This window comes from Pectinophora gossypiella, chromosome 4, assembly GCF_024362695.1.
Source record: "Pectinophora gossypiella chromosome 4, ilPecGoss1.1, whole genome shotgun sequence".
In the NCBI taxonomy this organism is placed as follows: Eukaryota; Metazoa; Arthropoda; class Insecta; order Lepidoptera; family Gelechiidae; genus Pectinophora; species Pectinophora gossypiella.
Genome location: NC_065407.1, coordinates 17,248,379 through 17,320,467, shown reverse-complemented (window position 1 = coordinate 17,320,467; position 72,089 = coordinate 17,248,379). Strand labels below are relative to the sequence as shown.

The window sequence follows — 72,089 nt, the reverse complement described above, 5'->3', positions numbered from 1 at the left end:
CATTATCCCGTTTCTCACAGGGCCCGCTTACCTAACCTCAAGATTTGACAGCTCCGGTTTTTTACAGAAGCGACTGCCTGTCTGACCTTGCAACCCGCGAAGGGAACACCAGCCCAATACAGCTTAGGTCACGTACCTCCACAAATGCATTTCTCGGGAATGTGGGTTTCCTCACGATGATAATAATTTATGATCTAAACATGAATTCGAAAACAAATTCGACAATCATTGCTTTAGGCATGTGCTGGATTCGAACTTGCGACCTCAAAGTGAGAGCCAAGCGTTCTACCAACTGGGATACCACGGCTCTTTTCATCTCAAACTATAAAGCCTAAATAAATAATTTAAATGTCATAGTAATAAACTTAGTGATATAACTCCCCACCAATCGTTATCCGTTAAAATGTCCCCAAAATACTAGCGGCTTTACCCTGGTCTAAGACAAGAGAGAGGTGCTAGTACTTAGTGAGTATTTTAAAAGTTTTTTAAAAGAACGTTAAGGGCCCTTTGCCGAGGGTTTCCTTACAGCTTTTTCCCCGGCTATACAGATTGTGAAAAGCTACAGTGGTTTAGGCAGATGAGACTTTCGTTATGTAAAAAATGACGATTCGAAGTGTTACTATGTTGTGTTGACATTTAGGAGTCATCGTCGCCGGACACGGCTTGGATGATATGATGATGTTGTGTATGTAACTATTTTTTAAAGAACGTCTAGGGCCCTGTGCCGAGCTTTTTCTTGCAGCTTCTTTTCCCCGGCTATACAGGTTGTGAGAAGCTGCAGTAGCTAGAGGGCCTGTCCACATCACCACGGCACGACGTCGTCGCCGTGGAACGGTGCGGTGCCGTGGCGCGGCACGTTGCCGTAACGTGGGAATTTACGTTGCCGTACCGTAAAAATGTACCTCACGACACCGCAAAGTTACACACACAACAGAAGCAGAATACGTTTTGTGCGGTCCATATCTACAACGAGACTGTTATTTATTTGGTGAAGAATGTACCGAAAGTTTACAAGCCACGGCAACGTGTAACTTTGCGGTGTCGTGAGGTACATTTTTACGGTACGGCAACGTAAATTCCCACGTTACGGCAACGTGCCGCGCCACGGCACCGCACCGTTCCACGGCGACGACGTCGTGCCGTGGTGATGTGGACAGGCCCTTAGGCGGATGAGACGTTCGTTATGTAAACATTGACGATTCAAAGTGTAACTATATTACCTACTGAATAAAGATATTTTTGAATTTGAATTTGAATGATGTACCTACGGAATAAATATATTTTTGAATAACTGGAGATAATTAGGAAATAGTAACCATGTCGGCGGATAAGAAAATGAAAGGTATAACTTGACATAAAAAAGGAGGTGGTCTGTAGGAATCGGGGCCAATTCTACTATAATTTTGACAACCCTAGAGCCGAGAAGTACAATGTTATGGTCACATCTACAGGATGAGGACGATGATCCTCTTCAGATACTCAATCATTGTGCACATTTCACGCACCACTAGGTTTCAATATTAAAAGAAAAAAAACAAGTCGTAAGCCAAATTATAGTTTTTTATTTCGTTTTTTTTTTCTATTGCAATTCAATTGAGTCAATTGCTCTGGAAATTTTGGCAAAGTATTGTAAACTTTACGGTTTATACTGACTTTGAAGATACATAACATACATACAAATATAGGTACAGCATCTCACGCCTATTTCCCATCGAGATATGTGTTCCGTTTGATTCATTCCAGACACATTATTTTCTCTCTTTTTTCCATTTAGAAACAAAATTAAACATTTTTTGACTTTGAAACAATGTTCCTATGCTGTTCTGGGAGCAAATAAAAAACATAGAACACGTTCAGCTGCTTGTCTTCCCGGGCATGTCGTAAAAACCGACAGAGGGATTGCGTTCTCTAACATGATGGACTAATGTTATGGGCGATAGGCTGATCCCTTATCACCATAAGGTTCATCATATCCATCTTAGGACTTCATATCAACAGTGGCTGCAAGTTGTCTGTGATTACTTGTGGCTCTGCCCACCCCATTTGGGATTACGGGCGTGAGTTTATGTATGTATGTATGTATGAAACAATGTTTGATAATTTATCAAATATAAACCAACTTTTAAAATGTTAATAGAGACAACAGAAATAAATCGTCAAGTCAAACTTTTTCTAAAGAGTTACTAATTTCTTAGGATATGAGGAAAGCAAAAACGGATAAATGGAAGGAACGTTTGAAATCCTGAAAATTGCTAGTCAGTAGTACAGATAGCAAAAGATACAGATTAATTATCTTATTCGCTAGCGTTAACTACTTCTTTTTCGAGAAACTTCTCAACCAGCCCAATGCATAATACCTCCGAAACGCATTTCTCAGGAATGTGGGCACGTGATAGTTGTGACACCTCTCCGCTCCTCAATAACGGCCTCTGTAGTCCAGTGGTTGAGCGTAAGGCTCACGATCCGGAGGCCCCCAGTTCGAATCCCAGCGGGGAAATATCACAAAAATTATGATCCCTAGTTTCGTTAGGACATTACAGGCTGATCACCGGATTGTCCGAAAGTAAGATGATCCGTGCTTCAAAGGTCCCGGTTACTATTTACTGATGTAAGTAAGTAGTCGCTACATGAGCCATGTCAGGGGCCTCGCGTCTAAATAGTAACCCTGACACCAGGGTTGATGAGGTTGGTAATCCACCTCTCAGCCCACACGAGAAAAGAAGTCCAGCGGCTGAGCTAGGTTTACCTCATTTGGTCTTACTTTAGTCTTTAATCGTATGACGCCAGTCGTCATACACACAGATGCAAGTGTACGATAATGTGAATGTGTAGTGTCTGTGTAAAACGAGAAGTTTTGTATCAAGTGGCCGGAGTGTGCCTTAAGGTAACTTTTCTCTACCTTTATTATAGGCCTTTTGATATGTCAGAAAAAAAAAAGAAAGTTAAGCCTAATTCAACCTTTCTATGCTCATCTGGGCCCCCGATACCGACTCCGCCGGCGTGGTCGACGATTTCCCTCATTCATCGCTTATCGCTATCGACCCACTAGGGTCGATTAAATCTTTCAAATATTTTTCCTCTCAGACGACGCCCTGAGCCGAGGTTCGCGCCCAACTGGGCACCCTCAAGCCTGTTGTCTTAAACGTTGTACCGGGTGAGACCCTTCAGCGCTCCCTATTTGTCCGGCCAAGTAGTTAATGCCATCTGCGGCAAATCTACAATAAGTCACGTCAAAAAAAGCTCATCTGGGAGCGAATAAAAAAGGAGAATGTGTTTCGCTGAGTGTCTTACCAGGCATTTCGTATAAACCGACCGACCTTCTAGCAAAACCTTCTCTGCGAACTATACTTTTCCTCGTACGAGCATTTTCGTTTAAAATGTCATTAGCGCGTCAGAGTAATAGGAGGTTAATTGGGCGCGTCACTCACTGCTCACCCCGGCAAAAACGGGCGTGAAGATGTATTGCTTGTCGATATGAAAGACGGAAACGATTAGTGTGGAGATAAAATCGGAGGTATTAGGAAAGCTCTCAAAATCTAAGAAACTCCTTCTTTTATTGATAATAGTAAAATTAAGCATTCGCTTGCCTCTCACTTTATGGTCGCAGGGTCGAATCCAGCACAGGCCTAAACTGATCAAAAATGAAGGATCATAAATGATTATCACGTGCTCAGTAGCGAAGGAAAATATCTGACTTCACCTGGAAAACTTCTGACCTAACCTGTATTGGACTGGTTTTCCCTTCGCGAGTTGGCAGTCACTTCTGTAAGAAACGGGACCTGTCGAATCTTCAGGTTAGGTAAGCGATCCCTGTGAAAAACGGGATAATCCTTGTAAGACACGGTCTTGAAACTACTAGTTTTGATCTCAGGGCCCCGATACTGACCCCGCTAGCGTGGTCAACGATTCCTTTCATTCAGCGCTTGTCGCTATCGACCCACTATAGTCTATTCATTCTGTTAAATATAATACTCTCAGAAGACGCCCTGAGCCAGGGTTCGCTTTTTAATGGGTACCATTGCTCTATTTCCAATTCTTTTTTTTTAAAAAAAACTATAATATTCTTAAAAATATAAAGTTAAGCTGAAAATAAGAAAACAGGCATTGATGGCCAGTTTTATGAGGACGGTATTATAAGATTTATAATAAACTCCGGTGCTAAACCTGTACTCAACAGCCGAATATCACGAGTTGTACTTAATTTTATAGTTGCTTTGCATTACTAATGATTTACTGTTCAGATACTGACTAGTGTTGTTCCTTTGCAGAACTTAATCGAGATATAAAATGTGTTTTATTCGCCCACGATTGGGGCTGCACAGCCATTACGGAAAAGAACATTTCTGAATATAAAAAAAAATATACATGTAGACGAAACTTCTCCCCCTAGTCTGGAAAATTTGTAACAATTTTGTAAGTATAATGTAAGTACCAACTAAGTATGTAAAAAGTACGAAATTATAACACTAATCTAATCTAGCCTACAAAATCCCACTGCTGGGAAAAGGCCTCCCCTTCCTCTTTCCATTTTTAGCGGTCCTGTGCGTATTCCAGCTAGTCCGTCCGCCAAGTCGTCACGCCATCTCTTTCGAGGTCTACCACGACGCCTGTACCCGTCATGAGGCACCCAATAATAATAATAATAAAAGTTTATTTCGGACTTATAAAAAAAACCATCCATATTTGTTAGTAACATTACAATGGTGCGTGCGTGCGTGTGTGCGTGCGTGCGTGCGTGTGTGCGTGTGTGCGTGTGTGCGTGCGTGCGTGTGTGCGTGCGTGCGTGCGTGCGTGCGTGCGTGCATTACATGCGTGACGATCCGTGCCCACCGCTCAGGGTGCATGCGAAATTATATCACATGTTTTCAAAATAGTTGGTAGCAGTTTCAATAATCTTAGTGCCCTAAGTACGTTAGTGTCCTAGTACGGCTTTGAAATAGACTACTCCGGGCGCCATCCCAATCGCGTAAGACAGAGTACTGCGGAAGACAAGAGGGAAACCACTGCCCTATTTTTCCCTAAAAAGTGGCATGGAGGATGCTACACCGACAAGAACCTGGATATTAAAATACTGATGATTAGTGTTGGAAATTGTAAAAAAGGCTTTTTTCTTCACGCTCAAGTTTAGAAGAGTAGTGGAGGTTTTAAAGAACTCAATTCATTTATACTTCCCAACTCTAGCAGTCCTGATATGTACTTTTGTACCTATTAAAAATTAAAAACTATGAGGGTAATAAAATTAAAACCCAACTTCAAAAGCTATAAGGGTGAGATTGATACGGCACGGATTTTATAAATAAAAACAGTGGGTAGATAAGAAAACATTAAAAATTTTATACTGTTTTTGAAAGCTTATCATTTATGGACCAGTCCGGTACTCACTATGATAATCCTCACAAGTAAACATGCGCTTTTTAACTTTATTATAATACAATAAAATAAAAAAGTTCATACCCATTCTTACAATACAACAATACAAAAACTATTGCACTTAAATCATAATAAAAATACTTCAGGTAATATAATTAGATTGGTAGTACAACAGGCGGCCTTATTGCTAAGGTAGCAATCTCTTCCAGACTACCTTTAGGTATAGGAAATGAATTTAATACAAACTAGCGGGATAGACAGTTCAAATTAAAAAATTAAAAGTTGAAAAATATTTTGTGATATGTTCCCACCGGGAATCGAATCCGGGACCTCCGGATCGTGAGCCCAACGCTCAACCACTGGACCACGGAGATCGTCTTTACAATGGACTTAAACATAGCTAGTGAGGAGTACTGCCTACTCCTTTAGGGATAAAGGCGTGATGCTATATTATGTTTTGTAATTAATAAAAAATCTAATTTAATAATTCTGTTACAGGTAAGACCAGCAACGGCAGAATTCTCAAGAAGGTAACAAAACAAAAAAAACGTAACCCACAAAATTACAAAACGAAAATTAGATTGTAAACAGTGGAATCCTCCATCATTTAAAACCCTCAAACAATTTAAACCGAGTAAATATAACGGCAGCCATCTTTCAAATTGTCAACAGCAACCAGTTTCAGCGACGACAAATAACTCGAACACTTAATGCCGTAAAGCTTCAATTCATTTTCGTTAATTGCAACCTCTTATTTTTTGCCTCCCTCGCTGCTGACCGAGAAACGCGGTAAAATGCACACTTTGGTAACGTTTGTAAATGTGATTTTGTAATGTGATCTAATAATTATGATATCATACAATAAAATACCTACCAGATAATATTTTGAATTTGTCAGAAAATCAATTCAAAGCTCATGTGAAACTTACTTTATATAAAAAAGCTTATTATAACATTAATGATTACCTAAATTATAAAAATGTCTGGTATTAAATGTGTTCCTCAAGTTATAATCTATACCTTCATTGATTGAAGAGATGTGTTTCTGTAAAAAACCGGATCTATCAAATCTTCAGGTTAGGTAAGCGGACCCTGTGAAAACGGGATAATACTAGGGAGATGATATATGCCAAATTTTAATATGCCCGAGAGCTGTATTCTAGTATACCCCTTTCCTTTTCTTTCCCTTTCCTTTTCTGCTGTTAAGAAAAGGACAGATATAACTTAAAATAAAAATATACAGGTTGTTAGCGACATCGTAACGAATACTGAGGGGCATGATTCAGACCATGTTTCTGAGTTTTGGAATTTTAGGTCGCAAAGTTCATGACTTTTGGTGTGTTTTATTTAAATTATTTATTTACTATTCGATACTTTTGCGATGGAAAATTCCACTTGATATTAACTCAGAATAATGGGCTGAATCATCCTCCTCAGTATTCGTTACGATATCACTTACACCCTGTACAAGTACGTAAAGGTTCATACAAATACGTATGGGTGTTAGTGACATCATAACAAATTTTTGTTGATATCAAGTGGAAATTCCTGAAGCAAAATTTATGAAAGTTTCGGTGTTTCTTTGTAAACTATTTTGAAAATTGGATCTGATATCAAATCAGAATCATGGTCTATATCATCCTTCAAAGTTTTCGTTACGATGTCACTAACCCCCTGTATGGTGTCTACAGAAATTAGCAACAGTATCATTATAGTAAGTACAGTATAATTATGATGTTATGAAATCGTGACTTAATTGAGTTTTGGGACTACAATTTGCGCAGGCCTAGATACCAAAACTCAAGCTTCATTTCATGGTCCAGGCCCAACTCCGCTTTTTATCGCAAGTAACAATTACTTATGCAGATGACGGCACTTTGCCTTTGCCCCGGTAATGAGGTTATTAGCTTTTGTTTCTGGCCTTTACACTAAAATGGCGGGTCAATATAAATTTGCCATAAGATTTAACTTGCCCGTTACAGAGTGTTGGGCCCTTGTTATGGCAATCTCGTAGGACCCTTTAATTCAGCAGCGTTATAATGAAAGTTCTCGTCTTCTAGCTAATAAAAATAAATGCTAAAAGCGAGCGGGGCTTTACGGCGCTTTGCTAAAACGCTGGAGAAGGTCATACTAATTGGTACAGAAATTTTTGCGTCGAGGATGTAAGAGTGCTGTTTTTTGTGTCAAAAACAATTGAACGCTTTTCCGGGTGTTACGATTTTTTTCTGTGGACGAGTCTTGTTGAAGGTAAGATTGAAATGGCGGCTGCCTTTAATAAACTTAGGCCGCGTTTTTGGGTCAACAATCTATGAACAAGATTTTTTCAAATAACATCAAGTATCAAATATTCCTTACAAATGGTGACGATACTTTTTTCTTCTCTAGCATGTCGTTTCGAAGCAAAGGCTTTCCGTCTCCGCTTCTACAATTCCTAATCTAGGCAAATGTCTTGGCAGTCCCTTTCAAAGACAACCAAATCGTCTTGCTATACATATCTTCTCCGGTTAAATAGAAAAACCTACAATAAGTCAAGAAAATAAAAACCAGTCGTATTGCTAAATCGCTTGGCTAAGGCTCTTGGTTTAGTTGGTTAAGCAACCAACGAGACACCAGATGAGGTAGCGTTTATACAGGGTGTTAGTGACATCGTACCGAATACTGAGGAGGATGATTCAAATGATTCATATATATTGGTTTTTTTGTAAATAGTTGTAAAACTTCTACCACATCGGAAGCTGTATCGCTGATGGAAATACGTGGCCAGAAATCTTCCCAGCACAGGGCCCTACTCCTACTGTTTCATGTTTTCCTTTCTTTTTGAAGTCCAGTTTCTATGTTAATATCAAGTTGAATTTTCCGTCATAGTAAGATAGGGCTCTTTAGTAGGTTTTATTCCTCTTTTACGTTTTCATAGAAGCATGGCTGTATCAGTTTAAAACATAACACGAGCTAACTTATCATAACTCCCAAATCTTCTACATACGTTTGTAAACGATCAATCAATTTATCGTTGGATTTGAGAAGTTCGAAGCTGCATGTGGGATCGAGGTATTGGGTTGTCTATTGAGGTTAGACAACTGTTCGAAGTACGAATATTGGTTTGCGGTTTTCATATGAGTATAGTGATTGATGATTGAACTTGGAATCGATTGAGTACTGGTTCACTTGAAGGTTACGAGTCGGATCGTTAATTGAACGTTATTAAGCCTATTTAGTACGCAATGAGAATAAAATTAAATCCTCTCTTAATTAAGGCTTATGAAGTAATTATTATTAATATACGTAAAATAAACAACAAACAAGTAATACATATAACATAAAATCCCGCTCGTAATTCCTAATGGGGTAGGCAGAGCAGGCTTGTGGGTATCTTAACGAGACAAGTCAATAAGCAGCTGCTTCTGATATTCTTCCCCAAGAAGAACAGGATGACCGCCTGGTGACCGATTATCAGCGTAAAGATTGCCTGGAAGAATTTTGCTATTTAGCAAGGCTGGTTGTACTTCTGCTGTAATTTTGAATTGTCCTTTATGTTGTGTTAATGTGCCATAAAATGTTTTTATTGTACCAGCGTATAAAGATATACAAAACAATCTATATTCTACTCTACCGAAATTTTCTTTTCTTTTTCAAAACAGCCAATTATTTTAATATTTTTATTGAAAAAAATAGGCTTTAGAAATTAGTCATTATAGGCTGATCACCTGATTGTCCGAAAAGTAAGATGATCCGTGCTTCGGAAGACACGTTAAGCCTTTGGTCCCGGTTACTACTTACTGATGTAAGTAAGTAATCGTTACATGAACCATGTCAGGGGCCTTTGGCGGCTCAATAATAACCCTAACACCAGGTTTCATGAGGTTGGTTATTCACCTTACAACCCACTAGATAGAAGATGTGACGTCACGAATTGAGGATCGCCATCTTGGCTGCTTACGCGGCACGACAGCACACCCCGGACACTTCATACGAACAACCTCGTTTTACACAGACACTACACATTTACATTATTAACGCGTACAACTGTGTGAGTGACGTCTGAGGGCTGCCAATTACAATACCTAATTTAACCGTCATTACTTACTTAGGTAGCTCCAAGTACTACTTACGAAAAATGCTTTTATAATAATCAGTTAATATTTATTTATTTACCACACAAATCACAAACAAAATAAATATATATATTTAATATAATAAGTTCGCCTTTTTGGACTTGGCCTTTGATAGACTGGAATGGAAAATCCTACACCGACAAGAGCATGGCTCTTAAATTGTTGATGATGAAGCTCGCGTTTAACCACCTGATGGTAAGTGATGTGGTCTAGGGTGGATCACGCTTACCTAGCAAATTACTATTCACTCTAGCCTTGGAGACTCCCAGATTATAAAGAGTCGGAAAAACAGACGAAGGCATCATTTATTAAAAACGTAGTAATAATCCTTATTCCTTGACGACAGAATCAAATTGATGTTCGATTTGCTCCAATCTGAAAAGGCTTCGTCTTACCCGGTAGGGCCTCTGTTAGCCTGACCTAAATATAAATAGTATAGAAATAGACGATAAAAAGACACATAACAAAGTACGCAACGGGTTATAAGGCAGACTGTTAACCATTCCGTTGCCGTAGAGGCGCTCAGACTTTCGGAACATTTAAAGTGAATCATTTCCAGACGAGTACCGTTTATATAATTTTTATTCCGGGGTCCGAATCACCTGACCTGGGTGGTTAACCAAGTTGCAAATTAATTCAATGGCGAACTCAGATTTGCGCATATAAAAGTGCGCAATGCAAACAAATGTCAAATAGCAATATTGCTTTTTTAGATTAATTGCTTCGATGTGGCCGTTTTAACCCGCCAGCTCGTCCAGCCCATTACCATTTTAACAATACAGGTTTTTTTTTTATTTTTCTTTATTAAGATGGGTTTGCTCTTGACTTCGTTCTTCCACGAGGAGAAGGTCGACGGTGGAACGAGCTTACCCAGAAGATGCCTATTCACCCGTGATTTAAAGGACCCCAGGTTATAAGGTACAGGAAACACCATCGCCGGCAGCCCATTCCATTCCCTTTGATCGGTCTTTTGGAGTAAAAGGAGATTACAGAATCTGTCTATTTATGTAATCTAATCTACGTATCTATGCAACTCCAGCTGCACCAAACACAGGCAAGCGATACGGAAATCAGATATTCCGCGTCCTGGATGCTCTGGCTTACACATTGTTCCACAGACAATGAGTCCACGGTCAGTCTCATCGGGCAGTCAATCAATATGGCGCTGGAAGTGACAAATCATATCAAAATATACATTGCACTATGATACAAAAGAAACTTAATCTACTTACATCTCTTTATGTCACCAGAAAATGTAGGTATGCAGCTACTTCAATTATTGCTTTCTTAAATAAACCACTTCAATGTGGCATTTTACCATAGTTCTATTTTGTTGCCAGAAATTATCAGTCTACTTGTTGGTCAATGTTACATCAGCTAAAGGACATCCTGGTGTCAAATCAGCCAAAACCGTTTCAACAATATCATCATCTTTTGTTTCCAGTATGCTTAACTAATCTAAAGATTTGCCAGATCCGGTTTTGCTAAGCCTTATTCTTTTGTTTGCAATATTAAAGTCATTTCCAGTCTTAAGAGCATCTGCAAAATTCAATTCTGTGCCTTCAATTGTATCTGTAGGCGCCTAAACAGTGGAGTCAGCAAAGGGACGTCAATATCTTCATTTTTCCAATAGATCTGCTTTTCCTTTGTGGGTAAGTTGTGTTTCTGACGACCTCTGACACCAGATTACGGCCACTCTGTGGCTTTGAGTTAAAGTTAATATTGGATAGATACTAGGTTTCATTCCAACAAATGTTGGAATTTTCACACCCGTTATCTCTAATAGGGTGCGCAGAAGCACAAATAGTCAAAGACATCCTGCAGCCACTGCTGATGCTGAGTCCAAAGATGGTTATCATGACTCTTATAGTGCAAAGGGATCGGCCTATTGCCCATAAAAATACAAAATAAAAATATATTCATATATTTATTTGTATTTATTCATTATTTACATTTATACCTTACCCCAGTTCATGTACCTTATACCTATGGCAAATGTTGTAATTGAATTGTCTCTTTTAATTGGTAAATTACGCAGGTACTTTTCCATTAATTGATGCCGCTATAAAAGTACTAAGGGTTCGTCCAAGAAATTAAGGATGTTTACAAGAAAAAAAATATGAAACTTTACAAAGTCCATCTAAAGGCCCTTTTGTCGACAAATTGATTACTTTTTTTAATAGTACACCCTCATTAGACACGGTCGTATCTTTTTATGACAGGTTCATTACATCTACACTTGTTCGCCATTTTTTAAATGAATTTTGTAAGGCGACAAATTATAAAAAGAAAACGTTTTTTTTTAAGATCCCGGGCTTTGAACAAGAGAATTATTATTCTGTATTCCCTTAATTAGTTTAGGCAGGGTCACCTTAGAGGATTAACGTTGTTTATTTGTCAATTTGTAAGCGTCGAGTGCTGGGAGATTTGTTTTTAACCGACTTTAAAAAAGTAGGTTGTCATTAATATACATTTTGTGATAGGTACGTGCAATTTTGTAATAGCTGTGGACTTATGTTGAAAATGGTCTTGTTTGAAGACCCTTTTTATCAAACTTAACTTACATAAACAACCTATATACGTGCCTACTGGGCACGCTGCAAGTAAGATGATCCGTGCTTCAGAAGGCACGTTAAGCCGTTGGTCCCGGCTTAACGTGCCTTCCGAAGCACGGTTTACTTACTGATGTAAGTAAGTAATCGTTACATGAGCCATGTCAGGGGCCTTTGGCGGCTCAATAATAACCCTGACACCAGGGTTGATGAGGTTGGTACTCCACCTCACAACCTACACGATAGAAAAAGACTATGCACGAGCCATCGTCAAACTTACTTTTATAAAAATCAAATTAAATATTTTTTATTGCAGACACGTAAGAAGAAAGATTTTAATTCATACTCAAGAAAGATTACAGAATTATTATTGGCGGCTGTTTACGTGTTTTTGTAGTCGCAAATGGCGTTGTCTACTTGGCCGGACAAATGGAGAGCGCCGAGGGCTCTTACTCGGCACGAAATTTAAGACAACATGCCTGAGGGTGCTCAGTTGGCGACTAAGGTTTATACTGCTTTAGTCAATTTTAATTCTAACTCTCATTGTACCTACCTACTGTTTTTAATATCTAGCTCCAATTTGTCCAATTTGTATAAGGGCGTGAATTGTGTCCGCTTTAGTAATCTTGACATAACATTTGGATGTAGTGTACATATCAAACCACATCCAAACGTGTTTCCTCACAACACAGACATCAAAGCATCGGAGTGACCATAATAAATGCGACACGGCGCTCTGAAGCCTGTAGTACATCAATTAGTTTTATGGACCACAATAAAGACATTTACCTTAATAGGGTAAATGGACGGCATGCGGCCACTCCGAGTTGTAAACTTTGAAATGTACAATCGGCGAGAAAACACACTTTCGAAAAAACAAAATAGTGTTTGAAAAAACAAATATGAACTGCGCCATTTTGAAAATGAAATTGAATTTTGTCGATTTGTAAACTCTGAAATAACTATTGTTACGAGAACATAGGTTACCTATTTGATGTATGATTTTTTGTTAATATTGTTAAACGGTTGAAAATAAAAACTTACCGAGGAGAATATTACGAGGAGGATACATTAGATCCCGCCCTCTTTCTCTTCGGGGTAGGCAGAATCCAATTCCACTTACCTACTACGATCCTGACACACCTCTTTTGCTTCATCGTGTATTTGACATTCTTACTATCTTTGTGTCGACTGTACTTATATGATAAGGCAAAAGTGAGATGGTAATTAAATGCGTTTACATTTTTCACTCGACAGTCCTAACATGTTCAGATTTATCTGTACACAGAAATATTAATCAATTTACGCTTTTTCTTTGAATTAGACTTGTTAGCACGCGTCAAATTACTTTTAGACTTTTATTGTGTGTTATTAATGTCTCTATTCGTGGTTAGCAACCAGTTGTACCGAGATAAGATAAGATTTATTGAGCACAAAGAAAAAAGAAAAAAACATACAAATGTACTAGAGGTAGTTGTACTATGACTGACCCTCAGGCCAGTTGTCTTAAACGTTGTACCGTGAGAGCCTTCAGCGCTCCCCATTTGTCCGGCCAAGTAGCTAATGCCATCTGCGGCAAATCTACAATAAGTCACGACAAAAAAAAAAACTATGACTGAATAGGCATTTGGTAGGTAAGCGTGACCCACCCTAGACCACATCGTCAGTTACGATCCGGTGGGATTGTGGACAAACGCGAGCCTATATTATTAAAAAAAAAACGGCAACTATGAAATTCATAGGGATTTAATTGCTTTTCTTATAGTTACCATTTTTTTTTAATAATTTAGAGGCAGAAACACGCTTCTTCAAGCTGCTATATTGCATAGGATATACATCCTTTTTCATGACTGATTGTAGATTTTCTGCAGATGACATTAACTACTTCGCGGGAGGATTTATAAACACCGAAACCTGAGACATTTAAGAATAGTAACGTTTGTACATTATTTTAGTAATAAACAAAATGAACAATGCAATATATTTATAAACAATTTGCACAATAAATTTACATGATACTGTGCTATTAATTGCACTCGTCAAAAAGTCCGCCCCTGACTAATCTGGGCGCAAAGGTGCCCATTACACTAGCCGCATTTTCTTACAAATTTTCTTCATCTTCTTATAGTGTGGGTTGTGAGGTGAAATACCAGCCCAAAAAAAAACAAACAAAAACAAATTATAAACAAACAAAACAAAAAAAACACAAACACATTTTTTTTTTGTTACAAATTTTAGCCAACCGGGACTCGAACATGTGTCTTCTAGATGCTGATCAAGGTCACCTAAATTAAGTCAAACTAATTAAATACTTTATTGCACCAAAAGTTTATGTTTGTGACTTGTAGCGATCTTTTCTAGGCAACTAATAGGTGGCAACTGAGCAAAATACAGCAACATAGCTGAAACTCAAGAAAACACTCCTTCAAGTCGAAATAATCAGCAACTACACAAGTCCAAAAACCGTAAACCCGGTACTGTAAGGGCCAATCTCCTTTTCATTTGGTAACTTCTCGAAAGTTCTGGAATAATCGAGTAAGTTCGGGACGGAGGTATGGAGGGGGTCACGGGGGGTGTCACGTCCCTCTATTTCCTCTGCCCAAGACTAATGCGGCCATACAACCGTAATGGGCCACCGTTTAGGCTCCGTTTCGGGATCTCTCTTTCATACCATTGCCTTAAATTCGCTAGTTTTTTGGGGTGATTTCATTCATTTTTGCATGGTGAAGAATTGGGGGTCATTTAACGTGACTTAGAAATCGTTTAAAAAGTGGTTTATTAGTTTTTTTTTTCTTTTAAAATATATCGGACGATACCGGAGTATACATTATCATGTACTGTAGAGACTAGTTAGGAGCTTATGGTCTGTAACTATATGTATAGTACTAAACCTGATGGAAGTCCATAATACAAGTGTTAGTGACATCGTATCGAAAACTTTGAGGGATGATTGTGATGATCATGATTCTGAGTTGATATCAAGAGGAATTTTTCGAAGTTTTCGTCCGAAACTGAAAATAATAAAAAAAAAACATGAATGTTCCGACAGGAAATTCCACGTGATATCAACTCAGAATCATCGTCTGAATCATCCCCTTCAGTATTCGTTAAGATGTCACTAACACTCTATATAGAGTTGATGTCTCTCATCGCCTTGCCTGACCTTTCAATGCGTCTCATTTTATTCATTTTTAACTAACATACTTTCGTAAGGCACTGCTTTAAGTGAGATTTGATTATTGTTATGAAGAGCTTTTTAAAAAAAAAACAGTCAATGGTAAGCTAAAAAGTTCGTTAAAGAACTAGGGCGACGTCTGCGAGATCGTGGCCGCGACACCCGCTCCGGATCATACCTAGTTCAGCACATCTCGCAGGCCATCCAACGCGGCAACGCGGCCATCGTGATGGGTACATTTGAGCCGGGTATGCTCCGAGGTGGGCTATTTGACTAACTTTAAGTGTAATTAATATCTGACATGTGTTTTTTGTAACACTTATTTATTTATGACAATAAATGTGATTAATTACCTATTAAGTCAATGGTAATATATCAACTCTGTATTATGGATTTAGTGATTATATTTCAACATAGATATAGGGTTTTACAATAGTTTCAGTGCGCGGTTTGAGTTAAATCTGTCCAAATACAGAAACCAGTGATGTAACGTTCGTTAGCATAGTGATGTATTAATCGATATTGTTCTATCTAACAATAATACAAGCGGATTACCGACCTATAATTTATAATAATAGTGAAGTTATAACGACTAGAATTGCCTTCGCCTGGGTACAATTTTTACGCAAAAGGATTGTCAGATCAGATCTTTAGCGTTGTCCCTTTTTTCACGAGGTCCGCTTTCCTAACATGAAGTTTTGACAGGTCCGGCATTTTATAGAAGCGACTTCCTGTCCGACCCGCGAAGGGAAATCCAGCCCAATACGGGTTAGGTCACATACCTTGGAAACGCATTTCTCGGGAAATATTGGTTTATTCACTTGTCATAGTGATAAAATGTTAGAAGAAAATGTGTAGTAAGTAAGTTACACCCACGTAAGTACACAGTCCAACATTCAAACTTTATTACATTGGAATAACATCTGCAAGCTGAGTAGATAGATAGAATCAAAAACCATAATACGTTATAATTGAGTTATTGAGCACTTACAGTGTTATTAATAAATGAAAAGTGGCCATATTAAACCGACATTCGATTAATATCATCTCGTGAATGAATCACAGGAGCAAATTGTGCGATGAATACATTAAACATTGGGTTTTTGATCCGCTTCGTGTAATTTCGGCGGTGGAGCCCCGCAAAATGCCTGCATCGGTGATAAAAATACATACATTGGAACGAGTGACGAGCGTTTAGCCCTGTAAATATAATTCAGCAAACTAACTGTTTTTTGTGGCACCATTTACGGTCTTCTTATCGTCTTCAGCCTCCGTGGTCTAGTGGTTAGAGCGTTAGGCTCACGATCTGGAGGTCCGGGTCCGATTCCCGATGGGGACATTGTCGAAATCACTTTGTGAGACTGTCCTTTGTTTGGTAAGGACTTTTCAGGCTTGAATCACCTGATAGTCCGAAAAAATAAGATGATTCCGTGCTTCGGAGGGCACGTTAAGCCGTTGGTCCCGGCTATTTGCCGTAAAAACACCTCCACCAACCCGCATTGGAGCAGCGTGGTGGAGTATGCTCCATACCCCCTCCGGTTGATTGAGGGGAGGCCTGTGCCCAGCAGTGGGACGTATATAGGCTGTTTATGTTATGTATGTTATGTTATCGTCTTCTGAACCTGTATATTGACAGATCTGCCTGTTAATCTGATGTTCTTAGCTTAAAGAGTTACTGTTCCAATCTTCTGTCGTGTGAGATCAATCTGAAATCAGAATCATTTATTCAACGTAATTATCATGCATAATCTTGTTGAAGGTCAATGTAACATTTTTGAATCTACGTCATTTCGCAAGGTGTTATGGCTGCGAAGAAGAAATGACTAGAAACTGCAACAGCAACACATTTTTTATATCAATGTAGGTATGGATTACAAGTGTACAATGTTTCGCTTTATAAATTCAAATCGCTTCCGCTTGTAACCTGCGTTGGACGTAATGGGCAACCTATAATAGGCTTTACGGCACACGTGAAGAGCGATCCTCCTGACCACATTGTTTATAAACCCAATGAATATATGCCATTTATTAATGCCCATGTAATTAACTAGCTATTATTTAATTAAACAGAACAATGCACGTTTACTTATTTAAATATCGCTCTTTTGTTTGCCATGAGATATGATGAGATAAAAAAAAAAAAAAAAATTTCTTAAACCTGATGTTACGTAAGTTCGGTGGATTTGTGTTTTACGACGTGTACTGAATTTTATTGAGGAGCTCGGTGGCGCAGCGGTTAACGCGCTCGGTCTGCGATTGTTGAAGTAAAGCAACTTTCGCAAAGGCCGGTCATAGGATGGGTGACCACAAAAAAAAAAGTATTCATCTCGAGCTCCTCCGTGCTTCGGAAGGCACGTTAAGCCGTTGGTCCCGGCTGCATTAGCAGTCGTTAATAACCATCAATCCGCACTGGGCCCGCGTGATGGTTTAAGGCCCGATCTCCCTATCCATCCACAGGGAAGGCCCGTGCCCCAGAAGTGGGGACGTTAATGGGCTGATGATGATGATGACTCAATTTTATATTTTTTACAAGGAACGCATTCTTCACAGGTCTGAGAATAAATAAAGAATAACCATTGGCATTGGAGCAGCGTGGTGGAGTATGCTCCATACCCCCTCCGGTTGATTGAGGGGAGGCCTGTGCCCAGCAGTGGGACGTATATAGGCTGTTTATGTGAACCATTGGTTGCCTGAAAGAGATTGCTTCTTAGCAATAAGGCCGTATATTGTACTCATAATTTCTCTTTTGTTTTTGTATCTTGGTTTTCTTGTGTGCGTAATATATTACAATAAAGTATTTGTTTGTTTGTTTGTTTTGTTATGTGCTCAGCGGTGAATAAAAACTTCGTGAGGAAACACACACATTCTCGAGAAATTCATTTTCGGAGGTATGTGACCTAACTATTCTTTGTATTGGGCTGGTGTCCCCTTCGCGGGTTGGAAGGTCAGACAGGCAGTCGCTTCCGTAAAAAACCGGACCTGTCAAATCTTCAGGTTAGGCAAGCGGACCCTGTGAATAACGGGATAATGCTAGGGGGATAATTAAAGTATTTGTTATGTTATGCCTACAGGAACTATTCATATTAAACTATTTTATTAGGTCGATATACGTGATCAAATTTTAGGTAAATAAGGTAAAAACAATAAGATCGGTCATCAACTAAAATAATTTCCAAAACCTGTAAAGTAGCTTCCGAACGGACTCAAATGTCACGAAGTAAAATAATTTAATTAAATTAAAAAAACAAATCATCACGAACATAAAGGTTCACCCACACCCGACGCGGCCGAACACGAAATAAATCAACTTTTTTTTGTTCAGATTCTTTTTGTTATTTAATTATCTGTGACTCCGACGTTCCTTGTGAATAGCTGTGTGGGTTTAATTATAACTTGAGGATTCGTATCCTTTTACCATAATACTCTTTATTACTTAAGAATAAGAGGTTTTTCCGTGGGCTTTTGAATATTTCAACAGCAAACGTGTCGTAGTCCTCAAGTGCGATAAAATCTCTTAAACAATATTTTTTACAGTCATGTAATTGTTGAGTGCGTGTCGTTTTCAACTCGTTTTATTGCGCAACTCTGAGAAATTTAACCAAATTTGACATAACGGCCAATAAAGGTACTTCGTACAATAGCTTTTTAAATACGCGCTATTCGGCTCAATACTAAAAATAGTAAATATAATGCAGTTTTTTTTTTTAAATTTAATGTTACTTGAAATGCAATTATAATCAATTAGGTTTTACTAAAAGCTATATTTTTGCTAAGATTGAAATCTCTTCCAGGTAACCTTAGGAAATGAATTTAATAAAAACGTAATATAACAGGCGTCGTATGGCTGATGATGATAAAGTCTGTATCCCTGTCAGGGTGGGTGGTACCAGAAGTCATCCTGCTATTCTTTTATGAAATAATAACATAACCTACTCAAGCAAGCACATTGCTTTTGCATGAAAACACAATCAGTTATTATTATGTATTATGTTTTAAGATGCAAGCTCATGTAATTATTAAATAAAAATAAATCAATTACTTTGAACAGAATCATTAACCCAAAGACTGGCCAACCGATTCTTGCCCACAGATAGCCGAAAAACCTAAAAAAAACATTAATTATAATCCAATTAACAGAAAGAGGGGAGAGTAGTGTAATAGCAATCTAAGATCTCTGATTTATCAGATATTAAGGACATGTGGGCGCAATTAACGGCGATACTCAGTAAAAAAAAGTTAAAAGGCAGTTAAAGAGCGTTGCGAGTCAACCATACGACTCCCGGCTTTACGGCTCGTGAGCTCGTGTGAAACGACCCTTATGTCAAGAGCTAAAATACTTTTGTAGAAATCGTTTTTTAAAACTTGATAAGAAAGACGAAATATTGAAATCATTTATAGCATAGGTATTTTAAAGGGTAAAGGAAAAGTAGGTAATTTCACTATTTTAATATTCTTCCTAATTTCGCAAGTCTTAAAACTACTAATAACAAGGACCCCCATAACTGTCAACAATATAAAAGAGAAAAATATTTGAAAAGAGAACGCAGGGAATTAAAAAGAAAGCGAAAAATAACTTTTGTACCTTCTTTTCAAATCGGATTTATAGAAAAAAGAGTACTTACTTTTTATTATAAATACACCAACATTAATATTAAGTAAATTCTTAATAAATAAATAACATCAATTTATTTTTAAAATAATGAGTTCGTATGGGAAATAAACTTCACACATTTTATTATTAAACAACGTTTTTAAATAGATAGGGGAAGCCATGTCAGCGTAATTATGATCTTTATCGCAATCGCTTTACGGTCGTAATATGTATTGTTAAGTTAATGGACATGACAAGTGTGTAATAATTTAATTTAGTTTATTTTGTTTTGCGTTTTAAATAACACTTTTATGTCGTTGAAATAGAATCCCGAGTGTTGTCGCGAGCTGATTGGCCGCTTCTATGGTTACAGTAAGTGGGTGAGCCTTAGAGAATCACACTCCAGCTTTTTTTTGACATGACTTATTGTAGATTTGCCGCAGATGGCATTAACTACTTGGCCGGACAAATGGGGAGCGCTGAAAACTCTCACCCAGAACAACGTTTAAGACAACAGGCCTGAGGGTGCCAAGTTGGGCGCGAACCTCGGCTCAGGGCGTCGTCTGAGAGGAAGAATATTGAAGGACCCGCTAGGGTCGATTAAGATAAGCGCTGATTGCAAATCGTCGACCACGCCGGCGGGGTCGGTATCGGGGTCCTGAAGTGTTTGGTGGCTCGAGCTGTTTGGCTGTCTCTGTGGCTAGAGTAATCGGGTCATCGGGATCGTATATTACGTCCTTCGGACGCCGATACTTTTCAGTACCGTCCCTAAGCAGGATCACACTCCAGCGATCGTATACATTAGTGCAGGAAAAACTAATATTATAAATACTTACCTTCATGTAGGTTTGTAGAAGTAAAGCACTATATTTCACACTAAGTTACACCTTAACAAGTAATTTAAAGCCGGACCGCAAACATTTTTGCATACAAACACATAAAGTTCAACTTACAAGCTAGCAACGAACTTAAGTTTTTAAAGTTAACTTGTATAGTGGATATTTATAACGGCGAGTTCAGTAAGTGGTAAAGTTGCAACGGGGTGGAGGTAAACTCGCGCAGGATTACACTTGACGATAGGTTTTGCTTACATTTCATTTGGAAACCTAGTCATGACCTAACTTGGCCTGGAATATCTGACAATTAAGTTACATAACATAAACAGCCTATATACGTCCCACTGCTGGGCACAGGTCTCTCCTCTATCAACCGAAGGGGGTATGTATAGAGCATACGCCACCACGCTGCTCCGCTGCGGGTTGTTGGCGGTGATTTTACGGCTAATAGCCGAGACCAACGGCTTAACGTGCCCTCCGAAGCAAGGAATCATCTTACTTTTTCAGACAATCAGGTGATTCAAGTCTGAAAAGTCAAAAAAAAAGTAAAAAAAGTGAGTTAATTCGCCTAAAACTAGGTAAGTATGCAATACATAGAAGACAATAAATAATACATACATACATAAACTCACGCCTATTTCCCACCGGGGTAAGCAGAGACTATAGAATTCCATTTGCTTCGATCCTGACACACTTCTCTTGCTTCCTCCACATTCATCAATCGCTTCATACACGCACGCCGACAATAAATAATGATTCTAAAAAAATCATCAATTGCAGCATGAACTAAGTACCCACACCTTACTGAGCTTTATGTTAGACAAACGTGATAGGCGGTGAGCCGTATCGCCATCTATAATGGTCGAGCCAACTGTGTTAGTGAAAACTGCACGTAAGATAAATGAATAACTCATTGGTGCAAGTCCGGTCCCTCAACCAACCCGCGTTGGAGCAGCGTGGTGGAGTATGCTCCATACCTCCTCCGGTTGATTGAGGGGAGGCCTGTCCTCAGCAGTGGGACGTATATAGGCTGTCTGTTAGCAGAGGTTGCTACCCACTGTTCTGTGTGGAGCAACCTCTGATCCCAAGACAATGTCGTAGGGCTAGCACACTCAGACTCACGTACATGATCTCTCTCTACTAACAATAACAATTATTTGTTATACCTAAGTAGTGTATTGTTGTTTATTTTATTTATATAACCTCTACTATGAAGGAGCGGAGTTTCCTGGCACAGGCATTACTATGCTTAATAGGAAACTCCAGCTACTAGTTCTAAATGTACACTATTGTTAATGCAAATATATATATTTTTTTTTTATGTTGGTGCAAGTCCGGTGCCAGGGATCGAACTGGCGCTCCCCGTTTGACAAACAAGCCGGTGTACCACAGTGAATCGCCAGCAGTGATGCACAAAACAGTTTAAGACCAAAGGTGGGGGGCGTATGCATTTTTAAAGATAAGCGGTTGCATAGCTCAACTGTAATAAAGTCATTCATTGACCCATTTATCAATCAATGCGCGTGCAATATATTCGCTACCATCAGTACTTTTTATTACAATGCGAGCGGTAGCAAGCAACACCGTTTTAGCGCTTTGCTATACACACACAGTAGGCACATTCTGATTCTACACGGGTGAGAGCCTTCAGCGCTCCCCATTTGTCCGGCCAAGTAGTTAATGCCATCTGCGGCAAATCTAGAATAAGTCACGTCAAAAAAAAAAAAAATCTGATTCTACTCTTTCCCGTCCCTACGAGACATCCCTCAAGCATTTATTATAATTTTATTTCACATTTCCCAAGCAGTGGTCCGCAATGCAGCTAGGGAATACTTCTTGAGCTTGCATCCGAATAATTTGGACAAAGTTGGTGCTGCAACTCCAGCGTATTCGTTACACACCGCTTAGCTTAAGTGCATTTTGGCCCACATTGAGCTTGTTTGATTTCCCTAAAAATTCATGTGTAATTACAATTAATTTGATGTAACGGCCTCCGTGGTCCAGTGGTTGAGCGTTGGGCTCACGATCCGGAGGTCCTGGGTTCGATTCCCGGTGGGGACATATCACAAAAATTACTTTGTGGTCCCTAGTTTGGTTAGGACATTACAGGCTGATCACCTGATTGTCCGAAAGTAAGACGATCCGTGCTTCGGAAGGCACGTTAAGCCGTTGGTCCCGGTTGCTACTTACTGATGTAAGTACGTAGTCGTTATATGAGTCATGACAGGGGCCTTTGGCGGCTCAATAGTAACCCTGACACCAGGGTTGATGAGATTGGTAATTCACCTCACAACCCACACGATAGAAGAAGATTTGATGTTGCTTTTGTGATGGACTGAGAGCGAACAGATAATCTTAAAGGCGTATATCTGCTTACATTTTCTGGCATGTCGTAAGTGTCGTAACAGAGAAAAAGATTGAATCATCTGTCACCATACAGTTCTCTATGGTCCAGTGGTTAAGCTGGTCTTACGATCCGGAGGCCCTGGGTTCGAATCCCAGTGGGGACACATGACAATAATCATTTTATGATCCCTAGTGTGGTGAGGACATTACAGGCTGATCACCTGATTCTCTGACAGCAAGATGATCCGTGCTTCGGAAGGCACATTGAGCTGTTGGTAAGTAGGTATGTAGTCGTTATGTGAGCCATGTCAGGGGCATTTAGCGGCTCAATAATAACCCTGACACCAGGGTTGGTAAGGTTTCCACCTCATACCCCACACGATAAGAAGACCAAATGTATCGTCTATTTATCGTGTTGTACATCATGGGTTGATAGAGTGGAATAAGAATGGCTGTAGATTGAATTTTGCCAAGTATGTCTGCAATCTATGGAAGTATGCCTGTTGACACAGAATTAGACGAACCTTTCTAGTTCAATTCATATTTGAATGTAGAAACTGCGAAACCATCGATCACCCTCCACTATCGAGGGCCAATAAATAAAGGCAACGGCTAACAATCAAACAGCCACACCTTCTAGATACAAAAATATAATAAAATTTTATTCGGCACATAAATCGTAGTTTTACAGTCTCCACGATGGTCGGCCATGTTTTATGGGAATATCGGTCGCTAATTTTGAAATGTAGCGAAATAAGATTCTACCAACCAGGGATGCATTCGCCGAAGGGCGACGACGTTACGGCCTCAGTGGTCCAGTCGTTGAGAGTCGGTCTCATGATCCGGAGGTCCCGGGTTCGAATTCCGGTGGGGAAATATCACAAAAATCACTTTATGATCCCTGGTCTCATTAGGACAATACAAGCTAATCACTGGATTGTCTGACAGGGAGATGATCCGTGCTCCGGAAGGCACGTTACTGACGTAAGTAAGTAGTCGTTACATGAGCTATGTCAGGAGCCTTTGGCTCAATAAGAACCCTAACACCAGGATTGGTAAGGTTGGTAATTCACCTCACAACCCACACGATAGAAGAATTGCTCTGGGAATTTTGGCAAAGTATTGTAAACTTTACGGTTTATACTGACTTTGATCGTACATGGAATCATATATGGAATTCCGTTTGATTCGTTCCAGACACATTCTTTTCTTTTTGATTAATAAGGTTGGTAATCTAGCTCACAATCCACACAGTAGAAGCAGAAGATTGACGATGTTTCCCTCATTCAGCGCTTATGGCTGTTGGCCTAGTAGGGTCGATTATTCCTTTCATATACCTACAACCCCATAAGTCCACGTCCCGCGCTGAGGGGTTTGGGCACAACTGGCTATCCTGAGGCAAAAGCCTTAAATTTTATACCGGATGAGAGCCCTGAGCCCTCTTCATATGTTTATGACGTTCAGCAAGTCTGCTGTACTCTTGATGGTGACCTGTTTTTTGATGTATTATCATTGTTTCACGGAAACTACATAAACAAGTACAAAATTAGTCTTCAAATGCAAAATGATGTATATAATATAAAGTAATTAATATTTTCTACGAATGACTGTAAAAGCCAAAATCAAGACTTTCAATAAAAAGCAGTGAGAGAAATATGAAGTTTCAAACCCTCAAATCCGTTTACGACGCCTTAAAAGTTCAGCCCCATAAACTTTGTGGCCAGTCACTCTGAGTACGTCCCTGGATTCACTGCGAAACCTCCTTGTCGATATTATTTATGGGCCACGGAGCAGGCTTTCGGCTTTTACTAGCTTTTGGAATTGGCATTTTATTGAATTTTCAAGATGCTACGTTTTGAATTATGGTTTAAAATATAAATAACTACGGGATAAGAGCTATCAAGGGTTATTCCAAGACTTTATGCCGTTGTAAAAAGGAGCCAAGTGAATTTTCCTATTGGTTTTAAACTGATTTTTTTAGAACATGTACTGTTGAAGCGAGCATGTAGTGTCGATTCCAAAGGCTAGATTTGTCTGTCAGTTTTTGTATAGTATACACTTCGGTGAGTGTGCGTAGAATCTTCACGAGTTAATTCCACCCACTCTATTTTATCTACGGACAACTAGACGTCGGCAGACGTTCCATCCTCATGTTCTGGATATACCACCAATCCGCACTAAACGTCTTGCGTCTTCCTTTTTGATACGAACAGCAAAGAACTGTTTTTCCACCTCGTTATAATCTGGGAGTCTTCAAGGCTAGAGTGAATAGACCACATTTTTTTGTTAATTGTTTTACTTGGTGAAGCGAGGGTACTTAGTTCATCTTGCTATGTACCTCTGACTAGCCGAATTAGGAATATGATCTCGTTGGTTGCAGTTATGTATTACACATACATAAACTCACGCCTACTTCCCACCGGGGTAAGCAGAGACTATAGAATTCCATTTGCTTCGATCGTGACACACTTCTCTTGCATACATGAAATAAGCTCCAATGTAAGCGTGTTTTGCCTTACCTACATATTTTTATTAAGTATCATATTATTGTTTAACTCTGTTTTCATAAAACCTTTCACGCTGTTCAAGCGTTTATTACTAGTTCTCGAATCGAATTTTATCAAAAGATATCATTTACTGCGTCTGTTGGTAGATATAATTCGCGCCGGTTGCCATGCCCTGCTGATGACAAAATAGGTCGAAAATTTTCACATGGACAGGAGGGAGCTAAGCCACCGGGTGGTGGCTTGATAGGAGCTGTTGGTTTAAGTCCCGCACGAGTCAGCTTTTTCGATTTTCTTTTCTTTTTGTGAGTTTCTCTAATCACGGGTGAGTGCTGTAAAAACCCTTTAATATCCTTTACAAATATTTATCTTCCATAAACAATTCAACCACGAGGACGTAAAGTCAGCGAAGCAAATCGACTGTATGTTTATAGCCGTTGGTTACAATATCTATCACCCCAGAAGAGGTGTACCACCGTCTCGTGTTGACATAGATTTTTGTCCAAAAATAATATTACAATGTAATTGATACGCTAGCATTCGAATCGTCGACGATCAAGTTTCATTGCCGACTGTTATTGCCGCTTTTTAGATAATAGTTTCTTCAGTGCCACATTCTTAAAAAAAGCTGTTTCCCGCGACTATGTCGCATCAAACACAGGGAGTGGAATCCTCTGCCGTCTTCTGTATTTCCGAATGCATATAACCAGGGTGCTTTCAAGGCCAGACTAAACAGGCACCTTCTGGGCGAGCTCGGTCCATCTTAGGCCTCGTCCATGCCTTCGGGCAAGTCTGAGGCCAACAGCAAACCCATCAAAGTTAAACAAAAAAATACCCTATTAATAAAATTGAAGAAGTTTCATACAACGAAAATGCCAAATGCCTCTGATGGCATTCAGAAAGTACCTATTTGGTCGGAACTAGCTAACAAGTTCCTAAATCATTTCCCCAATATGTTAAATCCACGTGAAGCAGTCAATTTGCCTCATTCTTCGACTTCGAGACACACTCGACTTTGAACCGTTTCATCTCGGATTTCAATTTCGCCCGATAGTAATAGACCTGAATTTTCTGTCCCGTTTTTGCTGGTGTCTTTGTCAGATCTTCTGTCTCTTTCCAACTGGGATTTGAAAAGTATCGGTTTCAAGATATGTGACGGACATAGAATTTGTAACGAGTGCAACGCGATAGCTTTAACTTTTTTAGAAAGGCGATATCTTTGGAAAGGGGACCGGTCGAAAATTGGACTGGACACGTAAGTGAGCTTCCTCACGACACGCTGCAAATCGTACGATATCATGACGATTTAAGTACAGGGTAGATGACAACCTAAATTTATATTTTCCGAATTGTCATAAAGTGTCTTTGTTATGGAATAATGAGTTATAACATTCAAACGTTTACTACTGGAATCCTTGCAATATCCGATGCGATGATGCGTCGTGAGGAGAGCAATTTAAAAGTTTGTGTTGTGTTTGTGTAATACAATAAAACAAAGAATTGGCTGTCCTATTTTTTTACTTCCTTGTTCAAAATGGTGTTGTAAGATCAACAACGAATTGTTATTTAAGCTGTTTGTTTGCCGATTTCAAATAATTAAATATATAAATAAAGATATACTTACATATTTTTTTAATAGAGTGCCATATTGTTATGCAGCGTATTGAATCACTAACACATAAAATGACAATTTCTCTTTGTTGTATAAGTATTCAATTACCTCTTTTGAAAAAAAAAATGGTCAAAACAATGACATGTGGTCATTACATTTCGTTGTATCAATAATATAAATGACACTTAGGTAAAATATTATGGCTCAATAATAATAAGTCCGGGACTCCATAGTCCCGAGATATGGAAATGACAAACATAAATAATATCTTTATTTTGTACCATTAAAGCCTTAAATATAATGACAATATTTGTTTACATTTATAAGAATGTAGTTACAGGCAGTGACATAATTATTATGAGTCAGCTGTTATCCCTATAAGTTTTAAAACTGAGCTAAGGATACCAGCTACCATCCAAAAGTTGTATAAATCAATCAGTAATTATATAACGAGTCCAAAACACTGAATAAAAGTATTGGTATAAAAGTACTAATACATATATTATAATATAAAATAGAGCAATAAATATACAGATAACAAACTCGGAAATAAAAAAAGTGGGTGAAATATTTGTGGCCACGCTAGTTTTAAGTGTGGGATCATTAAATCTGAATCTGTTTATCTTCGTATCGATCTGTCGACCTTGAGTATGTGAGTCAGTAGCATAACCGTAAGGCGATAGGCCGAGAGGCGAATGGTGAAATATTCTTTACTTATTAGTCGCTCTCGCATTGGACTTTACAGCCATTTTAAAAGCTGCCACAGAAACGCTGTTTAAATCATCTGATAAAGATGTAAAGGCCTGAGATGAGATGATTATATACAAAACATTCATTCATTTATGACAAACATCATAGAAGGAAAAATTGAGGGGAAGAGAGGAAGATGTAGACCTAGGAGAACATTTATGAAAGAAATAAAAGAGAAGGTGCAGGTCGTGTCGGATTTGGCGGGAAGAAGAGAGGAATGGCGATTACTCCACCGACAAGAGCACAGCTCTAATATAAAGAGAGAGAGATTATACACATACATACATAAGATCACGCCTATTTCCCGTTGGGGTAGGCAGATACCATGGAAATCCTCTTACCACCATTCTGACAGACCATTTTAGCTTCTTCCACTCTCATCAAAGACACACATGTTCGCTGGTTTAGAGTTATTTTATCTTCTTTGAAACATCTTGGATCTATTTGCGGTATTATAATTTTAAAATAAAATGTAAATGAATGCAAGTATGTGTGTGTGTGTCAGTTTTTACTGAAGAAAGTAATTACGTAGAACCAAAATTTTAACCAATTCAAATTCAAAAAAATTCTTTATTCAGTAGGTAACTTTGAATCGTCAATTTTTACATAACGAACGTCTCATCCGCCTAAAACTACTGCAGCTTCTCACAACTTGTATAGCCGGGGAAAAGAAGCTGCAAGAAAAACTTAGGCACAGGGCCCTAGACGTTCTTAAAAAAAAAAACCATAAAATATTGTTATACAACAACAAGTTTTCAGTGATAAGTTTATCGAATTAATAAATAGGCAACTGGACTTTTGTAATGTAATACAAAAGGCTGGCTTTTGATTTTGAAGTACTTCTAGATAATATAATAATTAAATCATTGATAATATTAAAGGTAAAACTGATATGAAGGTATTTCAACCTTTTGTTAACCAATGAAATCTGATCATGCAAAATATTATCACAATGCATGTATAATATATGCTGGCAATTAGGATACAAATAGAAGCATTTACTTACACAATCAAAGGACATTTACTGCGTTATTTTTGAATAATATTACAGGAAATAATGATGCTAATTTTATTTTAAGTTAAACCTGTCATTTTCTTATCCGTAGAAAAAGAAAGGGACGGGTAATCGACAGGCATAAAATTTATGGAATACGCAATTTTAAGCAAAAATCTAAAACAACCGTCCCAATTTTACATCGGCCAATAACCCGACAAAATTAAGTAGACAGCACGTCAAACGGATTGCATACCAGGGAGATGCCCATTTTATTCGCACGAGTTATTCACTGATTTTGTAATTAAGCAGTTGTAAATCATCCGTCCCTTTCCTTTTCTTAACTTAAAATAAAATTAGGAGGTGTCTGCAAGAATCGGGGCCATTATAAATGAATATAATTTCCCTACTCCACCTCCCGAGCTATCTTGTCTCACACGTGGTAACCACACGTCCCGTGTAAACACGCTCCAGTCTACAGTTGGTAGTGGGCTGCGAAAATATTTGTCTTACAGATTACTTCATCTACTGAGGTTGGTCAATGGAATTTCAAGGGAATGTTGCATAATTTGTAGGTGGGATGTTTAAACAAAAGTTAAACTAATTTTCTGTATATTTACGTACTACATAATACGTACGTATACTAGGTTTGACCGACTAGTCGATTAGTCCGCAAGTTTCTTATGCTTTCTTGTGAGTCGGTCTGATTAATGTTAATAATATTAAACGGATCGAAATCAATCGAATTGGAACATAATTCGTTTTAACCTGAAATAAGAATAAAAAAACCACGCGATATCAATTATCTATAATCCTAACTTGAATTCAAAGTCATAAAGTCGATTTCAGTTGTTTACAACTCCAGCCGGGATTTAAGCATTTGGCACTATGATGTATGCAAGTCACCGAACAAGGCTCTTACTGATTTATTCACTTAATTTATGAGCCACGCTCTTGACAGTGTAGCATTCTCCATTCTTGTCTATCAAAGACCAATTCTTTTACCTCCTTATAAAACACGACGTTCGCCTTCTCTTTAATCTGTTCCATGTAAGCTCTTCTTGGTCTTCCCCTTCCTCTCTTTCCTTGTAGCTTCCCTTGATGTTTTCAATAAATACGTCGTGTCTTATTAAGTGTCCAATCTTGTTGCCTCTTCTGTCCTCTTTTTTTCTGATGTTGCTTATTGTACATTTGTCGCAGATGGCGTTAACTACTTGGCCGGACAAATAGGGAGCTCTGAAAGCTCTCACCCGGTACTCTCTCCTCAATAACTTAATAACCTACGCAAAAAGTCTTGAAAGTGTAAAAAAGCCTTAATAAAGCCGCTGGTATCATTGTGCTCATTTAATGTAAAAACCGTACTTAATATTAAGACAAAGACTTATGATTTAAAACAAAAACTTCTCTTTATTTGTCCAATGGAAGATTCGGTCATTGTCTCCAGTCACTTTAATATTTTATTTGTTTAAAACATCTGCTTTCTGTCAAGTGGCTGTAAAAACTTTCTGTGGGGTGGAAGCATAAGCGGTTACCGCTTTGTTATGCGAACCGTCTATAAATAAATTACTTTGTATTATCTTTTCAGAGACGCCTGTTTTTCAATTGTTGACTTTATGACATCTTTGTTTCGTTGAGTCTGGGTAATAAGATTAGCCACTTATAAAATGGACCGACTTGCAAATTATGCTGCTTATAACTAAAGTTATAAGCATGACAAATCATGTTGACCGCATGTTGTAGATACCCACTAAACTAAATCCGTGTCATGACTTAATAGACAATAAATGGTTTACTAAACTGAATATTAAACACAACAAGACTCTTAACTTAGCATCACGCCTTTATCCCCAAGGGGTAGGCAGAGTTGTACAGTAGACACAGGGGCGAGTGTATTACCATTATCAGCGTACAAATCCTGAAAATATTTGACATCAATTTTCTCTATAATTCACAAATTAATTTCAATGTCATAAGTCGAATTCAGTTGTTTAGAACGGCCTCGGTGGTCCAGTGGTTGAACGTTAGGCTCATGATTCGAAGGTCCCGGGTTCGAATCCCGGTAGAGAAATATCACAAAAATTACTTTGTGATCACCTGATTGTCCGAAAGCAAGGTGATTCTTGCTTCGGAAGGCACGTTAAGCCGTTGGTCCCGGTTGCTACTTACTGATGTAAGTAAGTAATCGTTACGTGAGCCATGTCAGGGTCCTTTGGCGGCTCAATAGTAACCCTGACACCAGGGTTGATGAGGTTGGTAATCCATCTCACAACCCACACGAGAGTGGTTTAAAACCCAACTCAAGACGATACGATGAATATTTAAATATCTTAGTATTGCGTTCTGACCTTCAACGTAATTTACTATTTTCTATCGACAAGTGAAACCATAAAAACATACTTAAGAAACCAGATACAAACGCACCGCGACCAGCCCCGCCGTTGTCGCAAACGCCATTCATAACAGCAAGACGTCAACTATCCATAACAGTTTCAATTATAGAAGTTTTATTGAGGTCATAAATCCAGCGTAAACCACGACATGACTCATGCAGCGGTACAAAGGGCTAATTGTAAATATGCGTTGAAGAAATTACGAATAAATAATGCCCCGCCCACTGGGTTCACGTGTGGTCAGACGGGCGCTTAAAGATTGATTCTACACACGGTCTGATTTCGTCAGATCACGGTGAAGTGTACTGTGCATCGTTCTGTTTCTATTTGGTTCCCAGTGCCGCGTTATTGGACAATAACTGTTGGTTCAAAGCGAGAATGGATATTGCATTGGTGCACGTTAAAAGGCGCTCCTAGATGCTGTCGAGGGTATAGGCTTGTAGGGGCTTTGTGACCTTTGTTTCCCTCTGCACTGCTGTTTGGCACTACCGGTCGAGTTATGGGAGATTTTTCTTATCCGTGACAGGTCTCCCGTCCGCGCTGCGCCACTGTGGGCTGGTGGAGGGTTGGCATTGGACGATATTGATGTATAATTATGTTACTACCTATGGAACGGCCTCCGTGGTCCAGTGGTTGAGCGTTGAGCTCACGATCCGGAGGTCCTCGGTGCGATTCCCGGTGGGAACACATCACAAAAATTACTTTGTGTTCCTAGTTTGGTTAGGAAATTACAGGCTGATCACCTGATTGTCCGAAAGTAAGACGATCCGTGCTTCGGAAGGCACGTTAAGCCGTTGGTCCCGGTTACTACTTACTGATATAAGGTACGTAGTCGTGATATGAGTCATGTCAGGGGCCTTTGGCGGCTCAATAGTAACCCTGACACCAGGGTTGATGAGGTTGGTAATTCAGCTCACAACCCACACGATAGAAGATGAAGAAGAACCTATAGATAATTACCTATGAAGCATGCAATATTGACACTACCGCTACCACTACTCTGAAGTGAATCTCCATCATCAAATTAAGGTATAGAATGGAGTACCTACCTGAGTAACTATATCACTATTTCAACTACTTCACATTTGAGTTATATTTCTCAAAACACTTACAAGCCGACGCGGCCTAGTGACAAGTTGTTTATAACTGGAACCTAACTGGAACCCACATTTGTATTAGGATAAGCACCCATTAATTCATTAACTTACTGCACCGTAATTTACTCAGCATTATTTTCTTACGGCCAACTGAATACCGACTGACTTAAATCTACAATAACTCAAGTAAAAACAAACAAAATAATCAACATGAATTTTCCAGCAAACAACAGCGACTTAAAAACTAATAAACTTCACATATTAAATCGCATCGTGTGTATAAAACAGACAACGATTTATTTCGCACGCAAATTACAAGATGGCGGACAAAAATGCTGAGCGCATGCGACAAAAGCTTGTCAGCGGCGCGCGCGCTCCGAGACATGTTTACGATATTCTTCTTTTATTTAATTGGACGCGCGATTGCGGTTAATGGGATCTCATTCTTGTCGACGCTTTTAGCCGTCTTTAGGCGTCTTTAGATGGGAATAACTTGTAGGGGATTGTTTTGTTGATGCTGTTTTTAGTTGAGGAATTTGTAGGTGTTTACTGTATATATTTTCATACGTTAAACATGTTTTTGTATTCAATAAGGGCTCAAAGCATCAAATATAGAATTATGATATTACTACTGACCTCAACCGCAAAAAATAGCGTTTTTTGACGTGACTTATTGTTGATTTGCAGTCGAACTCAGCCACAATTTTTACTTAAGTGTGTAATCGTTCCATGAGCCATGTTAGGGGCTAGGGGATTTTGGCGGCTCAATAATAACCCTGCCACCAGAGTTGTTAGGTCGGACATTGACTTCACAACGCACACGAGAGAAAAAGATTGTAGATTTTCCACATATGGCATTAACTACTTGGCCGGACAAATGGGGAACGCTGACGGCTTTCACCTGATACAAAGTTTAATACAGCAGGCCTGAGCACTCATTTGGAAATAGCCATGACCTTATGAGCCTACCGTATTCTTCAATTTCAATTATCAAAAAACCATAAAACAAAAGCTTTAGGTCGCGATTTATGTGTGACATATTCTTAGAAATGTACCTACATGGTTTGAAATATTACAACAATAAAAAATTTCTGAACAAAGAGTGAAGTTTATTGTAAGATTTTCGAATTAAAATTATTATGCTCCAAAAACTAATGACATATATAATTGTAAGCAATGCCAAAAGACACATCTGGATAGAATCGCATGTTGATGATATATTGTGTTGTTTATTTGCTAAATATTTAATTAAGTAGCATTATATTTATATATCAAAATCAAGAAACTGTAACTGGATGATATTGTACCACTTAGAAGAGGCTTATATTTGCTCCAGTCAGACGGAATAAAACAAAATGGACTTTCTAACAGAGATGTAAAGTTTTCATCAACAGAAGGGACAGCATCTGGTAGTTTATGCCCCTTTAATATTGTGCTGTTGCTGATCTAAAACGGATCCACCTGCGGCTTTCTCTCTGATTTCGGTTCAAATTTTTTTTTCGTAGATTTACAACTTTTCTTTTTCGGTTTCTCTTCGTCAACTGGTTTAGAGGTACATTCTGATTGCTTTTCATCTAGATTCTCAGAATGTTCTTTAGAGCTTTGGGGAAGCCCTCTCTTTTTTCCTTTTTTACTCTTTGCTGATTTAGGCATTTTTGTAGAGGAAGATAAAAGGTTTTTCAGATTGATATTCAGTTAATGAGAAGTTTACGGAAGAGGCCAAGATATACAAATGTTGTTTCGCCGCAAAAAATACGACAAGATATAATTCTTAGTTTTCTTTGAAATTTGTTGTTTAAGAAATACTGCAAATTTCATAGCTTTTCTGTGTTTCACAATCTGCACTGGCCTTCCAGGAACATCACACAGTCGTACGGAAATCGGGATTTCCTAAGGTTTGGAGAGAACATTCTCAAGTTTACTCATAAGATTTTTAATTACAAAAAAATACCGTTGTATTTATCACATTATTTGAACAATGTAGATTTTTTTGTTTTACTTCTTTCGTAATCTTATAATTTGTTTGCCAAAATATTTTTCACACTGACAGAATATTTTTCATTTAAACTGCTTTCTCGTCGTCATTGAAATTAGGTATCTATGGTTTTCACTGTAAAGAGATTCGAGTAGTTTGTCTTATTTGAGTATCTATTTCATCATTATTATAGGTGTTTAAATAATTGAATATTTTTATAGTGTATTTATATTAATTTAAAAAATTTATAGTGCCGAATGCTAGACTGGATTTATATTTATTCCACATATAAACCGAATAATGATAACAACCCATTCAATTCTCCCAGAATACGGTCAAAGCTCGTAAAATTATTTAGTTTCCACAGTAGGTGGTTAGGAGTGGATGCAACCCTGGTACAATCGAGCTCAGAACTGCGATACTAAATAAGAAGACACTCCCCTTGGCCTGGCAAAGAGTAAACTGTGCAGTTGTGACTAAATATCTATTGAATTTTGAGTGGTTTTTACCTCGCTTTTTTGGTGAGATTTACCTAAGATGGCATTAACTTTTTTGCGAAATTTTGTACTTTGTTGTGGAATTAAATGTCTCAATATTTCACATTATGACGATTAGATCTATTACTATTGTATTTTTCGTCTCATCATATCACTAATTCAAGAGCCACGCTCTTGTCGATGTAGCGTGCAGTGGTTTCCCTCTTGCCTTCCGCCCTGCAGTACTCTGTCAGACGCGAGTGTTTGGTGGTTTTGGTATTTGGTGTGTGGGTATTTTACTCGATCATCATCAGCCGTACGACGCCCACTGCTGGGCATAGGCCTCCCCCAAGGATCTCCACGACGATCCGGTATTTTACTTACCAATAGCCAAATCTACTAACATTTGAGTATTTTTTTGTTAAGTACTTTTTTATTTTATTTTCTATAAAAAACGGACCTGTCGAACCTTTAGGTTAGGTAAACAGGATAACGGTATAAACTTGTTGAAGGTCAACTGGACATTTTTGAATCGTTTACAAGTTATTTTAATAATTAGTTGAATACAGTTATTATATCTTTATACAGACGCCCAATATTAAGCATGTCCCCGGTGTATCTGAATAAAGGATAAAGATAAATATAGACAATAGAGCGAAAGAAGGATAATAGGATTACGAAAGCAGTATATAAAGCGAAGGTTGGTGGTAGGGCTGGCAGAGGAAGACCTAGAAGGACGTACATTGACCAAATTGGAGATGTCATTAGAAAAGGTTCAGTTCGATCTATTCGGAACCGGCGTGCGTGTATGAAACGATTGTTGAATATGGAGGAAGCAAGAGAAGTGTGTTAGGATCAAGAGCAAATAGAATTCCATAGAGTCTGCTTACCCCGGTAGGAAATACGCACGAGTTTCTATATGTGTGCATCTGAATAATTTACTATGGAGACAGTTGAGTTCGGTTCCTTCTAAATGCATTCTAAATGCAACAATATCGCCAGCATCTCCTCTGCATTTGCTACTCTACATATTGTCGACACATAAAGCTGTCCCACACTATCTTGGCATATTGCGGCGTGCAGTTGCATATGATAAGTGCATAACGCGAGTACCCTCGGAAAAGCATATTTTGGTTGCATTCTCCTCTTGCTTCGAGATTGTACGTTTAAATAGTTGGAATTACTTTCGTAAATAATGGACTATTATAAATTATAACCAAATATAACATAATCAAATACTTTATTGCACACACAGAAAATACAAAATACAGAAAGAAACGAGAAATAAACTATACAATAGGTGGCCTTATAGCTAAGTAAAAAATCCCTTACAGGCAACCTATAAGTAATTGATATCATGTAGTTTCCGGGATTTATGCTCGGTTAATGGCAATAGGCTTTAGGCCTTACGGTTGTCTGGAAGAAATCGCTTTAAGCTATAAGGCCGCCATTTGCCATGTACCTAGTTAAGTCGCATTTCTAACTATTTTCTTTTATTTTGGTACAATAAAGTATATTTAATGGGACTTAAAAGTAGCTGGCGACGAGAAGGTGTATCCTATGCACCTTATCCTACCCCTACAATATGTAAGTAAACAAAGCATTTAGTTAATGCCAATAGGGTAGTTTCCAACTAGTAAAACCAGTTACTTTTTACTAAACGTCAAAACACGAAAGGAGATCATCGGATTTCGGCCCAGAAGTCAAAGTGCCGGCCAAAAAATAATTTTGCTATATTCCGTTAGATCTTATCCGTCTGAGTATTTATTACTATGGCACCAAAGCTGTAGGGTCAATATCTTCGGTTTTATTCGAATTAAAAGAACTGTATTTTTCATACATTTTTGGTGAAAATGTAAAGTGCCGGCCAATTAACAAAAATGGTATATATCCTTAGAACTTATCCGTCTGAGCATTTATTACTATGGCACTAAAGCTGTAGCGTCAATATTTTCGGTTTAATTCGAATTTAAAAAAAAAAACTTGTATTTTTCATACATTTTGGTGAAAATGTGAAGTGCCGGCCAAGAAACAATATTGGTATATCCCGTTAAAACTTATCCATTTGACCATTTATTATTATGGCACCAAACGTCTATGACCATTATTTTGGCTTTTATTGGACTTTACGTTTTAGTTTCTATGTGAAAAGTGCCGGTCAGCAAAAACACATGTCAAAACTATCGAGAAGATACCTGTAAACATTGTTCACTATGACAATAAACGTGTATGACCATTAGTTTGGCTGTTGTTGGATTTTTAAAACCTCGATTTTTGAATTATTTTGTTATAAAATAAAATATGTCAGGCGCGTTATTTAAAGGATCGTCAGAATGTTTATTACTATGACATTAAACGTCTATGACCACTATTTTGAACTCAATTAGATTTCTCCAAAATCTGGAGTTTTCATAGATACCTACACTTTGGCGAAAAAAGTTTTATCTGGCGATAATGCAGGTAAAGGCGTAATATCGTGGTCGTCATGGTACACTTTTTATAAATCAAAAATAGGTTTTCGTTTGTCCACTATCTCACCTGATGGTGATACACGCTTTAGAAGCTTATTTTTTTTTAAGAAATGTGAGGTACTGTGCTATATCGACCAGGACATTGTGATCGGCATACATGCAAAGTATAACTGCCCGACTCTTGTCTTCCCTAACAGCTTCTTCAGACGTCATGCCAAAATACGAGTTTCGTCACTAGATGGCAAGCTTATCTTTGGAGGGTGGTAACCATCTACGATCAAGATGAATCAATACCATAATTCAACCTAAACTTAGGCCGTAACGTTGAGTTGAATGCAAAAACTACAGCCAACGTCGTATCTAAAATCAGATAGTATTAATATAGAAGTTCACCTAACAACACACAAAACAATAACACAAAGTATTTATCTGACTAATAACTAGTCATTGGGAAAGCTCTGCTTGTTGTCATTGTTAAAATGTATATAATAAAAGATTTTTTTAAAAGTCCAATAAACGCCAAAGTCTACATTTGGTAATATAGTAAAAAATACGTTTCAAGTAATTTACCAAAAGATTTGACTTATTTTGTTTCGCTGGCTGACATTTTCCCATTTGAACCAAAACGGAAAGAGAGACGAATAAAAGTCATAATAATGGTCAAAAATGTTTCGCGCCAGATTATTAAATGTTCTAAAGGTCCTTTGTAATCCACCGTACCGCATTTTTTGCCCAAAGCACTTTATTTTTAAACAAAATAAATAAGAAATCAAGATTTTTAAAATAAACTAAAAGCCAAACTAATGATTGTACACGTTTGGTGCTATAGAAAAAAATGTTAATAGGCATCTTCTCGATACTCTCTACATGGTATTTTTGCTGGTCGGCACTTTTCACATTTGAACTAAAACGTAAATCCAATAAAAGTCAAAATAATGGTCATAGATGTTTGGTGTCATATTAAAAAATATTGAGAAGCAACTATTAGACAGATTCGACATATTTTTTTCGATTGCCGGCATTTTAACATATTAACCAAAACGGAAAGTCCAATAAAAGTCAAAATAATGGTCATAGAAGTTTGGCGCCATACTAATAAATGTTCTAACGGTCCTTTGTAATACGCCTGTATCCCTTTTTTTCCCAACGAACATAATATTTTTTTTACAAAATGTATGAAAAATCGTGACTTTTAAAATCCAATTAAAGCCAAACTAATGGTTATACACGTTTGGTGTCATAGTAAAAAATGTTCAGAGCAATCTACTCGAAAGGTTCGACACATTTTTTTTCTCTGGCCGGCACTTTCAAATTTGGGCCGGCCAAAGTATGGAGAGCCGATGATCTCCTTACTATGGAATTTGTATGAAGAGCAACCTGTGACGTCATAGAGAAACGTGACAAATGTCGCACTTTTTAAAAAAAAATTCTTTATATTTATTAAAATTCATAAAAAAATTAAATAGAAGAAAAATAAACGTAATTAAAGCACATAATAACGGGTTCTTACCGCGTTTAAATGGGGATATGAGACTCCCGATATTTCGACACTGTTGCAAGTGCCATGATCACGGGATGACACTCATCATGATCATGGCACTTGCAACAGTGTCGAAATATCGGGAGTCTCATATCCCCATTTAAACGCGGTAAGAACCCGTTATTATGTGCTTTAATTATGATAATAACCGCGTAAACTTAAAACAATGAAAAATAAACGTTTTTTGTCACCTTTAGATCTGTCTTTATTTAGTTATTTATCAGAATTTCATAATTTATCTTTGACCTACGAAACTATACATAAATAGCCTATTTCGCAATCAACTGGAGGAGGTATGGAGCATACTCTACCATGCTGCTTCAGTGTGGATTGGTGGTTAGGGATAGAAGCCCCGGACCAGCGGGTTAATGTGCCTTCCGATGCACGGAACCATCTTATATCTCCAGTAGATTCAGCCAACAATGTCCAAGCCGAACAAATAATAGTCGCACAAAGTGATTTCGAAATTATCTCAATCAGGCATCGAACCCGGACCTCCAGCTCTTCAGTCTGACACTTTAAGCACTAGATGATGGAGGCTTTTGTGTGTACGCGTAGACGATAAGTCATGTCGGAAAAGTACAAAATATAATTTTGCTTTACGAAAATACCTACGTGTACTTTGCCCCAACGTTTCAATTTAAAATGAACGAATGAGATGTTTAATAAAAAACAGTGTAACAAGTGTATGGAGTCTGCAATAATTTACTTACTGCCGGCTTCAACGGCATGTGGTGAATTATGTTTCGCATTTTTGAAATATTATGCTGCGTACAAACATGAATACTTGCGTAAAATGAGCACAATATGGCCACCGAAAGTGCATTTTTTAAACGCGTTTTTGGACTAATTAATTTATTAATTCGTTATTAATTCGGTATTCTATGCTCCTAGTTTATTATTAAATATGTACTTAGTAGTTACGTCGTTACGAGAGGAATGGCGATTACTCCACCAAAAAGAGTGCAGCTCTTAAAGACAGAGAGAGAGAGAGTTACTACGATCCACTCTGAACCGGCGTGCGTGTATGAAGCGATTGATGAATGTGGAGGAAGCAAGAGAAGTGTGTCAGGATCGAAGCAAATGGAATTCTATAGAATGTCTCTGCTTACCCCGGTGGGAAATAGGCGTGAGTTTATGTATGTATGTAGAGAGAGTTACTTGAGCCATATCAGGCGCGTTTAGCGGCTTGTAACTCTTATACCAGGGATGATGAGGTCGGTTATTGATCTTACAACCCACACGAAAACATACATACCTCCGTGGTTCAGTGGTTCGAATCCAGGATATATGACAAAAATCACTTTGTGATCCCTAGTTTGGTTAGGACATTACAGGCTGATCACCTGATTGTCCGAAAGTAAGACGATCCGTGCTTCGGAAGGCACGTTAAGCCGTTGGTCCCGGTTACTACTTGCTGATGTATGTACGTAGTCGTTACATGAGTCATGTCAGGGGCCTTTGGCGGCTCAATAGTAACCCTGACACCAGGATTGATAATCCACCTCAAAACTCACATGATAGAAGACATTCATATCACAAGCTCACGACTACATCCCAATTGGGGTAGTCAGAGGACATCCTCACACACGTCATCCCACTTTTTACATTATGATACCACATGCCTACACGTACAGTACATGATATTGCTCATGTACCCACTTTAGAACCCTGTCGCACTATCGTGTTTGACATTTAATGAGACTTGCGGTTTAATTTGTTAAAAAAGTTAATGTGACATGGTACTAAAGTGTAAACATATTAATGCTCTTGACGGTACTCAATCGCTATAGGTGTGACTATTGAATTCAGTAGGTATTCTTGACATTAATTTTATTTTTATGGTCATAAAATCTTTTTATTCTTCCTACAGTGTTAAATTGAGTGATAGAGTGAGAAACAGTGTGATAAGAGAGAGGTGTGGTGTAAAAGACGATATGGTGACTAAGATTGAGAATGGAATGTTAAGTTGGTTTGGACACGTAGAGCGGATGAAGGATAATAGGATTATGAAAGCAGTATATAAAGCCAAGGTTTGCGGTAAGGCTGACTGAGGAAGACCTAGAAGGACGTACATTGACCAAATTGGAGATGTCCTTAGAAAAGGTTCAGTGTCTATTCTGAACTGGCGTGCGTGTATGAAACTATTAATGAATGTGGAGGAAGCAAGAGAGTTGTATCAGGATCAAAGGAAATGGAATTCCATAGTCTCTGCTTACCCCGGTGGGAAAAAGGCGTGTGTTCATGTATGTTAGATCTTTTAATATCCTTAAAATATATTTTTTCAAAAAACCAATAATAAAATTAGATACGGAACCCATTTACACCGACACAGTCTTGGCCATTATATCCTAACAAAGTTACTACCTTGTATCTACGCGCGCCCTGCCCCCTCATTTCACGGCTATTAGTTAAACTTGTTACAACCCGCGGATCTCTATTAAAATGCAAATGCATACCCTGAAAATGTTTATATTATATTTTTCGTTTATTTCCCACTAGCCGGGGCGTTAGTTTTGTTTTTTTTTTATACGCGACTTTATTTTGTTTTTAGGGTTCTGTTGGAAAACTATAACTAAGGAAGAATGGAAACTGCGAATAATTCTATGTTCGTAGGATTTTTTAAGTTATAATAACAAGTATTTCTAAATTTTCTTGATGCTATTAGTAACTGGATTTGGGATGTAAAGTATAAAGATAAACAAATTATTCTTCGTAAAATAAATTCCTAAAAAAAATTCAATTTACTTCTTAAAAAAGGTAAGAATAGCACAAATTGAGGGTCCCGCGCGTTCTCCGCCGGAAGTGTGGAATACTCAGACCGGAAATGGAAAAGCCCGTCGCCGGATGTGACGTCACAGGTGTAGATTATTATTTCGCTCGGAATAAATATGGCGGACGTATGAATTATAAGTCGGAAGTTGATTCTGTAAGTTGGACATAATTTAAGGGACAATATGGCGCGAGCTCGTAAACTTTTGCGAACAAAGTTTGCATCAAAAACAATACCTATTATAATTTGCACAAGGTGGAGGGGAGTTAATTAATTTTAATGTGAAAGAACAATGTGTTGCCAGTTTAGGCGACAATGATTTAGAATGAGTTCATTTATATATTTACTAACACAATAATGATTATTAAAATATGTATAAACAAACGACCTTGATTATAGCTTATGTTTTTTTATTATTAATCCTTTGTTTAATTTTATTTTTACATACATACTTCATAATCGTCATTGGCCACAACATCTTGACTGATGATGGTAACAGTGGCTGGCTCACGACTATATCTCAATTGGGGTAGTCAGAGATACATCCATCGTGGTGAGTCGTATCGCCGTGTATAATTGGTGGAGCTAACTGTGTCTTGTGAAAACTGCAAATATATTTTTTTTGTGTTTACATTTTTTTTACTAATTCAGTACCTTTTTTTTGCAATATTTAAGTTTTATACGTTTTTAAACTAAACTCCAACTACGAAAGAACAAGAAAGTAGATATATTTCACTTGATTTTTTTCTGATTAGAGATGTTTAGGAGACAGCCGTGGTCGTATGCTGTGATAAGCAAAATCTTAGGACGAATTGTCATTCATACGTAGCCGTCAAACACATAACTCTCCTTTTTTTAAAGAACGTCTAGGGCCCTGTGGCGAGGTTTTTCTTGCAGCTTCTTTTCCCCGGCTATACAGGTTGTGAGAAGCTGCAGTAGTTTTAGGCGGATGAGACGTTCGTTATGTAAAAATTGACGATTCAAAGTGTAACTATGTTACCTACTGAATAAAGATATTTTTGAATTTTGCTTCGCCGCAGTCGTGTAAAATAATTATTTATGCTACTCTCGCTAGACTGTTGGTTGATCTTTAAAACTAGTTTACAAAGATAAGAAAATATTTTTGTTCTAGTGCAGGTTTTGCCTAGAAGTAATAAACGCTATTAAGAAATATTGATATTGGTGTAGAAAAACATCATGAGGAAACCCACATTCCCGAGAAATGCTTTTTCGTAAGTATGTGACCTAACCTGTATTAGGCTGGTTTTCCTTAGAGGGTTGGAAGGTCAGACAGGCAGTCGCTTCTGTAAAAAACCGGACCTGTCAAATTCAGGTTAGGTAAGCGGACCCTGTGAAAAATGTCTGTGATAAAGTCACATAAACTCTTTATGTTTCACTTTCCTTCCACCGACTGTAATTGGAATACCATTGTATTTAAGTCTATAAATTATGTAATACAAACCGGATTAAAAGAAAAGAAAGGAAAACATGAAACAGTAGGACTAGGGCCCTGTGCTGGGAGGTTTTCTGGCCACGTCTTTCCCTCAGCGTTACAGATTCCGATGTGGTAGTAGTTTTACAGCTAGTTACATAATATGTAATTTAAATATGTTTGACGTTCAAAAAGCGCTAACTTTGTAAGCCAATTTTGAAAAATAAATATTTTTGAATTTTTGAATTTTTTTGAATGGGATAATGCTAGGGAGATTATGACTAAGAAAATATTGCTGCATATTTACGACAAAAAGACATGCATGATATCTATAACCAGTTCCTAGAGGTATAAAAATACCATGCGACATTAATATCAAATCGCAAATCAATACTAGTTAACCGACCATTGTGAATAAACCGCAACTTATTTATGTGCCCTTATAATCCGTATACTTACCACATTTATACGGATTACCTCTGCGATCTCTTTGTATCTAGTAACTTAATCTCTTACACGCCTAACATTGAATTCTAAACTTTATGCGATTTAAAAGTACGGTGGATATTTGATGGTAGGGTTGGCCATGCGTGGGCGCATACCGACTTAACGCGTGTATTTTCGTAGTCACCCAAATAGGTTTATTTTGTAACAATGCTACAATGTGGAGGATATTTTCTGCTTAGTATGATAATGTAGTTCAGTATGTGGGTTGATATGGCACGCACATGTTAAGAGGGAACATGAGGGCCTAGTAGTTCTATTGCACTGATAATTAAGAATCAAACGAACTTACCTTGTGAAGTTTGATTCCAATTATACGAAGGTTCCACCGAAGACAACTACAAATTTACATGCAGCAGCTCATGAGATGGTGCCATTCTTATCACACTTTTAAAGCCTAAATGAAACATTCATCTTCTGTCTTGCTCACACACCCGCCCGGGCGCACGCGCCATATCACTGGTTCGTCATTGTTTTAGAGTTTTTTCGGGTATTAGGGAATGGGTGGGTTTGTAGTTGTCTTCGGTGGAACCTTCGTATAATTGGAATCAAACTTCACAAGGTAAGTTCGTTTGATTCTTAATTATTACTTCAGGTACCACCGAAGACAACTACAAATTTACATGCAGATGTTTAGAGTGAACATGATAATAATGTTCTTAGAATATAACATATTTTTTATTTAAGTATATCAAGCTTACAATCACTGCTTTTTAAATCAAGGTACACTTATTACTTCTTAATTCCTTAACAAATTAATACAATAAATGTATTTGATTCTATGATCCACGAAATATTGCATCAGCAAATGAATTATTTGTATTTTTTATCACATGTTTATTGTAATATTTAAGAAAAATATTTGATGTGTTGCTCCATCCTGCAGCCTGTCGAACGGTTTCTAAATTAACTCCTGAACTGTATGCGGCTGAAGTGGAGGCATGGCGAGTACTATGCGCTCCAAATACTGAAATATCTATACCGCTCTTTTTTAACACATTTTTAACCCAGTGGGCCAAGGTTTGTGAACCAACTTTTTTATGTGGCCTACGGATACTAATGAATAAATTATCTTCAGATGTATTATTTCTCAAAACTGTAGTTTTTTCTATATAATTTTGAATAGCCAGAGCGGGACAAACTGAAGGATTTTCATGGACAAAAGGCAAACGGATTAATGGTTGACAGGCTCCAGGTCTGGAGGTTTTTACAAAATCTGGAACCCTAATCATGATTTCATCATTTTGAATTGAAATATTTTGTAGTTTAATAAGACTTAAAGTTTGCATTCTTTGTGCAGATGCAATTGACAATAAAGTGATTGTTTTAAGAGTTAAATCTATCAAAGATAAGTCATGATGTGGAAAAAATTGAGACAGATAATTAAGTACAATATTGGTATCCCACGCTACATCGTATTTGGGTGCACATGGCCTTAATTTATAAACACCCTTAAGAAATCTGCTAATATAACTGTCACTCATAATTTGTTTATCCAATATAATAGCGAGAGTTGATCTTAATGTATTTAATGTACTATACCTAGACCCTTCTTCAAATTTTGATGTTAGAAATTCAATTACTTGTACCACACTGGCATTGTAAATGTTATAATTATGATTATTACAAAATGTCCACCACGATCTCAAACACGAATCATATTGTTTAAGAGTATTCGGAGCGAATGAGGCCATAAAAATATTTAGGGAAGCTGAGGGCATACCGGAGTTGACTAGCGCCGTCCTGATAATTTCGCTGCCACCAGGATAAGGTCTGCATGCAACGGGTGGCACTGTCTGAAAGGTGAATACAGTAAATATTTATCAGGTCCAAAGTATAGTTTCTGTGACACTACCAAACTCGACCAAAGTGGATACCACGGCTGTGATGGCCAATTAGGCACTATTAATATGCCCTCTGCTTTATCGGCTTTGATTTTTTGTAACGCTTTTGTTATAATGCTAAATGGCGGAAAGGCATAAAAGTATATGCTTTTCCAATCAAAAGTAAATGCGTCTACAACCTCAGAAAGCGGATCAAGTTTCCATGAAGCAAATCTATGACATTTAAAATTTTGTGAGCTTGCGAACAAATCAAATTCAGGCAAACCAAACGTCTTAATAATTTTGAGGAAAATATCATTAGACAATTCCCATTCCGTATCAATTTTTAATTTTCTTGATTCCCTATCGGCCACTATATTATCTGCGGATTTAATATAGGATGCGAATATATAAATATTTCTTACTTCACACCACTGCCAAATCTCACGTGCCAGTTGATTCAAGTGTGGGTGTTGTACACCGCCCATTCGGTTAATGTAACATATGGCAGTAGTGTTGTCAATTCTAAGTAAAATATCACAGTCACTTAAATTAGATGCAAATATTCGTAAGCCGTAAAAAGCAGCTCTCAACTCTAATACATTAATATGACATGACATATCAGATAGTGTCCAATTACCATGAGAACTTTTATTTGCGCATGATACTCCCCAACCTGTTTCAGATGCGTCACTGTAAATTTCAATGTGAAACTTGTTAGTACTAATTGGTGAACAAGACGACATAATGTTTCTTTGCCACCAATAAAGGTCATTGTGGATACTGGAAGGTAGTAACATGTTTTTGTTATAATTATCTGTGTTATCTAATGCCAAAAACTTTTCCCGTTCAAATAGCTTCGTATAAAGCCACCCATATCGAACTGCGGGACATGCGGAAGTCAAAAGTCCAATAAATTCAGCAAAATAGCGTATAGTACATTTTTTAACTTTTAAGCACGCATTGATTCGGTCTAGAATACGCTGTCTCTTTTCATTTGGTAATGATATTGTCATATCTATTGTGTTAAACACAAAACCCAAATATTGGCAAGTATTACTAGGTACTAAGTTGCTTTTGGTTGTATTAATTACAAAGCCTAATGATTGTAAGAGATTTTTTGTGGCAATAACATTCGATAGGCATTCTTCATATGATTCGCCAATGCACAAGATATCGTCAAGATATGCAACCGACAGAAAACCAGAACCACGTAAGTACTGAAGAATAGGTTTCAGAAGTTTGGTGAACACAAATGGGGCTGTACAGAGGCCAAAGGGTAAAACATTGAATTCATATAAGCAATTTTCCCATTCAAAACGTAGTTTTTTCCTACTTTCCTTATCGATAGGAATGAGAAAATAAGCATCCTTCAAATCTAAATTTGCCATATAATAATCTTTTTCTATTAATTTTAGTACAGTTCTATAATCCTCCATTTTGAAATGGTCTAACTGAATGAATTTGTTTAAATGTTTTAGGTTAAGGATAAATCTATGTTTATTATTAGGTTTCGGTACTGTAAATATTGGCGAAAGTATTTGTTCTTCACAAGGGTCACATGGGGATATAAAGTTAGATTTTTTAAGTTTATTTATACAGTGAGTCAATATATTGGATTGTAGATTTACGCTATGAGTAGGCCCCTGGAATGGGTCACTTTTAAACGGTATTATATAACCTCTAACCCATGACAAAATCACGGGGTCATCTGTTATATTGGTCCATTCATCGATAAAGTATTGTAATCTTCCTGCTATAGGTACCTGATCATTTACTATCGCCTCCGCGTCGTCGTTCGTGCACGCGAGTTGTAATTCCGCGTCGCCGTAGCGGGGTTGGATGTGTGCTGCGAGTATTGTTGTTCTCGCACTGGTGCCTGCGCCGGCCTCCGAGGTGTGGGATTTCGACGCGTCCCGCCGACAGGTACCCGCGTCGTCCCCCTCGCGTTTAAAGCTCCCCGATGAGTTTGGATTGTCGGAGTTTGTCTAAAGGCCACACGCACAGTGTTTGCTGCTTTCATCTCCAACCCAGACTTGGCAATAGCTTTGTGAGACTTTAATTGATCGACTAAATCTGATCCAAACAGGTATTCATCAATTTTGCTGTTTTTTACCATATCTTTGGTTTCTTTATTTAATGTCTTTGTAATATCGAATCTTCTAGAAACGGATTCTTTGTAATGACAATCACAGATTAAGCGAGCAGCGTCACTAAGAGGTTGTATTAGTTGTTGGAATACTTGGTTTGACGAATCTTTTGATGTAAGTATCATATTTAAGGCTGATCCTATAGCGGCAAGTGCGCTCGACAGCTGATTTTGCTTCGTCTGATTATAGGAATCCTTCTTTATGCTGAAGTCATTCAGTGCAGCTTTAACTTCCAAATTAAGTTTAGGTGCTTTTAGGTTTTTACAATTTTCAGGTGTAAGGTACTTTTTTAAAAGTTCCTGCTTAATTTCTTTGTCTAATCCGTTCATTACTATATGCGACCACCTTGATGCTAAGTCTTTATGAAGAAGTTCGCCATACTCCTTTAGATTGTTAGGATCATCGCCTAATATTTGAAGGATTTCAGGATCCAAAGCAGAGGGTTCGTCCACCGACTGACCTTCGTTAATGAGTTCTTCATTGTTGGATGTATGTGATGCAGTGGCCGCTGGCGGGGTTGGCAGTCCTGATGGGCCAGGTAAAGGTTCCTCATCTTCTAAGGTGATGATGTCGTCTGGATTTGTGAAATTATCTGTGTTTTCGAATTCATCCGTTGTCCATTGTCTTTCTGCAAGAGTACGTAAAGTACTTACTTAAAGCAAACTTACACTCTGCACGATGAACGTGGATATATATCTCTCGACACGATAGACGTGGAGGTAAAAAACATCTCGACACGATAAACGTGGAGGTAAAATCATCTCGACACGATAAACGTGGAGGTAAGAACATCTCAACACGATAAACGTGGAGGTAGAAACATCTCGACACGATAAACGTGGAGGTAAAAACATCTCGACACAATTAAACGTGGAGGTAAAAGATAATAACATATCAAGTCTCAACACGATAAACGTGGAGAAAAAGAACCTTCACAGACTTGGTCCTTTAAGTACCCCATAATATTTAATATATATATGTATATATATATATGTATCTTTTACATAATGAGATATTGTGTGTAAATACGAAACACATAAACCGCATATTTTATTTTAGAAATGAGGGTAAGTTATAAACAAATAATTGTTTAAGAAATATCAATAAATACGAAATGCCTCGAATATTGATTGTTAAATTATTTTAAACTCAAGTAGTGTCGTTCAACTTATCTGTATTACGAATGGTAACATAGTCATACGAATAAATTGTTACCTGGATTATCAACAGTTTCCGACGATGATGATCTTGAAGCATGTTTTTTATATTTTTCCAGTTTCCGTTCCAATTTTTTCACTTTTCTTTGTATTTCGCTTCTAGATCTCGATCTTGAACGTTTTCGTTTACCCATAATCACTTTCTTGAAGAAAACAAATAATAACAGTGTGACTCGAACAACACAAAATCACGTAATGACGAACCAGTGATATGGCGCGTGCGCCCGGGCGGGTGTGTGAGCAAGACAGAAGATGAATGTTTCATTTAGGCTTTAAAAGTGTGATAAGAATGGCACCATCTCATGAGCTGCTGCATGTAAATTTGTAGTTGTCTTCGGTGGTACCTGAAGTAATAATAAACTTTTGCGTTTATTAAACAATTTATCTTTACTACATAGCTAGTGACACCGTAACGAATACTGAGGAGGATGATTCGGACCATGATTCTGAGTTCAAGTCAAGTAGAATATTTCGTCGCCAGATTCATGATTTTTTTGTGTTTTTTAAATTATTTTCAGTTCCATAATTTTGGGACTCTGGGGCTCTCGATCCGAAGGTCCCGGGTTTGGATCGCGGTGGAGATGTCTAATAAAATATCACTTTGTGAAACTATCCCTAATTTAGTTAGACGTGATTATCCAAAAATAAGATCATAAGTTAAGTAAAGTCATCACATAAGCCATGTGAGGGACCTTTAGCGGCTCAATAATAACCCTACAACCAGTTTTGATAAGGTCGGACATTGATCTTACAATCCACACATGATGGAAGGATTCGGTACCTAAACTTAAATTGCCCCATGTCGCAAGCTGTTCGAAGTATAGTACTAAAAATACGGGAATTTAGAATGCATTCATCGTTTAAAACTTGCACCAAATGACAAAATGACATATTCATGGTGCTACTACTCATACAGCCTATACAGGCCACACAGACTGGGTTAAATCGTTTAAAACGCCATTAGACGAGACGTCGTTCCAAATTCGAATTTCAAAAAACCGCCCCTAACATTGTTACGTTGAAAGTCCACTCGAATTACTTTCTAACATGCGTCCGGAGTGTAATCGAATTGCCAGCGAGTGGCTGTCGACTTAATTACTCTATCTCGTACTGGCTCGCCGGATTGCGAGAACTCTTTAGATTTGTCGCCTGATCTGAGCAATTAGTAGTGGTCCCGATTGTGGCTCGCTTGCAGGGAGCTTTATTTTTAAAATTTCATTTCCACTCTTTCGCTTTATATTTTGATACTTTGTCAAAAGGCATACGCCTCCGGTTGATTGAGGGGAGGCCTGTGCCCAGCAGTGGGACGTATATAGGCAGTTTATGATTATTTATGACTTTGTCTAAATAGGGAATCTTTTCTGGACAGTTAAATACAGGATGTTAGTGACATCGTAACGAAACTTTGAGGAATGATTCAGACTATGATTTTGAGTTATTAATTGGAATTATGTCTCAAAAATTCATGACGTAAATTCCACTTGATATCAACTCAGAATCATGGTCCGAATCCTCTCCCTAAATATTCGATATAATCTCACTAACAACTTGTATTTAACTGTTCAGCATAGACCTATATTATTACCCGCTTTATCGTATAAGTGCAAGAAAGACAGACTTACTTAGATATGATTGCTTTTTTTTGACGTGACGTGGATTTGTCGCAGATGGCATTAACTACTTGGCCAGACAAATGGAGGCTCTTACCCGATACAACGTTTAAGATAACAGGCCTGAGGGTCCCCAGTTGGGCGCAAACCTCGACTCCGGGCGTCGCCGGAGAGGAAAAATATTTGAAAGAATTAATCGACTCTAGTGGGTCGATAGCGATAAGCACTGATTGAGGGAAATCGTCAACCACGACAGCGATATCAAAGAGATATGATTGCCGTTTAGATAGACTAAAGTAAAACTTAGAGGGGGTGAGGTAAGATACGAATTGGTGCGAGGCAGGGAGTTATAATTCTTTTATTTATTATAATATGATTATTATTATGTACCTATATTTTACAACAGCTAAGGGTGTAAAATCCCACATTAAATCACATAAAGGTGTCATCATCATCATCAGCCCATTAACGTCCCCACTGCTGGGGCACGGGCCTTCCCTATGGATGGATAGGGAGATCGGGCCTTAAACCATCACGCGGGCCCAGTGCGGATTAATGGTTATTAACGACTGCTAATGCAGCCGGGACCAACGGCTTAACGTGCCTTCCGAAGTACGGAGGAGCTCGAGATGAAAACTTTTTTTGTGGTCACCCATCCTATGACCGGCCTTTGCGAAAGTTGCTTAACTTCAACAATCGCAGACCGAGCGCGTTTACCGCTGCGCCACCGAGCTCCTCCATAAAGGTGTACTAATGGTTAATTATAATCAAGTTAAGTGACTTGCACTGACCACGGAAGGAACGATTAGCTTAGATCCGCAAGTCATACTCATATAACAAGCTTCAACACCCTTTGTTAGTGGACACGAAAAATATTCAATCGGGTAGGTTCAAGATAAATTATGAAATTCTGCTTACTAAATAAAAAAATTAAAACTAACGAAAAGCATGTTCTTATTTTCTATTTAACTTATTTAGGAATTTTAGTAAAAAAAAGTCGTAATAATAAGTATGACTTTTTATTACGGTTTTCAATGACGTCACAGTGTGCTTTTTCATACAAATTCTATAGCAATTTCGTGTTTTAGTTTAGTATTAGTAAAAAGTAACTGATTTGACTAGTTGGAAACTACATAGGTACGTAACCTATGTATTTTATAACGTTTATAGACTAATAGCTAAAAAGTATTTGACTGGGTCTAAAATAAATTATATTAAAAATAAAAAAAATGTTGGAAGGAGTATGATCTTGACATATTTCATAACAGTTTGCCTAAATTCAAGAAACTCATTGTGCAATCATCTAGTCATGACCGTTAGTTTAACTGGTTTAATAGAAAAAAATAGTAGTTTTTTTTTTCTTGTACCTATTCTTCTTTTTTTGTTGTTGTAGTGTTGCCTGGCTGTAACTTTTCATACCTTTTGTTATTCCGTTAATTTTTTATTTATTTTTTTAAAACAAATTCTACATACATGTTAATTACATAAGTTGTGCACGTCTGTAATTGGTGCAAATACTAGTACTAGCCTTAAGAAAGTTTTATTAATTGTTGTGTGTTTGTACTGTTGATGTGCCTAATAAATAAATAAATAAAAAATAAAAAAACAACTTCATAATCTGTCAAATAAATAGTTTGTTCAATACAATGTTAGAATCTAAATTCTGAAGTCGGCGCACCCAGTAAGTTCCTTAATTACCTGCAAACTCTGCGAGTGCTCCACCGTGGTTACTTTACTTATGACAACGGGTGGAAGTTTTTTTTTCTGCTCAAGTCATGGAACATTTGAAATGGCTACCTCGTTACCTATCACGTTTGTCTAACAGAAAGCTCGGTGAGGTGTGGGACTTAATTCATTTTGTGATGGATGTAACCACTGACCGGTGGCAGCCCTAGGGCCGTGCGAGGTGTGTCGCACCGGGACCGAAATTGGGGGGGGAATCAACCAAGACTGGTTCACCCTGGCTGCCAACTAAAACTACATCGGGTTAGATTGCGGCCACATAAAACTCTGTAACATAAAACGGCTGTAAACAACATTTTAAAAAGATTTCAATAGGTAAATTTCAGTGGTCGTAAATTAATTGAAAAGTTTTGTTTTTTAAGAGGTTGAGGAGTGTCACTTTGAGGTCTCGCACCATCTAAATATGTTGCTAGGGCCGCCACTACCTCTGACTACCCCAATTGGAATATAATCGTGAACTTATGTTATGTTGAAATGGATATCACTTAAAACTGGAATGAACACAATATTCATCGAAACTGCCTTCATTTTAGAAGACGCCTATTCCTTCCCATTCCGGTCCACAAAGATGTTTATCTATTCCACATATCTTCGGTTTCAATGCGGCCGCCATTTTGGGAAATAACCATGGATCTATAGATCGGATCTACAAGGACGGTTTTCAAATGTCGACGGCTATAACCTTAATCGGAGGTTGAATTACGATACGAGATGGCAGGTAAAGAAAGTGTGCTTGGGGAGTATGTACATGAATTCACGCTTGTTATCCCTACAGGGGTAGATAGAGGTATCAAATTGTCAGAGGTCTCACTGTCTAAGAAGACAAACCAGGACTTTTTTGTATTAAGTTTTGAAGATAGGTAATTATGAACTGTAGGTATATTGTGTGATATTTTACGTGACTTATTGTAGATTATTTATTACACGACTTGACCGGACAAATAGTTACAGCATAGCTGACGGTGTAAAGGTTATGTACTTGAGTAACAGCTTATTGAGCCGCTGGTCCCGGTTACTATATACATACTGATGTAAGTAAGTAGTCGTTACATGAGCCATGTCAGGGGCCTTTGGCGGCTCAATAGAAACCCTGACACCAGGGTTGCTGAGGTTGGTACTCCACCTCACAACCCACACGATAGAAGAAGAAGCTTGATGAGACTTGGTCTTCTCGTTATGAACGCTGAAAAAAGGAATATGGCAATCAGGACCACATCGATAGCGTCGGCTGCCGGAGATGTTACTTGCCGTCGCGTGTTCTAGATGTATGATGTACTAGATGTATTGTTCTTGTAAATGTATGATTAGCGGGTGTGTGTGCAGTTTAGATAATTACATAATTTATTTCAGTACATTTTCAACAACCAATGATTGCCGAATTTGTTTTCGAATTCATGTTTGGATCATAAATGACTTTCACGTGCTCAACGGTGAAGGAAAACATCGTGAGGAAACCCACATTCATTCCGAGAAATGCATTTTCGAAGGTATGCGACCTGACCTGTATTGATCTGGTTTTCCCTTCTACTACGCGGGTTGGAAGGTCAGGCAGTCGCATTTGTAAAAAACCGGACCTGTGAAATCTTCAGGTTAGGTAAGCGGAGCCTGTGAAAAACGGGATAATTCTAAAGAGATTATGATTTAAGTACATTTTCCTCTCCTAAAAATCCGCGATAGCCTCTGTCTGGAAAGCGCGTAATTTAGCTATTCAAACTTGCAATGTCCTCATAAAGTGGCCCTAACTATGTTCCTAATGAGAATCGAACTCGGACCTTCAGATCGTGAGCCAGACGCTCTAACAACTATTTACTCATATTTGTGACGTATTAATGACAATAGGCTCGCCTCCATTACTTAGGACTTGAACATAGTCGGCAAGGAATGGGTGTGTATTAGTAAATATACACCTTTGCCTACCCCATCCCTAAGTTAAGATATTTTAGAAAGCAAGGAAACACATAGCAAGCGGCCAATATTGTATATAAGTTGTATAAACAATGTCTGAGATCGAGAATCAGTTTTATGGCGCGCCAGATAGATACGCAGCAGGATTGGTGCTATATATTTTGGATGGTAACGAGTAGTTGTCTTGGCTGTTCCTTATTCGCAACACTCATGGGAGAATGTATGTTTGTGGGGGAATTTCTTTTTGTTTTTTGACGTGAATTATTGCGCATTTTTCTCGGGTGGTATTCACTGTTTGGAAGAGATTCTATTTTCAAAAATACAGACGTCTTACGAACTGACTTTTTATTGATGTGACTTATTGAAGATTTCCCGCAAAAAATCTGACCTTGTGCCGTCTCACCGCGCAATTATGACCAAAATAGACAGTTCGCGCTGTTTTTATTCTGTACTAAATACACACACTCACGCCAATTTCCCACTGGGGTAAGCAGAGACTATGGAATTCCATTTGCTTCGATCCTGACAGACTTCTCTTGCGTCCTCCACATTCATCAATCGTCAGTTCAGAGTTGATCTTACTGAATCTTTTCTAAGGATATCTCCAATATGGTCAATGTACGTTCTTCTAGGTTTTATTCTGCCAGCTCTATATTTTAAATTCTGTAACATATTTTTGTATTTTTTTCAGGTACTATCGTCATCCTGAACTCGCAAATATAGCCACAAATAAAAGGTTTGTTTGTACATTCATACATAAGATCACGCCTTTTTCCCATTGGGGTAGGCAGAGAACGCAATTCCACTTACTAAGAACCTGACACGTCACTTTCCCTTCTTCCATTCTCATCGAAGACTTCATACACGCTTGTTGGTTAAGAGTACTCTTTATCTGACATTTCCTTTCCTTTAATTAGTTTTTTTTACCCTTTTTTGGTGTGTTCATTTATAAAATATTTAAGTATGTACAGTAATGAGCAATATAAAGTACCCACTTTAGGACTCTGTCGCACTAACATATTTGACATTTAGTGAGACTTACAGTTCAATTTGTTAAAAAAGTTAATGTGATATGGTACCAAAGCGTATACATATTAATGCTCGTGTGTAGTCGCCCTATCTGTAAAGATTCCTTGACGTTTCAATCAAACGATTCATTCGACGTTCAACAAACAAACAGACACGCATTACGACGGAACCCGATAGTTTTATTACAGAACATGGTGGTCTGAATGTCAAGTTACATGTGTGGTCAGTTGGATCAATTAGGTATTTTATCAATAGGATTTTTGTTAATTATACATTACTAGCGACTCGCTCCGGCTTCGAACGGGTGGTGTATTATGCGAGTTTGCAGTCGACGGTTTCAAAACCCAACACATTTTATGGACTGTTTATTAGATATCATGTTTATAAATTTGTTCTTTTATTAAAAATATGTTTTCAAATGTTATGAAACGTTTTTGAATCCTTTATCTGTTATTATATTTGATACAATAATAATAAAGTTCGTCGTATACTTATTATTTTTTATATCAGAAAGGTGTATGTACTAACTGGTCAAATAAATCGTTTTTTTTTCTATAATTATTGTTAAACACTTGCTTCACTTAAACACTTCTCTCCTCTTCTCCCCAGATAAATATGGTACCACATTATGTCATAAGTAATAACCCTAATATCCCTAGCATTATCCCGTTGTCACAAGGTCCGCCTTCCTAACCTGAAGATTTGACAGAAGCAACTGCCTGCCTGACCTTCCAACCCGTGAAGCAAAAACCAACCCAATACAGGTTAGGTCACATACCTCCGAAAATGCATTTCTCAGGAATGTGGGTTTCCTCACGATGTTTTCCTTCACCGCTGAACACATGATAATCAATTATGATTGAAACATGAGTTCGAAAACAAATTCGACAATTATTGGTTTAGGGCTGTGCTGGATTCGAACCTGCGACTTCAAAGTGTGATAAGTAATAACCCTAAATAAGAGAAACACAAGACAACAAACAGCTTACATACCTACAGGCTTTATTAACCCGATAAGGAACCCGGTAAAAGGTTCAAAGGAGGTTCAGCATTAATTATTCACGTTGGCCAATCTAGAGGCTTATTCGGAAAGTCGCATTATGAGAGCGTAGGCGTTAGGCTCGGTGTGAGGTCTGCGGCGGTCAACCAGACAACCACCAGCCCACCACCAAAACAAACCCAGAAATCTTCTAGCTAAGATCGAGTTTCCTACCTCCACTCTTAAACTATGCTTCTTGAATTTCTTAGCGCACCCTTTGAACAACTTTCGACTTTCGATGGTGCAGCCCCAAAGTTGCGTTTGCATTGGTGGTTGGGTTTACACTATTAAAATAATGAGAGCTCCTTAGGGTATCTCAGCAATTTCTCATGTGTTTGCCTCGTTTATTTATTGTGTAGCGAATAAGGCTACTGTTTCTCTTTGTTGCTATACTGAGACGGGAATGGAGTTTGTCACATGCCTCGTTTGGGGACGCGCAAGTAAATATAGACGTTTCGCCCCGATTGCCCGTTTACTTAGCTTGGACTTTAAAGTGATTGGAAAATATTTTACATAGCTAAGCCATAGAATAAAGAATGATACAGCGTATAAAACATCCTCTCACCTCACCCCCTCTAGGTTCTGGACTAGTTTTAAAATAGCCGTAACGGCCTCCGTGGTCCAGTGGTTAGAGCGTTGGGCTCACGATCTGGAGGTCCCAGGTTCAAATCCCGGTAGGTACACATCACGACAATCACTCTGTAATCCCTAGTTCGGTTACAAGACATTACAGGCTGGTCACCTGATTGTCCGAAAAAAAGATGATCCGTGCTTCGGAAGGCACGTTAAGCGCTTGGTCCCGGTTACTACTTACTGATGTAAGTTAGAAATCGTTACATGAGCCATGGAAGGGGTCTCTGGCGGCTCGATAGTAACCCTGACACCAGGGTTGATGAGGTTGGTAATCCATCTCACTACCCACACGATAGAAGAAGAAGATAGCCGTAATTCGCTCAGGAGTAATCGGGATAGTGCGGACCGTCTGACTCGCTCGCACTTACGCGGTAAGGCACACGGTAGTAATGAGATTTTAGTATCAAGTGTCCGTTGTGTTAAGCTAAACCCACACTCGTAATATCTACAGGTAGCTTCATATATAAAATCAAGTATATTTTGCGTTGGGATAGGCTGAGACCACGAAATTCCCCTTACTACAATTCTGACACACTACTTTCGCCACGTTAGGCATTGTCTTTTTCTGTGTTTTTGATTGACATATTCGTTTGCAACTTGGCCAAGACCCCTAGCATTCGTCACATCACTTATATTTTTTAATGATAATATTATTTTTTGTAGTTTTCATAGTTCCATCAGTCTACTCTTATGGGAACTGGGCGTGATTTTATGTTACAAATAGTTTTGCATGTATAAAGTCCCTTTGAGACAAGTTGTCTAATGAAAAAGAACTTTAAAAACCCAATACAATAGATTGTATTCCGGTTTTCATTTTATTGTCATGTTAATATCTCATTCTAATACAGTTGCTTGACTAACTTGTTAAGTTCTGTAGAGACTTTTTAATTTTTGTTTCCTTCGCCTCTCGGTCTGACAGGCCAATGACAATACTAGAATGGACGATTGTGTTGAAAAGGGATATTAGATATTATGTTTATACGTTTGTTCGTTTATTACAAACATATTTTTTTAATGTTATGAAACGTTTGTAAGCCCTTTATCTGTTATTATATTTGATACAATAACAGGTTTCGTCGTATACTTATTATTATTTTTTGTGGCTTACGCTTTATTATTTTTTTATATCGGAAAGGTTTATGTACTAACTGGTAAGGTATTTTTGTACATAAAAGATTTGTACCATTATTTTCGAGTATTCATCATCATCATCAGCCCATTAACGTCCCCACTGCTGGGGCACGGGCTATCCCTATGGATGGATAGGGAGATCGGGTCTTACACCCATCACGCGGGCCCAGTGCGGATTGATGGTTATTAACGACTGCTAATGCAGCCGGGACCAACGGATTAACGTGCCTTCCGAAGCACGGAGGAGCTCGAGATGAAAACTTTTTTTTGTGGTCACCCATCCTATGACCGGCCTTTGCGAAAGTTGCTTAACTTCAACAATCGCAGACCGAGCGCGTTTACCGCTGAGCCACCGAGCCCCTCAACACGAGTATTAAAAAGTTTTAATCCAATATCAACATAACATTCTCGACAATGCCACATCCAGTGATCAAGTGACGTGTAATCATAAATCACGTTGTAATCCTCACTAGCGCATACCTCACCACACTAGTTCACAAACAGAATGACTCGTGCGTGTGTCAATGGTTCCGGACAGTCATCGCGACTGTACTAACAGGTGATTCGGTATATGCTGCGTTTTCACCGTGCTTTTATGCTTAGAGGCATGACTTAAAAGGTAGAAATTGCTTTGATAAATCAGATTTAGGGTTGTTATACAGATGTATACAAATACAATACAAAGTGGTGTCAGTTCTGACTCCAGTAATGAGTGTTGAGATTGAAGGAGATCTTGCGGCATACCCTTGGAACTATCTATTTGGACAATGGACTGATAACCTTCACTAAATAATATTTTGGATCAAATTTACTCTAGCCATAGAGGCAGCCAATCTGCCCGCACCACCAAACACTTCAGGACCCTGATACCGACCCTACCGGCGTAGTCGACGATTTCCCTCAATCAGCGCTTATCGCTATCGGCCCACTAGGGTCGATTAATTCTTTCAAATATTTTTCCTCTCAGACGACGCCCTGAGCCGAAGTTCGCGCCCAACTGGGTACCCTCAGGCCTGTTGTCTTAAACGTTATACTGGGTGAGAGCCTTCAGCGCTCCCCATTTGTCCGGCCAAGTAGTTAATGCCATCTGCGGCAAATCTACAATAAGTCACATCAAAAAAAAGGCGAATATCAGGAGTGGCTGCGGGTTGTCTTACTGATTACAGCTGGCCCTGCCCTCATCGATAGGTTTACGGGCGTGATTAGTCACAGGTTAGCAGCAGCATATCTATTTGAAAAGGTGAACAGCCAAGTATATTTATCTGTATATTCATCATAATCAAGAATATTTTATCATCATCATCATCAGCCCATTAACGTCCCCACTGCTGGGGCGCGGGCCTTCCCAATGGATGGATAGGGAGATAGGGCCTTAAACCAACACGCGGGCCCAGTGCGGATTGATGGTTATTAACGACTGCTAATTCAGTCGGGACCAACGGCTTAACGTGCCTTCCGAAGCACGGAGGAGCTCGAGATGAAAACTTTTTTTTTGTGGTTACCTATCCCATGACCGGCCTTTGCGAAAGTTGCTTAACTTCAACAATCGCAGACCGAGCGCGTTTACCGCTGCGCCTCCGAGCTCCTCATTTCATCATAATCAAGACTATTTCTACTTACTTCCATTATTATGTATTGTAAATGCTCCATTATGCCTGTTCACCCTGCAAGGTAAACGTGAGAGCATGCATACATGTATTACACCACATGAACGCTTTCAACCAGTCATCGCGACAGGTGAATCAACGCGTGCCGCGTTTACACCGAGCAAGTAGCTATCACTATCAAGTGAAGTGAAAATACGATGACAGATCACGTTAAGTTACACCATGTCAACGCGTTTTGACAAGTCACCGCGATTGTTGATCTGATGCGTCGAACAAGTAGTGTCACTTGCTAGTCAAGTGGAATGTCAACGATACATGAAGTGTGGTTGTAATAATATTGTTTGCATTGCTATTGAAATTGAACGCAAATGAGTTTTTTTAGCTTATTTTTTGTAGCGTACAAGTGGACACTAACTTTTTAAGAGCTTATTACTAGTTTGTTCACAACTTCACCCTATTTATGAAGAGGTTTCTCCTGCTAATTATGTCGGACAATATAAGTACACAAATTATCTGTACGTTTGTATGTCAATGACTCGTTTTTAGGGTAAGAATAGAACCAATTATTTAGAGAAGTCTCTAACAATATGCATAAAACAACTATGTGGAAATGAACTAAATGAAACTAGATACATTATTGTTATTTTGTTTACAAAATGGCGGATGAAATAATTTTATTTCAAACAACTCGTTATCATACTCCCTAATATGACAAATTATCACCCTGCGTTCCATCACATTTACCATCTTCGGACTCCAACACCAGATGTGGCTGAACTTCTGACGATACCAAAGATACCAGAGAAAATTGTGTTTCAATGTAATAAGTATGTGTTTCTTTTTTTACGTGACTTATTGTAGATTTGCCGCAGATGGCATTAACTACTTGGCCGGCCCTGGTACAGGATTTAAGACAACAGGCCTGAGGGTGCCCAGTTGGGCGCGAACCTCAGCTCGGGGCGTCGTCTGAGAGGAAGAATATTTAAAAGAATTAATCGACCCTAGTGGGTCGATAGCGATAACCGCTGAATGAGATGGATCGGTATCGGGGTTCAATAAGTATGTGTGAAACCGACTAAATAAATAGAAAAGTGACAGATAACAGTTCATCATAAACGAGGCTTGTCAACTAAACTACTGGTCTCCAGTGAGCAAACGAGGCATGCCACTAGGGTGCAGAACACGATTATTGACATTCGGCTAGTATTGTACGGTGGTAAACATGATTTGTAGAAATGATGCCGTCACCGCGCCACCACTGTACACCTACCCGTATCGAATGTCAATTCGAAATGAATGCATTTTGTAAAATGTAACTGCAATTTAATTTGTGAAGTTGCTTTTTGTTACTCGTGAGTTTTGTAATCACTTACCGCGTTACTGTGAAGTAGTGATTGCCCTTTTTCTATAAATCTGATACCAAGTGTACAGTCACGAGCAATATAATGTACCCACTTTAGGACTCTGTCGCACTAACATATTTGACATTTAGTGAGACTTACAGTTCAATTTGTCAGAAAAGTTAATGTGACATAGTACCAAAGTTATACATATTAATGCTCGTGGCCGTACTAGACCGGGTATTGACCTCCAACCGACTCAAAGTGACGATTGTGATTTACTTTTTGATTGCATGAGAGTTCTTACCTCTGTTCAATGTGTTCAATATAACGGCCTCCGTGGTCCAGTGGTTGAGCATTGGGCTCACGAAACGGACGCTCCGGGTTCGAATGCCGGTGGGGACATATCACAAAGGCTGATCACCTAATTGTCCGAAAATAAGATGATCCGTGCTTGGGAAGGGACGTTAAGCCGTTGGTCCCAGTTACTACTAACTGATGTAAGTATGTAGTCGTTACATGAGCCATGTCAGGGGCCATTGGTGGCTCAGTAATAACCCTGACACCAGGGTTGATAAGGTTGGTATTCCACCTCACAACCCACACGATAAGAAGAAGAATGTATCTACAAAATCTATTATGACTCTACTTATAGTATTCATGGCGCCTCTTTTGGTTTTTTTTTTATGGACAAAAAAGATCTTCTTGTATCAATAACGCGTAAGTGATACTGTTACAAAAAACATTTTTTACACAACACAAAAACCTTTAAGAAGAAAACAATCGAAATTGAATCATACATTCAAAACCAAAGACTGTCAGATTAAGATCAACATTTCAAAAGGCCCTCAAGTATTACAGAAACATGTGTATCTGTTAATCATTTACATTTTTTTTTAAACAAACAGAGCACATAACCAAATTAAGCTCGGCTATTGCTAGAGGCGAAAATCGAGCTGACGTATCACCACTCTTGTTAGCGAAGCAGTTTTCACGGTATTAATTACATTTAAAAATTTTTTCTTCTTGTAATTATTTCTTTTTATTTTGGTGCAATAAAGTGTATTTGTATTGTATTGTATTGTATTAATTTCATAAGTGCTGGTCTTTTTCTCATTGAGGTATGGCGAAGTTAAATTTGTTAAAATCCTTATAATTCTCCTTTATTACATTAAAAAAAAAGAAAAAACTATTAAATATTTGATCACGACAGCATTTTTTTATTTCTTATCTCACTCTTTTGTATCATTATATTTTTTTGAGAGATAATAGATAAATAAATTAAGACGAAGAACAAAACCTCGGCAATGTATTACTCTGTATAAAAGTTATGACAAGTATTTGAAGACTTAAGGCAGCTATTATGTCTAAATGTGTGTACATATAAGAACGTTACTATTGCTAAGTAGTAAATGCTATTTGCTGCAAACTTACAGAAGTAACGCCAAATTTTTTTTTGGTTCTGAAAAAAATACTGTTTGGAACAGCGCGAAAATTAATTCCATGCTCTATGTATAAAGAGAAGCTATGAAGCTGAGTAGACCTGTTCGCCCGTGTCGTATCTCTGACAAAGATCTGACAATTTGTTAATAACACGGGGCGACCGACTCCAAAACCACAAATATTCTATACAAAAGTCGAGTCCATTACTTACGCTGTTTTGACCTCGAGTTAAGGGTCCGCATTGCGTTCCAAATGGATTTAGTTCATCTCATATTATTTGAAGTAAGTTTTTGTTTAATTATCATTTTTTTTTTGGAACACGTAGAAAATATTAATTCGAATGATTATAATTTATTTTTGAATGTGGAAGAAGCAAGAGTTGGGAGCGAAGCAAATGGAATCACTTTTTACCGATGTGGGAAATAGGTGTCAGTTTATGTATGCACGTTTATATGTAATTGTAACTTTATGATGTTGTGTTTTTGATGATTCGAAAACGAATCTATAATATGAAAAATATGATGGGTAACGATAAAATCACAAACGTCACTAATCACAATAAATGTCCTAAAAATTCACAAGTTCCCAAACAAAAATCCACAAGTCCCTAAAACAAAAACGTTTATGGACATTTCTTGACTACTCAATTCTGTCTCAAAATTTTCCGTAATGCAATCTTCGATCTAAATGCTTCCCCTTAAACCAAATTTGAGGTGTAACTCAATCCACCAGAAATCCAATGAGATGTTCTCACGAAACACTCTCAGGCCATGTTCTAAATATATTCGGTAATATGATAATTCTCTTCTAATGAAATTACTAAGCGAAGGCTCTTTCTGAGTGTGATGCAAGTAGGTTGACGTTTGTGGTCGCTGGATTCAGTTAAATAACTGTTTTAGTGTGTGTTCTGTTTGTAACTGTGCCGGTTCGAACCCCGGTACCTTTTTTTTTTGACGTGACTTATTGTAGATTTGCCGCAGATGGCATTAACTACTTGGCCGGACAAATGGGGAGCGCTGAAGGCTCTCACCCGGTACAACGTTTTAGACAACAGGCCTGAGGGTGCCCAGTTGGGCGCGAACCTCGGCTCAGGGCGTCGTCTGAGAGGAAGAATATTGAAGGACCCGCTAGGGTCGATTAAGATAAGCGCTGATTGCAAATCGTCGACCACGCCGGCGGGGTCGGTATCGGGGTCCTGAAGTGTTTGGTGTCGCGAGCTGATTGGCTGCCTCTATGGCTAGAGTAATCGGGTCGTCGGGATCATATATTACGTCCTTCGGACGCCGATACTTTTCAGTACCGTGCCTAAGCGGAATGTACTCGGAAGCCGCAACTACCAGGGGATTTGGGTGGTGCGGAGCAGAGTCGAAAAAACGTTTGGAAGCTAATTTGAGCCATTGGGCAATGGTTGGCAGACGAACCCCGATACCGGACTTGCTCCAATGAGTTATAAATTTTATCTTATGTGAAGTTTTTATTAACACATTAAATTTGGTTTGACTATCATAGACGGCGATACGGCTCACGACCTATCATGTTGTTCTAACAGAAAGCTCGATAAGGTGCTGGTACTTAGTTCATCTTGCGAATGTTACCTGTGACAACCCCAATTAGGATATAGTCGTCAGCTTATGTTACATTGAATATAACTTCAAGATGATGATTTCGAACGATTTCCAGAACAAGCCAACTCGTACTTACTATGTACAAGCAAAGAGCAGTCACTGAGCCCAGCGAATTATTTGTAAACAGTGGTGAAATTATGAACAATTATTTGTCATAATTATAAAATTTATGTTTTTGTAGATATTTTTGGTCTATTACAGAAACGACATGTAACCAGGAGGTCTTAAGTGCAACCAGTTAATGTATTACTTTGCAAGAAACTGATTGGACTTTTGCAGCTTATCGTACCTATATCGGAATTCCGTTCCTATCATCAAAATATCACTCTGCATGATACAAGCAATGTAATGTTTTTTTCTAAGAATTAAGTAATTTTTACATTAAACGTACATTTAAAAAACATACCAGTATTGTATATTTCGTACAGATAATATCCATAAACGTAAATTTCATGCGCGTTTCCAATAAAAATGCATTATGCCAAAAAATTCGAGTTCGCACAAAAGCAGTAATAAAGACATAAAATTCACGCGGGTGTTGCCCTGTAATACGATTGCAAGTTTATCGACATCATAAAAATATTTGTAACACCTCGACTAATGGTTCGTTCACCATGTGAAGGGTATCTCGTAGAGGGCAGCTTTGGATGTACCGATAATGATTTAGATATGTTTAAAAACCACTTATTATTATTTCACTTACTCTGTAGCTCTTCGAAACCTAATTGCTTGTTACTATCTTTCGTATATTTAACCACAATACTTGTTATTTAAATCATCATCTCCTTAGCGTCCTGTTTTGGAACATTTGACAGGTCCGGTTTTTACAGAAGCAACTGCCTGAACTTCCAACCCGCTAAGAGAAAGCCAGCCCAATATAGGTTAGGTCACATACTTCGGAAATGTGGGTTTCTGGGGTGATAATCATTTATGATCCAAACATGAATTCGAAAACAAATTCGAAAATCATAGGTTTAGGCCTATGTTGGGATTTGAACCTGCGACTTTAAATTGAGAGTCAACCGTTCTCAACCATTAAACGACACCACCACACCACCACACCACACCACCACACCACACCACCACACCACACCACCACACCACACCACAACACCACAGAGGTCGTTTTTCAATAGTGATGCTCTAAGTAAATAAAGAATAAAATACTCCCCGTACTATCAACATCAGATCCTCGCTGCATTACTATGAGTCTACCCTTTAAAAAATTGCAAATTCACATGACGTCATGGTTCCCTTAAAAATCGGGGGTCGGCACGCACGACCGGCTTGCGTTGCTGACTCAAACCTTAAATATATGCTTTCCTCTGTTTACGTGAAAGTTTTAAAGGATTTCGTATTTTTAGGGGTTGTAAAGAAAGTTTACAGTCTCGACAAACACGACCCGTTCATGCGTGAATGTCTTTGGACAGGATTTTTTCGAAGTAACTTGCAGGGGTTACATATAGGGCCCCGCGAGAGCTTGAACCTTGAGAGTATTAAAAAAGTTTTGGATGCTAATTCACTTAAAGTAGTTACTACAGTTGCTACTGCAGTCAGCAATGTCGCGGATTGGAAAGCAAGAAATGGTTTCTAAGTTGCAAATATACAGTGGAGTAATGCAGGATATCTACATAATGATAAGGAATAAAATAATTTATGGAAGAAATCTCTTTGTTATACTAACTCTTGTGTTATCTAGCTTACGTGTACTGTATGTTTTCTTTGTACGTTCCTATTGTCAATCCTATTGTGTACAAATAAATAAATAAAGAATGAGCAAGTAATAATCATAATAGAAGCTCTATCGTGGTATTCCTTAAAGTTGAGTAGCTATTGACAACTTTAGAAGAGCCTAAAGGGAAGGCAAAAACTCAGCCCAAAATTGGCTATTTATCAACTACCATAATTCTTCACGACGTAACAAGTTAACCTTTCTTTGAAACATCGGAAAAGTGCTCCCGTTTATTACCCGTACATTCAGACCAAACTTGGTCCTAAGTAAACAAAATACCCCAATTCACAATAAGTCGTTGAAAGTCTGTCGTCTTTACACATAAAAACTTTTTTACCCCATGCGGGTTGAATCAGGTGCTTCTTTAGATTTAATGCACTGACTTTTGTTGGGGTTCCGCTTTTGGGAGACTTGAATCGAAAATGGTTAAGTCCGAGTGAGTCCTTAATTTATTAATAATTATTAAGAAATTATGATAAATAATTTAGTTAAGTATGCAAAAGTTATGTAAAGTTTAAAACTAGTCAGTATCTAGTAAACTAGATGCTTCGATCAAGGCTACAATTAAAAAGAATCAGTTTAATAATGAAGTATATTTTTCTAATTAAAAAAACTACCACTTAAGATTTCTAAATCTTACTACCGAAAAATAACACTTAGCTAAGAATGTTTACAGATAATGAGCCAATAAGAAAATCATGCAATCAATGAATTCAATACAAATACTTATTTTGCATGAAAATAACGTATATACAACAACATACTGTTAAGAAAATTTGTAACTGAAACACCTTGAAGGGCATATTTTCTACCAAAAAAATATTGCTAAGAACCCTAAGTACTCAAATCAGTGGTGCACTTAGCCCATTTTATATTGTTTTCCCGCGTGTTTGCCTCAGGTGCGGGGCGTGGAGAGGGGAAGTATTATCGGGAATTTGGGGTCGATTTAGGGGATTGTGCTCGAGACGTTTTGGATTAATTATTCATTTGCGTCAACGTGTGTAAGAATGCGTGAGATATTCTCGACCATATTATTTTTTCATAGTTTAAAGGGTGTCTGAGATTGTGTTTTCATAACTTTGACATTTATGATATTGACTGCTCTGTGGATAATATAGTTACAAATATTTGTATTGACTAACAATAGAAATAAATCTTAATTTGTCCATAAAATGCTTAATAAATGTTATCATTCTAAATAATATCACGTTCTTTTAAATCAACGTAATATAAAGTATCATCGATTTTAAATATTATTGCGGTCATAAAATATATCCCTATGTGATATCATTGGAATATCAAATTACTGACTGCCGTAAAACATACTTTGCGTTTTGTATCGAATGCAATCGTTATGGTCTTTTACATTGCAGTGAGGTACCTAAAACTGCGCTCGAAACAGAATCATTTTAGGCTTTAGACAGTTGTAGCTGGATAGGCCAGTTCGAATTTTTTTTCAAACTATTAATACAATTTATTTCAACGACACTAATAAGGAGTATAATTATAAAGTTTTCGTCTGTTATAGTCAATACAAATGTCAAAAGCGGTAGAGGCACCTAATTTACACGTAGGTACCCCAAAGCACTATGCTGGGACCACTTTTCTTCAACACCTACAATTCTCGAAGCACTGTCTTACTGGATGCAACGGCGCCTCGTCTCATTTCTATCATGTTTATTGCATCGTAAATAAGTATTGTGACAGTTTTTATTGCGCCAAACTCAGTTCCGGAGTCGGGAACAGATTAACATCTGTACTCTGGTGCGGAATAAGAATGAGCAGGAATTGTTTATGTTCGACTTTCGATTTCATGTAATGTACTTTACTCTTGTTGGGTTGACTTGGGATGTATATTATTCTTCTTTTTTATGTACATATGTACATAAATTAAACACATTTTGTCCAATTTCGATACCGAGATTCAAAAATTGTTTTTCATTAGCAGTACAGACATTACAAAGTGACCTGGCTGGATATCAAGCTCGGGCATGGGACATGACGGTAGTTTTTAGATATTTTTTTCCCCAGATCATCTCACCTCAAATTCTTTTTCCTTTCCATTGCAATTTCATTTACTACCCGAACTGAGCTCAGTTTTACGATAGTCTGGTCGGTTCTATTCATCATATTAATGAGAAATGAATGGAAAGGTCGCAGTCCTATCGATTGACATCAAACGGCAAATTAATCTCCTGATGGCGGTGAATAAAAATCTCCAACAATCGAAGGCATTTCTTAATATTTCCCCGGGCTATTGAGAGCTCTAAACAAATTCTGCAGAAAGGAATTTTCTCCCCAAATACGTCAATCAACTTTTGTAGGATTGTACTGAAAAGATAACGTTGGGGTCACACGGGAGTGATGTTTGTGCGTGGCCGTCATAGGTGACGAAGATTACAATCTTATTAGCATTCGTTAGCATTTGCTATTATATACTTTATAAAAATTATAAAGGCTTCTCATACCTGGTTTTGCCAGGTCTGCGATGGATAGGTACTAATTAATTTATCTGTTACTACCAATACTAAAAGACTCTGGAATTTGTCTTCTGAGAAAACTTCTATCGCCAAAGCATGGACAACTTCTGCAGGGATTACGGGCGTGGGTCTAGTCTGGTGAGTGTAATGTTATCTATTTACAAATTCTATTACTTACTTTGTATCCTATCTTGCTTTTTACATTGTAAGACTGATTCTACACATTTACTTGAAATGCCCCTAATCAGATATAGTTTAGTGGTTTAGTGCTTTGACAACCTTCAGTCGAGCAATGCTATTTAAATTTTACTACGGCAGACACGGAATACGTATTCGGTAGCAAGATACAATGTCTTTGCAGAATAGTTCTGTTTGTAAATATACGCGTAAGAACGCAACGTGGCCGCTAACTATGTGCGTGCCTACGTACACATTGTCGAGAGGTTTCGCTCAAAAAAATATATATTTGATCTATTTCGACAGCGCGGGTATGTCGTAAACGCGAATGGGAGGGTTAAATCTCATTACTTTATAGCAGATGTAAAGCGATTTATAGAGGTATGCCCGTCGGCCATATTTTGTTATGTTCCAATAATTCGTCGGTCGAAAGCCTGTAGACGTTTGGCTTTGTGCCGTTAGCCTGACGTGCTTATAGCCAAAGTTTTATGTTCAGGTACTAATATATTCTGGACGATCATGGTTCTTGAGGTGTTCCGCTGTATTTATGTTTCATGTTTTGTTTTACTAACGCACTTATACGTGAGCAAAGTAGAAAGCATTGCCATCAGTCATACTATGTGTTGGAGGCGATGGTTGCTCCGGTAAATAAAACCTCTTCGAGATGTTTGTTAAATAGACTGTATTGAATCATCATCATTATCAGCCGTAAGACGCTCACTGCTGGGCACCGAGGACTGTATTTAATAACTAGGAAATATTTACATATAAGTTAGCAAGATAAGAAAAACATGCCTCGTCGGCAAAGTCCGTGGCGTAAGTCCTGTAATATTGCCATAACAAAATATATTACAGTAAAATTATAAGACTTTTGATGTTGCCAACACTATGAATGGATAAGTAGAACGCAACTTTGAATTTGTATATACAATAATTGTAAACACAGTATAAGGAGAAGTCAAAGATAAACAATAAAAGGGGGATGGCAGAATTCCCGAACTCTAAAGACTTAATACTATCAGTGTTTTCTCTTAAATAAAACCACATATTAATAACTTAATCCTACACAATCAATACAACACACAGATTAATAAATTCAAAAACAAACAAACTCAAATGAACAAAACATGTGAAAAAAAACCCCTCGCAAAACCTCCCCATTCTAACGTGAACAATAAAAGAAAGCATGTGCCCTCAGAGGAGAAAAATTAAAAAGAATACAATATCTCGGCGGAATGGCGTTATGCAAAATTGCAAGCGCGATGCGACGCCACGTAATGAATTCGTTCAGTGCGGCAACTTGGAAACAACGCATAGATGTGGCACACACTTACACAACGTACATATTTTGGAAAATTGAAAATAATGTAAGTTGTGACACTTTTTGAGAGATCACAGTGCAGTAATGACTAAATACTGTTCGAAATCATGACAAAATGCAGGTGTCTCCAAGCATAAACTGATAGATAAACTAATGTGATTGTACTTATTGTGATGATTACATAACATAAACAGCATATACACGTCCCACTGCTGGGCACAGGCCTCCCCTCAATCAACCAGTGGGGGTATGGAGCATAGTAGAGTATGCTGCTGCTCCACTGCGGGTTGGAAGTATTTGGGCTAGTAGTCCGGGACCAACAGCTTATCGTGCCTTCCAAAGCAAGGAATTATCTTACTTTTTCGGACAATCAGGTGATTCAAGTCTGGAATGTCCTTACCAAACAAAGGACAGTCTCACAAAGACGAGAGATTGTGATGTCTGACACGTTATTTTTTTCTTGGAACGCACATTATTTCCTACAGAGACCACGGAATCCTCCACCATCGTAAAAGCCAATTATTAAATTAAAAAATCCCAAATCAGTATTAAGGATGGAGTGAAAGGGAGGTCTATATCCAGCAGTGGGTAGATACAAGCTGAGTAGATAGATAGTATTAATTGCCACTAAAGGCCACTAGGAACAAAATTTATTCAGTTGTATAACATTTGGTGGCACCACCATGGTGTCCTAGTGAAATAGGGTTCTTTTTTTTCATTTCTAAAACCATATTGTGATTGTGATTGAAAAACGTCGCTAACTAAACTTTATACTTATTTCATAATTATGTTATACACATCTCCTTGTCATATATTGTTTATGAATCTCTCTCGTTATCTGTTTATCTGTGGCTTTTATTTTACACATCTGTTTATTTGTCTATCTATTATGTATACTTTAACCCCTTGGCATACTATCTACCTTTGACTAATACTTTCATATTTTTCGTAATCCCTTAATTCATATATTTTCTTCATAATTATATTTGCTTATTTTCTTATTTATTGTAAGTAAAACCCGACACTTTTTGTTGGCACGATAGTTCAAAGTCTTTATAAGCGTAACTTAGGTACTGGCAGAATATCAGTGTTGCTAAGAGTGGTATTTCTACTATCCTTCGCAACAACATGCTGAGTCAGTCCCTTTTCCCTGGCAGTGTATTTTTGATTTGTATACTTATCTTTATCTTCTCTACTATTGTACTGCACTGTTTTGGGAATAAAGTTATTCTATTCTATTCTATTCTATTGTAAAATTGCAGTATATTGTCAAGTTACAATACCACTAGTATAGTTATGGTGCACCAGAGGCGGTGAATGGTGGTGGTTGTGCGTGCAATACTTTGTGTGTTGCATCTGTGACGGCGTCGCATGGCTACTTGGAGCAGTAGACGCGGATTGAATACGCAAACAGATAAATTTTGTTATTAAAGTCTTATAAATTAAAATTAAATTGAGCTCTGTTATTGTCATGGATCTGTTATTGAAGTTGGTACTTATTATTAAACATTTTGTATTCAGTTTCGTTGTGTTACTACTTTTATTGAATAAAGTATTATTATTCGTCCTTGTAACATCGTTTTACAATTCCTTGTCAATTTATCATGAGAGTTGTGATATTTCAGTCAAGGTCTCGTAGCATATTGTAATTTTGCTCTTTTCCTATATTTGTTTCTATATCAGAATTTTATATTTTATTACATCCCATGATACGTAGATAAGATTGCAATACATTACATTCACCCTTTAATGTAAGTAATTTGCACCCCTTTGAAGCATGGATATTGTTATAATTATTATAGTTTGTTCAGATGCGTTACAGACGAAATGAATTTTAATATGACTCACCTGTAAAATAAATGTACAACAGTGTACAATAATTTGCATCAACTTTATTCAATTTTCTGAATAAGGTACTTTCAATATAAGACGAAACATGAATGTTAATCCCCTTAATGAGTTTTTAAGTAACCATTTTAAGTCGAAATTAAACATAACCTCCAAAAATTTTGCGGTTGAACCTTCAAACTGTGAATCCCCGAGAAAAAAGTTGCTTGAGCGTAATACCGCCCTAAAACATGCTAAGACGTAAGCTTCAAAAATCTCTCTCAACTTACAACGAAATGAAACTAATTGAAAAACTTTTCTAATTATCGTCTTAACAGATACTTGGAGTAAATCGCCTTAAGGGTAAACAACACCTCAGGAATTTGCGCCCGGTGCGTTGGGCTGTGCTCGGGCCGAGATACGAGGTTCCTGCGATTTTAGGAACTTGTATTATATTAAATGTATTTTAATTTAAAAGCTACATTATATTCTTAAAAGTGGATAATAACGTGACGTGACATTACTAAAGAGACTCAATGTGATAAGCAAGAATAATTTCTACTGAACTGGATATTTAATTTCGATATACAACGACACTTATTATTTTGAATTTAAGTTTAAATTAGATGTAAAAAATCTAATTAGAAAAGATGTAAATTCTGCTAATTTGATGAAGCGAGTAAAATTTAAAACGTGTTTGATTACGTAACATTCTTAAATCCAAACAAATCTGATAAGTCCAAGTCTGTGAGGCGTG

The 72,089-nt window shown here is 37.9% G+C and overlaps 1 protein-coding gene across 1 annotated transcript; it reads right to left on the bottom strand.

The window, feature by feature from the left end:
* Positions 1-44,674: 44,674 nt before the first annotated feature.
* LOC126366474 (uncharacterized) lies at positions 44,675-48,857 on the bottom strand. Its single transcript, XM_050009583.1, has 5 exons — positions 48,689-48,857; positions 47,566-48,101; positions 47,090-47,311; positions 45,224-45,296; positions 44,675-44,697 (listed from the first exon to the last, which is right to left on the bottom strand). The coding sequence occupies exons 1-5, from the start codon at positions 48,822-48,824 to the stop codon at positions 44,675-44,677; spliced, it is 990 nt and encodes a 329-aa protein (XP_049865540.1). The 5' UTR covers positions 48,825-48,857.
* Between the last annotated feature and the right edge of the window lie 23,232 nt (positions 48,858-72,089).

Excerpts from the sequence above, each read along its gene's own strand:
- LOC126366474 (XM_050009583.1), bottom strand. The coding sequence starts at position 48,824 with ATGGGTAAACGAAAACGTTCAAGATCGAGATCTAGAAGCGAAATACAA. Across the intron at positions 45,297-47,089 it reads AGGCGATAGTAAATGATCAG|ACAGTGCCACCCGTTGCATG; the intron begins GTACCTATAGCA and ends TTCACCTTTCAG. Across the intron at positions 44,698-45,223 it reads GACGGCGCTAGTCAACTCCG|ACCTGGAGCCTGTCAACCAT; the intron begins GTATGCCCTCAG and ends AAAAACCTCCAG.